At 49.4% G+C, this 71,937-nt stretch overlaps 1 protein-coding gene and 1 pseudogene across 2 annotated transcripts; both read right to left on the minus strand.

Moving 5' to 3' along the window:
- Positions 1 to 5,846: 5,846 nt before the first annotated feature.
- Positions 5,847 to 8,875, minus strand: LOC112903314 (4-coumarate--CoA ligase-like 7). 2 transcript variants are annotated; one of them, XM_025972557.1, is made up of 7 exons: positions 8,267 to 8,875; positions 7,707 to 8,164; positions 7,289 to 7,478; positions 6,602 to 6,747; positions 6,414 to 6,481; positions 6,228 to 6,330; positions 5,847 to 6,151 (listed from the first exon to the last, which is right to left on the minus strand). In XM_025972557.1, exons 1-7 carry the CDS (start codon positions 8,793 to 8,795, stop codon positions 6,026 to 6,028), a joined length of 1,620 nt encoding a protein of 539 aa, XP_025828342.1. In that variant the 5' UTR covers positions 8,796 to 8,875; the 3' UTR covers positions 5,847 to 6,025. The 2 variants fall into 2 exon arrangements, with proteins under 2 accessions (XP_025828342.1, XP_025828340.1); XM_025972555.1 differs by having other exon boundaries at positions 7,707 to 8,873.
- A 15,977-nt stretch (positions 8,876 to 24,852) lies between these two features.
- Positions 24,853 to 28,706, minus strand: LOC112903676 (annotated as a pseudogene).
- Between the last annotated feature and the right edge of the window lie 43,231 nt (positions 28,707 to 71,937).

The raw sequence follows: 71,937 nt of genomic DNA on the forward strand, positions 1-71,937 counted from the left end.
CTTTTCTTATTCGTGAAGAGGCCCCTGGAAATTTTTTTGGAACCTCCCGCCCGATGGATGGGCGGGAGGCTCCTTTCCGCCCGTTCAATGGGCGGGAGGTACCTATTTTCCTAATTTCTCCCATCCTGCTCCCCTTTTCCGAATTTTATTTTTTTATCCCCTTTTTTAAAAAAGTCCCAACTCCCACCATCCAGGCACAGGGGCCGTTGCAATGGACCCGAGCAGCAGCCCACAAACCGTACCGGCCTCAAGGCCCACAGACGGCAGCCTAGTGTCGGACTTTTTTCACCACTGACCTAGACCTTCTGCGAGTACGTGCAGTATCTGTTGGCAAAGGGCACAAAGCATCTGGCTTCATCGTGTGCAGTTATGTTTTTTGATTCGTCCTCGGCTCTTTTCTTCCCGGTCAGTTCATGAAATTTCTGCCACTGCTTGTTAAATTTTTGCTGATTCGTTTCCTTGCATAGCCTCTTGAACATATCCATAAGGTGCTTGTTCTTGAATTGCCTGAAAAAGTTTGCACCGATATATCTCATGCACCACCTACTGCGAACATCACGCCACTTGGGCGGCTCTCCGGTCTCCACACACCCCTGCTGCAAATCTAGTATTGCCCTCAGTATGCCGGTGTGACGATCATGAATCAGGCAGACATCTTCCCTATCCCGAACGACTGCAAGCTTAACCCATTCCAGGAACCAGTACCAACTGTCCGTGTTCTCACTCTCAACAAAAGCAAAAGCAACAGGCAGCAATTGATTGTTTCCATCTACTCCAATAGCTGTCATCATTTGCAATCTATACTTTCCTGTGAGAAAGGTCCCGTCGATGCACAGGAGAGGCTGGCAGTGATGGAATGCGTTAATGCATGGACTCAAGCTGAAAAAGACCCGCTGCAATGTGTAGGGCGGACCTTCTCCTCTGTCTAGAGTTTTCAGGTCATAATAGCTTTCAGGATTTCTCTGACATAGGACGGCCAGCAATCGAGGAACATTATCATATGCAGCCTCGAACGTACCAAACCTCATCTCCAACACCTTTTGTTTTGCACTCCACGCCTTGCTGTACGAGATGGTATACTTGTACTTTTTCTGAATGTACCTGATAATAGACTTTGGTTCATATGACAAGTTGTCTACTATCGTCCCGTACATCTCATTTGCGATGTATTGCGACGTGAGGTTGCGATGGGTCTTCTGCACCCCAGGCAAATGACAAGTGTGCTGAGTGACATTGGAGCATTCCCAACAATCTTTCCATTTACCCTTATAGGCATGCACCCGCCATGGACAGCCCTCCTTCACACATACCACATCGTACTTACGAGATTTGCACTTGACTGTTTTAAACTCTCGCATAAGAGATAGAGACCAGCACTTAACAGCTTCCTTCACCTCTTTAATTGAGTGGTACCTCGCACCCTGGATAATTTAATTCTCCCTGCAATCCGAAGGCCAGCTAGATCCGTCATCTACGACAAGATGACTGAAGTCGCTGCTTACCCAATCTTCAGGCACATCATCGTCATCATCAGACGAATCGGCATTCATTGCTTCGTCCAATTCACGTTCTTCGTCTTGCAGCTGTTCAACAATGAAGGGTATGTTCTCCCCCTCATCAGCCACGCATTGAGGTGCTGCGGTCCCACCTGCCTCAATGTTTGCCCCCTCAACTTCTTCATCAATATTTTCATCTCCCGGAGCAGCTTCAATGTTTATCAAAGGGTTCTGGTGCACACTGACAAGGAGTACCAGTGGCCATTGCCAATGACTTTCATTTTGCAGATAATTTAACCAGTCCTCATTGCTTGCAAGTGGCATCAGCTCCCAGATCAAAGCGTGAGTGGTACGATTAATGACGCATTGAACACTCACAGTGTGTGTCTCCTGATTAATCCTTAATCCCCTCATTAACCAGTTGCATAGGGAATCAAATGTCCTTTCGTGCGGTCTGGTAATTCCTCTGACCGCACAGTTGAATTCACTTAAATCTACCCCATTTGGCCCATAAATCACATTTCCTTCTCCGTAATATATACTGAAAATATTCTTCTCGGAAGACATATCTGAAAATACCGCACAGTTGAATAAACTAGTTACACTACATATTAATACACAACGACGACCCTAAGTTTCAGCGATTCTCAGATTATATTTTACAAATTCTAAACTATTCAGAATATCAATTATACTAAAAACAAATGAAAATACTAAAAACTATTTAAAAAAACTACTCTAAGAAATATTTCCTAGATTATAGTTATTTTCAAGTAATTATACGGCTAGAATAAGAATATACCTCCAAATCGACGTGTGAACAGGGCTTCGCCGCTTCCTCTCCTCTCTTTCTTTTTTTCTGATTTTTGCTGAATAAAATAAAATTTTTGGGGCTGGTTCGGGCTTATATAGCCGGGGGGGAGACATCCCTTCCGACCAAAGGGCGGGATGCCCCTCAGGACAACATCCCGCCCTTTGGATGGGCGGGATGCCCCCGCCTGCCCCGGTTGGGACCTCTTCGCAAATAAAAAATTCGCGAAGAGGCCCTCGGGGAACCTTCCGCCCACTGGATAGGCGGGAGGTCCCCGGCCCCACGCCTCCCGCCCAATCAGCAGGCGGGAGGTACCCATTTTTCAAAATTTTCCCCACCGGCACCCCTTTTTCTAATTTTATTTTTTATCCCTTTTTTAAAAAAACTCCAAATTTAGGTCTATGGAGATAGTATAAAATCTGGAAAACCAATTTTCTGGTGCAAGAACCATTCAGCTTTTATGTAGTGGGTCCCGTGTATAGGTTTAGCATATGATCCTAAACACTGGATCTCATCTAAGGACCATGGTCGATTACGTACATTGGATATGCCTTTAAGGAAGCAAAAACATTATTGGAGATGCTTCAGCAGTTGTTTCACATCAAGAGATGGAACTAGTTTTGATTTATTTAGGGTAAACAGATGTACACTTCATTTGTATATTGCCCATTTTCTTGTTGCCGCGCTTAATAATTTGGTCAACGAACAAATTGCCAGGAGAAAAATTTTTCTTTGTACCATCATAGTCAGCATTTCATTGAATTTTTCTATATAAATGGCCAGTCACTGTGTTGGAAATAAACTTGTACCGCTTTAACTCACGTGTAGTTTACTGGTACCTCGAATTTTTGACTGAGCCTGCTTTGACTGTACAAATGGAGCAGACAAAAGGTCATTAGGATTAGTGCTAGTGGTCAAGTGCAGAAACATGAGCACGTCTAAAAAAACAAATAAAAGAAAGGAGCCCAAGCCCACAAAGTATCAACCTTGCTAGGGCCTATTTGGCTCATGTTCACAACTTGCAACCTTGCGTGCCACAATTTGTTGGGCCTTTGTTTGGTTCATGCCACAACTATGGCGAGCTAAACTTTCTTATCCCTATGTTCCACATGTCAGTCATTTTCTTATCAAACCTTACTAAAAGCATGTCATTCTATTTGTTAGCCACACCTTTTGTGGCTGCCATACATTGACTGAGGTTAGTTGTGACAATATATATATCTAGTAACTAAATAGACCTCTATAGGACCTAGTAACAAAATAGAACCAACTGAAAAGATTATAAGAAAAATAATGATTGGGTCACGGCACACTCTTCCAAACCTTTAGAATGGGGTTCTTCCTTGAAGGGAAACTGCCATCGGAAATTCCACGGGAGGTCTACAAACTACAATGTGCTCAAAATATGGGCCCTCTGATGTGGACTTCTCGAGTCCAACTCATTGAGTTGTCACTATCAGCCTCAAGCAGCAGAGCAATGAGATGGAGACGGGAGGGGGCGATAGATAAGTGTGGTATTTAAAAACTTTGTGGCTGCAGTAACACTACATATAATCCCAGTTCATATTTTACTCAATTGCCTCTTCAGTGATCAACTATCATCTTTATGTCCAATTTCCTCCAACAAACTCTCAAAATGATTACTAATGCGATGTCCTTACTATAAATTGTCACCTTTAAAATGTAGAAATTAAACTAAAACCAAATAAATTAGAGGGGGAAAAATAACCATTGGTGATCTTAGCAAACTTTCCACTTCATGTGACACTAGAGCACTCACGGATGTAGGAATCCAAAATAAATCCTTCAATTTTACAGAAAATGAATCTGCATAAAAGTGGGGCATTCACAGTTAATTCAATGTATAGGCTAGTCAATAACGGTTTAAAAGCTTCGCAGTATGAAGATTCCCCTCAAAACAAAAATATTTATGTGGTATCTAAAAAGAGGAGTCATCCTAACAAAAGATAATTTAGCTAGAAGGAATTGGAATGGAATAAAGCATGCTATTTTTGTTGTAAGCCAGAAACTATCCAACACCACTTTGTTGAATGTCATTATGAAAATTTCTATGGCGTGCAATTCATCTTGTGTTAGGTATACCACCACCAGCAAATATAGAATATTTGTTTAATACCTGGTCTAAACAGGGAGGGCACAAGCACAATATAATATTATTGACGAGCCGCTGCTATATGCTGGTCAATTTGGCTCACAAGGAATGATATGTGTTTAACAATCGTAGACAAAAACTTTTTTGCAGGTTCTTTTCAGGGAACATATTGGCTCCTGTTGTGAGCTCTGTTGCAGCACGACCGAAGGGAGCGGCTAGTCAAAGAATGCCAGCTTCTAGAGTCTTCAACTATGCAGTTCTTCGCCTTCCATATGATCTGGACATCACCACCAACGATACATCCACACCTACATCAGCATCTACTTCGCCAACACCACTTGGTACTATTACTCGCGCTCGTGCTCATCGGCTTACCCATCAAGTAAGTTTAGTTTTAAGCTCAGGTGCATCATATTTAGACAATGGAGACACGTGCACTCTTGTTTTACTCAGGAACAATGGATTGGATCAAAAGGGAAGAGGCATCGCGCAGGCTGGATTCAGACTCAGGACAGACACGACTTGTGACGGCCGTCACGACTTCTTCCGGACTGCGTTTTGGGCGTTAAGTACTTCCTGGAAAGCTTATCAAATCTACTTTCCAACGGATCCGGAATCACCTCCATATCTGTTCGGAGTCAATCGCAATCGTCGACTACAGAGTCCTTTTCAGCCCATGGTGCTACGTCCTCCTATTTTGGCCCAATGAGCCGTGTATCAAGTTGAGTCCAACTCGGACGCGTCCTAGAGTTGGGATACGACCCCAACACCCTTGTGGTCATTCTTCCACTTTGTTATAACCCTTAGCTGCCACCAAGAACACTTGAGTTGTTAGATACAAGTTTAGCTTTTGCTACTTCCTTGTAGGCGCGTGTGTAGATCCAACCGCCCGTCCACTTATTTTCGGAACCCACCCCACCATATTTGAGATTCAGTTTGAAACCTTCAATTACATCTCGTATTTTCAGTACTTGTTTTACTAGTTCTTCGATTGCTTGCAGGACGAGTGCCCTAGTGGCCGGGTGTCGCGCTTCACAAGATCGCGGCAATCATAGAAAGTGGTATATCGGTTGCTAAAGCGCAGCATCCTTGGAAGGCTGTAGTCAGACCGTAAACGTCATCTCCTCCATCAATCGAGTTATCCCACGCCTCTCATCGAAAGATCAGGAACAAACCTTAGCGGGTTCACATCACCATGGATTGCCTTTCATTTTGCGTATTGGTCTTTAATTTTAAACACAGTATGGTTTAAACTCTGAGCGTGTGATTGTAATAATTGTGGACTGATGCCTCTCTCTGGAGGGGTTTGAAGCCGAAAATTTTTCCATTATCTAAAAAAATGCACATTCTTAATTATTAGATTAGAGTGCTGACAGTGATTAGCACTGTGAGGTGAAACTGTGACTTTGCAAGACAAATTCTTCCCTTCAGGATTTCAAACTGCATACATCAACATAAAAAAATAACTGGATGATCTTTTGATCTTTCGCATAGCTTGCAAACAATGGTATCTCTATTATGCCATTGCCCACTAATTGTTTATGTCCTTTCTTTCCATTTATCAAACACCAATGACTTAGGTCATACACAAACAGACATATACTACTATAACTTAGACCGAATATGCTGCAATGTTAACTTTGCCAAGTCCATCCTTAAAATCTTACCCGCTGCATTTTTTGGTATTGAATTCACAAAGAAGACATGGTGTATTTGCTTATAGTGCACAACCTGCGCAATGAGTGATAACGATTAGGTCCACTGCTACACATTGTTGATTATAGAATTGCTGTATTGAGGCATATACCTGTTTAGCGACAAATTCTTTGATTTGTGCTTCATGCAAGTTGCTTCCTGAGCAGCTAACGATGAATGCTACCGGCAACTCCCCAGCCTGATCATCTGGGTATCTGTATGAAGAACAGTCAGCTTGCACTTTTCAGTTTTCACTAGTGTCTTACAGATTGTCTCATGTTCTGGTGTGTATGCTTACGGCACAACTGCAGCTTCATCAATATCTGGGTGTGTCTGAAGCAGGCTTTCAAGTTCTGCGGGAGGAACCTGCATTAAACAAATGCCATCAGGAGAGAAGCCAGGTTGACACTGCAAGTCCGTAACCGATGGACTGCTAGGACATAAGATTGTTGTAGAATAATCTAAAGCGTAGTGGTTAGTGGTTACCTGGTAGCCTTTGTACTTAATTAACTCTTTAAGCTGATCAACAACAAAAACGATTCCATCTTTGTCAATATAACAAAGATCTCCTGTTCTCAACCAACCTTCACTATCCAAGATCTTAGATGTTGAATCCTCATCACCAGCATAACCTAAGCTAGTGCTCAAAATAGACAGAGTGCTATCAAAGTTTTATATCCAATATAAGGGATAGCAAAAGGACCTATCAAGATCAGGCACCTTATTATACACAGGCATAATTATGAAAATTGATGTTGAATCATATAGTTTGAATTGGCAGATAGCACCCATAAAGACACCACATAAAAAATGCAAACACAAAATTTCTTGTGAAAAATTCGCATATTCTTTTGCATGTCTCCTAATTTTGTAAATAACTGCAAGGGTTGGTAACATCTTTGGTGGCTTAAAGAACATTCATGAACAAAAAGTCTGTTTAAAACACAGATTGTTGAAATGCTTGTCAACTTTAGGCAAAACATTGAAAAGTTTCTACTAATCTGGACATATGTGAGTTTCAGAAAAATGGCACATGTGCAAACATATCTGAATTCACCGTGTATCCATTCAAACTAGCTATCAAGGTCCTGTTAAACTTAAAGCAGGTTATTGTTGATATGAGCAAAATGTAATGTAGCATATTGTTTCCCTAAATGACATCTACGGACCTACCTTTCATCACAAAAGGCCCTCGGACCCAAAGCTCCCCTGGCACACCAGGAGGCAGGGCAACCCCTGTTTCAGGATGAACAACCTTTGCTTGAGCACCCCATGAAAGACGACCCACGGACCCAATTTGTGCACTTTCTTCCTCTCCGACAGCACGGCAAAAACCAGATGTAGTCTCTGTAAGACCATACCCCTTTTGCAGTAGGAAGAAATAATTAGTACCCATAATTCATAGATAAATCTACTTGGCCCGTTGAATACCATTGGCATAGTTGTATACGGTTATCAGTAACATTTAAGTCTAAGTGATCGCACTGTATTGTCAAGACAATTGTAAGGAACCTGAATAATTGTATCAAGTGTCAACAATACCTACTTAAGTAAAACTGAAAGACATGAACTTTGCAGCAGCAAAATCAACCTGCAAAAGGCACACGCCAGGGAATTTGTGCAAGAAGCGCCGAAAGAGCTCAGTCGCGAGGGGGGCGCCGCCGCAGTTCACCGCCTGCAGCGTGGCCACGCGAGCAATCAAAGTCTCTTCCTCCTCTGCGGCCCGCACAATTGCCAGTAGCGCCGGTGGCGCCAGCGCGAGCCGTGTTGCCCCATATCTCCCTACTGCAGCCAGCACCTCCCTACCGTCGAATCTCTTCGCCGTGTGCAACACTAGCGTGTTCGCCGAAGGCGCGACCCTGAGGCAGAACGTGAAACCGTATACGTGGAAGAGAGGCACGGCGAGCATCAGCACATCCACAGTCGCCGCCGCCCGCGTGGCATTAGAGGCCATGAGGTTGCGGTGCGTCAGCACGACCGCCTTGGCGCGCCCAGTGGTGCCGGAGGAGTAGAGTATCGCCGCCGGGTCCGATTGGTGGGTCACCACATCTGTCCCAGCGGCCGTGCCATCCTCGTCACGGGCTTCGTGGAAGAAGGAAAGAAATCTTGCGGAGTCGAGGAGCACGGTGTTGAGGCCGGGAGGGAGCTTGCCTGCGGTGGCCTTGACGGCGAAGGCGACGGAGGGGCCGGAGAGCGCCACGAGGCCGGAGATCTCGCCGGCGGTGAGGGTCGGATTGGCTGGGGACACGACGGCGCCGACGGCCATGAGCGCGTAGTAGAGCACGGGGACGTGGACGCCGGGCGGCGCAAGGACAAAGGCGACGTCGCCGCGGGAGATGCCCAGGCGGGCACGGAGCGCGGTGGCGAGCGCGCGGACCCCGGAGAGGAAGGCGGGGAAGGGGACAGCCTCGCCGGTTGCGGCGTCGACGAGGGCTGGGCGGGAGGGGAGCGCGGCGGGGAGCAGGGAGAACATGAAGGACGGAAAGGAGAGCGGGAGGTCCGCCGGCGGCAGCGGAAGCGGCGCGCGGAGGCTGTGGAAGGTCTTAGTGGCGGCGCAGTAGCCGCTGCGGGGGTCAACTTCGGCCGCAGGCGGCGGCATGGATGATTCGCCGATTGGTGCGACGGCGAGTTGGGCACACTTATGGAGGGCGGGGTCGCCGGGGTGCGGCTGCGCCGCCATGGCGAGGTTGGGCTACTGAGGTTGCTGGCTAGTCAGTTCGCTAGCATAGCGTGTCACATCACTGCACCAGACAGCAATACAATCGAGCATTATCCACATGTTTAGTTGCCAAATTACATAGTGACGGTGCGGAGGGGAGGACGACAACGCTCAAGATCTCTCTCAATTCCGCTCAATCTTTTCAAAAAAAATAGTAAATTATACGTCGTATGTATTTTTAAACAATATTCAACATTTATTATATTCATAGAATATAATGATGGATTCTGAAATAGTCTAAATAGAATACATGTGTGACAGGTATTTTCGGAAAACCAAGTAAAAAATATTTTATATTCATAGAAAATTTAATAAATAATATTTTTTTTATTTATGGCAAAAGATGTATTTTTAGAGAAAACTAATAATAATGTAGCGTCCATATGTTACTAACTAAATTACAAAACAATTGAGTAAAATGAATGGTGTTTGGTTGTGTCACTTCGAATGGTAATAGCAAGGCATGGTCATCTCCATATTTTCAATTGGTAATCTTTGCATGTTTAAATTAGTATATGTTCTGACTCTTGCATTGCATCCAAGCAAGTAGTTGCATTGCATCCAAACAAGTAGTTGTTCTAATTTTATATTATTATCTCTTGCTTTAGTTGTGTTGTCATCCATCACCAAAAAGAGGAAGATTGTAAGGAAAATGACCCTTAAGCCATTGTTTGTGATTTTGATGATTGAATAATAACATAACTATTGGGACTAATGTGATTGCCAAGATATACCTTTAAAGGTGTTTATAGATTCCAAGGATGTGATGGAAGCCATTCAAATGATCAAAGATGAAAAGATTCAAGAAATGAAGCAAAACAAGCGCAGAACAGTGACCGGCACAATTGACAGTATCATTCGGTCACCTACAGAAGCAACACCGAATCAAACGGTGACCAAGGGCAGCAAAGCAGAAGGTACTAGACTGACCGATTCATTCGGTCAAGTCCATCAAGGCTTGTCAGACCCGGGGCCACGGGACTGTGTACATAACGTAGTTTAAATAGGTTTAAGAGATTAAGTCCGTCTTATCTCTTATTCATTTCGTTTATCTCTTATTTATCCCGTTTAAGTAGGAGATAAAGCTAACCGATACAGAAGGAATCTACTCAAGATATTTTCTGGTACGATTCCTTGGCTAGTGTTGGTTAGGATCCTTGTAACCCTGACCTTCCGGATATATAAGGGGGGATAGGGACCCTCTCAAAACAAGATCATCAGATCATTCTGCACCCAAGACAATACAAACCACCCTACAGGACGTAGGGTATTACGCACCTCGCGGCCCGAACCTGTCTAAGTTTTGTGTTTCTTGCACCTTCGAGTTCCTGATCTCGGCGTCTCCTCACCTAAAACTTACCACCTTGGGCATATCCCTCGGTGGGCAGCCGGTAAAACACCGACAGCTGGCGCGCCAGGTAGGGGTGCGCATCGAAGATCCACCGGCGAACTCGATGGCATCTTTCCAGTTCACCAGGTCAGTACCTTCTCAGGGTACAACTTTTGTTTTTGGCTCGTGGGTCTGCATTGCAGATGGCGAGGGCGATTTTCATTGTTTCCTCGTCGACATGAAGCCGAAAACCCCCACGGCGTTCTCTCAAAGCGACCTCGACAAGTTTGTCGATGATCTCGACGATTTGTCAATTCATGGGTCCGCGACGAGGATCAAGGAGGAGTCTGCTTCCAGCGCGACTTCATCCGGCGCTGCAACAACTTTCCTTGGGTTGGACTTGTTCCAATCTGAGGACTCGCATAGCCGAGCATGATTCGGCCAACGTGATTTGGCCACTGATCTTCAGGAGGCCAATGCCTCCGAGTATCTCTCCATATTGGAGGAGGACTTGGATTCTCTACTCCAAAAGTCTGAAGCCACTGTATGTCGGGGGGCTTCGAGTTGTTTTGGCGCCAACAGTCTGATGATCACCTCCACTCCGGAGGGGCGCTTCGTGCATTGGAAGGGCATGAGCCTTTTTGATCTACTCGAAGCCGATGATTGACTTGTGGCACACCTCGAGCCTTTGCCTTTCCAGGAGGGCAGGCCGTTGGCCACCATGGCAGAGGAGTCGACTGAACTAGTTGACGCGAGCTCTGATGAGCTCGTCTCTCGCCAGGTGCTAATGGCGGAAGAAGGCGAGGACGATGGCGATTTGCCCATCGCCGAATTTGATGATGTATCTGAAGATGAGGTCACAGCCAACGCCGGCGCCGAAAATGACGCCGATCGTGAGGCACGGAGGGCTAGGAACAGAGCCTGCACAATCCGGTGGAGGAGGGTCAACGAGCGCAGGCGATCTATGCAGCGCGAGCTTGACCCTGAGTTCGCCGCCATAAGTGAACGGGGCTTCAGGACTCCGGTGGCCAACATCGCCAAGGTGACGGCCATACTCAAGCGCAGTAATGATCCGAATGTGCGTCAAGCACTTCTTTACGCGCAGAGGGCCTGGATCCAGCTGGATCAACAAAACCCGATATTTACCGTCAGGGAGGAGCGCGTGGGCGAGAGCCGGAGCCAGGCTCACAGCCGAACGGCCGGCGGTCGTCCTCGACCTCAGCCCAGCCACAACAATGACAACGCTCGCGGGAGCCAGGCCCCTGGCGGGAGGCAGCAGCCACCTCCAGGGGGTAACCCGCGACAGGCCAATCATCGATCTCCTTCAGAAGACCTACGCCATCACATCAATGAAGGCCGCGATGCGCAGTCCGTGATTGACTCCAAGCGCAAGGTTCGCGAAGAAGTCGAGACCGAAGGTACTGACTGCGGCGACCGTTTCCCAGCTTTCTCTGCACGGTTTAGCAACTACAAGTACCCTGTGGGCTTCAAGCCGATCGGCATCACTAAGTACGATGGCAAGCAAGCTCCTCAGCAGTGGCTATGTTGCTACTCCACGGCCATTGAAGTCGCAGGGGGCTCCAACATTACCAAGGTCGTCTACTTCCCAATGGCTTTGGACCCTGTGCCGCTCACCTGGCTGGAGAGCCTCAGCAACAACTTGATCGACTCCTGGGAGCGGCTCAAGAAGGTCTTCATCGACAACTTCCAGGGGGCGATCGCTCACGCAAGTACTCACACGATCTTGCTCAGTGTAAATAGGAATGTAACAAGCTCCTGCGGTCCTACACACGTCGCTTCTTCGACGTTCGCGCTACCATCATGAACATTTCGGAGGACGACATCATCGACTGCTTCTACAATGGCATCACTGACCCAGGCATCTACAGAGATTTCAGGCAGAACAGGCCGAAAACTGTTGCGGGCCTTCGTGATATGATGCACGACTGGTCCGAACAGGAGGAGAAGATGCGGGAGCGGTTCCCGCGGCGCCAAGATAGCAATCTGAGGCGTCCAAATGACAACTGCAATGATAAAAGCTAGCGGGACTATTCGGGTCCATCCCAAAAACGCAGGCCAGATGATCTTATCACGGCCGTCGAGCGTCCTTCACGAGGCAAAAAGTCGACGACGCAGGAGGAGTTCGAGAAGCTCCTACAGAAGAAATGCCCGTGGCATCCAGGTGCTAATCACGCGACCATCGACTGTTACCACCTCCGGAGGACATTCAGCAACCCGGTGGTGGCAAGAAGAACAAGAAGCCAGTGGACAAGGAACCCGATGATGACGACCAAGAGGACCAAGGGCGCAACGCGAAGTTCCAGGATGCTTCGAAGACCGTCAACGTCATCTTCGGGGTCGGCTCCAGGCGGGACCAGAAGCTGCTTCTCCGGGAGATCATGTCCATTGAGCCGGCGGTACCACAACCACTCCGTTGGTCGGAGGTCCCCATCTTGTTCTCCAGCGACGATCAGTGGATGAGCTTCTCGGAGCTCGGAAAGTTCCCCCTGGTCCTAGATCCAGTGGTGGCATAAGTCAGGCTCACCAAGGTGCTCATCGACGGTGGGAGTGGTCTCAACCTCATCTTCGCCAGCACTCTGAGGAAGATGGGTCTAGACTTCATGGACATGCTGGTTCCGAGCAAGTCTCCTTTCTATGGTATCATCCCAGGTAACGCGGCGCACCCACTTGGTACGGTAGTTCTTCCAGTCACCTTCGGCACGAGGGAGAACTACCGCACCGAATTCATTAAATTCGAAGTGGCTAACTTCGAATCATCTTATCATGCCATACTGGGCCGTCCGGCACTCGCCAAATTCATGGCAGTGCTGCATTATGTTTATCTGCTTCTCAAGATGCCAGGTCTAAGTGGAGTACTCACTCTCCGAGGCGACTTGAAGAAGTCGTATGATTGCAATCAGGAGGCGATCCAGTATGCTTCGACTACTCGTGTGCCAAATGCTTCAGGGGAAGTACTCGCGGCCGTGCAGCAGCTCTCCCAGTCCGGGCTGGAGATCCCTTCAAGAAAGGTCAGCAAGTCGAGCATCCAGTCGACTGACGACATGGCCCTCAAGTCAATCCAGCTTCAGGAGGGTGACTCATCTAAGACCGCTGTCATCGGTGCGGGCTTAGGTGAGAAATAGGAACTCACGCTCGTCAGTTTCCTTCAGGCTAACCGAGATATATTCGCGTGGAAACCAGCGGACATGCCAGGGGTGCCCAGGGAACTGGTCGAGCATAGTTTGAATGTACACCCACAGGCCGTGCCCAAAAAGCAACGCCTGCGAAGGTTTGCTCACGACAAGCGTGAGGCAATTAAACGGGAAATAGTTAAACGTGGCTGGTTCATTAAAGAAGTAATCCACCCAGAGTGGGTAGCCAATCCCGTTCTTGTAAAGAAAAAGAATAATGAATGGAGAATGTGCGTTGATTACACCGATCTCAACAAGCATTGCCTGAAGGATCACTTCGGGCTACCGCGCATTGATCAAGTCGTCGACTCGATGGCGGGATGTGTGCTCCTCTGTTTCCTTGATTGTTATTTAGGTTATCACCAGATTGCGCTCAAGGAGGAAGATCAAATGAAGACCGCATTCATCACCCCGTACGGGATATATGCTTACAAAACTATGTCCTTCGGATTGAAAAACGCAGGAGCAACCTATCAGCGCGCAATCCAGATGTGCTTTGCTGATCAGCTACATCAGAACGTTGAAGCCTACATGGATGATGTGGTCATCAAGACCAGGAATTCCGACAACTTGATTGCAGACTTGGAAGAAACGTTCAGCAACCTGCGCAGATTTCGATGGAAGCTCAACCCAACCAAATGCATTTTTGGAGTACCATCAGGGAAATTGCTCGGGTTCATCGTCAGCAACCGAGGAATTGAAGCCAATCCTGTGAAGATCATGGCCATCACTGATATGGAGGCTCCGGCCACAATCAAAGATGTGCAGAAGCTAACAGGATGTATGGCAGCCCTGAATAGGTTCATCTCTCGACTCGGGGAGAGAAGACTACCCTTCTTCAAGCTCCTGAAACGCCAAGATAAGTTCCAATGGACGGAGGAGGCCGAGCAGGCCCTGCAAGATCTGAAACATCACCTTCAGTCTCCGCCGGTCCTTACAACACCATTGCCGGGGGAAGATCTGCTACTTTACATCGCGGCAACAACTCATGTTGTCAGCAGTGCTATTGTAGTCAAGCGAGGCAAAGAAGGCCATGCATTTGGAGTGCAGAGGCCTGTATATTTCGTTAGCGAGGTACTCTCCGAATCTAAGGTACGGTACCCGGCAGTTCAGAAACTTTTATATGCAATTCGGACTGCCTCAAGAAAGTTGCGCCATTATTTCGATGAGTACCAGATCACTGTGATTACAGATTTCATTTTGGTGGATATTCTTCATAATCAAGATGCCACGGGGCGTATATCAAATTGGGCAGTGGAACTGGGGGCTTTGTCTATCGACTTCAAGCCACGCACTGCAATCAAGTCTCAAGCTCTAGTCAATTTTATGGCTGAGTGGAGAGAGAATCAAATTCCAACTCCAGTCGACAAGCCAGAGCATTGGACCATGTACTTTGATGGATCTCTCAAGCTCGACGGTGGCGGCGCCGGAGTCCTATTTATTTCTCCACGGGGCGAACAGTTGAAGTATGTCCTTCAGATCCTTTGGGAGGTATCCAATAATGAAGCCGAGCATGAAGCCTTGCTTCACGGGCTATGTTTGGCGATATCACTAGGGATCAAGCGACTACTTGTATATGGCGATTCTCTTCTTGTCATTCAGCAAGTCAACAAAGAGTGGGACTGCAACAAGAAGATGATGGACGCTTATGTACAAGAAGTGCGCAAGCTGGAAAATAAATTTTGCGGCCTGGAGGTTCATCATGTGGTACAGGAGCATAACGTTGGCATGGACATTCTGTCCAAGCTATGATCGACCCGTGCATAGGTTCCAACGGGAGTTTTTGTCCAGGAGCTGAAACAACCATCCATTAAGTCCTCACCTTAGGTAACCACTGATGATGGCCTTCAACAGCCTGATCGGGAGGTTATGATGCTTGGGGAGGACTGGAGAGAGGCTTACATCGACTTCATCCCGGATCAAAAACTTCCAGCAGGGGTGGACGCAAGAAGCACAGAGGCAGCTCGTGTCATGCGCAGAAGCAAGGGTTTCGTCCTGGTCGACAGTAAGCTCTATCAGCATGGTGCACGATCAGGGGTGCTCATGAAGTGCGTCACGAAAGAAGACGGCCATGACATATTGCGGGATATACATGAGGGCGTTTGCGGCAACCACGCAGCTTCGAGAACGCTGGTGGGAAAAGCATACAGAGCTGGTTTCTGGTGGCCCACTGCAGTGACCGATGCTGAAGACCTCGTGCGGAGATGCCAAAACTGCCAATTCTTTGGAAAAGCAATCTCATGTCCCGGCTCGCAGTCTCATCACCATACCACCATCTTGGCCATTTGCTTGCTGGAGCCTAGATATGATTGGGCCCTTCACAACAATGGCAGGCGGTTTCACCCATGTATTGGTAGCTATCGACAAGTTTACCAAGTGGATCGAGTACAAGCCGATAGCCAAGCTCACGCCAGTCGACGAGACGATAGCCAACCACATCGACCTCGATGGGCTGCCACTGAGAATAAAAAGGATGTTGAGGAATAGTCATCTTGACTCTGCACCGGGGAACACCTTCTTCCCTATACTCCACTCCATCGTACTGTGGAGGCTCGTTGTAGAAGAACAGCCTAAGTGATTCCCATAAAAGACGGGAAAAACCCTCCCAGTGCAAGGCATTGGTATGGAGATGCCCTGCATGATCCCAAAAGATGTTTGAAGGAGCCGCCATCTGAAACAAGAATTCAGATGGTGAGATTTTGAAGGATGCTGAAAACCCAACTAAGACTACCACAAGAATCCTAGTGAAACCACAATAAAATAGACAACACTCTATACGTCCTTAAATGAACAACACATTCAAAGCATTCATTTTGTTTGATAATGGATTATGCATGCACGTACTATTCAACCTCACAACCAAAACAATTGCCGAATATCTTCGGACTTACGTGGTTAATTTTGGTGGTAACATTTACGTCTCTCCCTAGTAACTAGTCGATAAATCCTATTCATCGTAATCCTCTTAATCGTGGTTAGTGTACCTGCAGAAGACCATATTTATATATCATGAACCTTTCATGGCAGCACGACATGAAAGCATCCCCAAACAATACTGTTCACTATAGAAACAGTATCCATACAATTTCCACCGTACGGATGACGTTAGCATACGTTACATCTGCAACGTATTCACGGGGGTACCGTTTTAAAACAGGGGTATGAACAGCGATCGCCATACCCTGCGCTAAACCATATACTCCCAATATAATCAACTAATCGTTGATATATTGGGCAGCATCTCAAGTAAGCCACTACTTGAGAAACAACGTTCGATTTGCATCACCGACGAGAAGGCCAATCTCCCTCAGTTGGCTGAGGATCCTTACCTTCTTACCTTCTTGTCTCAACGTTGAGGAACATAACAATACAACTAGATATCTAGGGTTGGTTGTGCTCGAAAGTAAGTTTTGACAGAAAGTAGTGCTATGAGTTAGAGCTAACTATACACATATATATATTAGTAGCCACCTGATTACTCCCATAGGAACCCCTAGGGCTTTATGATCTAAGCATCCACCTTAACGAATCCAACTTACTTTGCAAATTATTTTGTTAAACAAATTTTATTCCGAAAGCATTTTTAAGAGCTGCTGCAGTTGTAAGAGTAAACCTACAGCTCTGATACCAGCTGTGGCAGAACTGCCTGAATTATTCCGGTTCAAGTGCGCTAGTCATCGCTATAAAGCCGATACTAACTCAACGCACTTCAAACGGAACAACCCATTGGTCTGTCGGGTCTCCGCCCGATGTAACCACGGTTCAACAGGATCGAAGCAGGTTTACCTCGTACGAAGGCGAGTTTACAATCGCACAACAGCTCACCAACTTTTAATTCACAGAATATTAAATATTATTACAAACCATTTCAAACTTAGGTATACTTATACAAACATTGTTTAAAAAAACCACAAGCTATGCAAGCTTATGTAGAGTTACAGCGGAAGAAATAAACATGCGACTACACACGTCGCGAAGGTTGACACCAAGTTCTGCCCGAAACATGGTGTCATTCCGAGGGTCACTGCCAGCTGGGGACGGATCCCATTCCACGGACCAGCCAAACGGAACAGAGGTTGGCCATGCTGGACCATCCGTGGGGTTCTCAAAGGTCATACCTGAAAAATAGACTAGCAAGACTGAGTATACTAATACTCAGCAAGACTTAACCGGAATCGGGTATACTTAGCCCATAACTAGATCATGAAAGGTTGAGTGGCTCTGGTTTTCTTTTGCTGAAAAGCAACAAAGAGTATGATCTACTTTCATATTTTAGCTTTCAGATTCTAGTCTCATTAACCATTCTAGGTAAGCACCTATTCCAGGCAAGCAAAGTAGAGATTTACATCCATCAAGATTGTTCCAACAATAGTTATTGTTCTTACTCTATGTGGCAGAAGGAATAAGCAGTCTCAATCTCCGCGAGAAACGGACGATTCTGAATCGAATTTCCAAACCTTGCAAGGGTAAACCTAACTCACACGCTTGGAACGTACAATGATCGTTCCAAAGCAACCGTTTGCCTTTCATTCCGACTCGTGGATCAAGGCCACCACAAGCGACTGTAGGACCATATGCACATCCAATGTGTAGGACATACATCTGTAGCGTGACTATATGACCGTATTCCTGTCCACTGTGCGGAACGTACTCCCGCATGTCGGTGCATGTGAAAAACAAAATTACAAGTGGTGGGAGGTATGTCCACTCTTCGGGCCGATTGGTTATTAGGCTTACCGCTTTCTATATTTCACGGCATGTGGCTAGTACTTTCAAACGCTTAGCCACCACTACACTGCGACCTTATCAACTTTTATCAACACAGACGGGGTAATCTTCCAAGTCATGATACTGCACATGACCCCGTCCATCATCCTTATTGTGATTGCAGAATAGTAGACATTCAACTCCTATATCGCGCGAGTGATAGGAAATCACCCGACTTCTGCCGGTCCTATTAGCAGAGCATCTATTCGATACGGACTCAGGTACAATACATAGGTTCCTAGTATTCATGCATCTAGGGTTCCATTTCAACTCCTAGACTTAATGCAAGATATAATATATAAGCATAAAATTGTATAAATGGAGTAATTTGAAATACTAGGTTATGCATCGGGGCTTGCCTTCTTGAGCGGGGCTGGGGGTAGAGATGTCAAGGTCTTCCGAACTTTGGTTCGGGCTTCAGTTAAAGTCTCGACAACGTTCGCAGGATCTTCAGAAATCCTTGGCTCTGGTTCCGGGACTAGTTCGTAGTCTCCGTCGCCGAGTGTCGTTGACTCTACATGATATGCAATGATTCAACTTAGATGGTTCTAAAGTTAAGAGTTTTACTTCACGATAAAGTTGCAATCCAATAATTTGATGAACACAATGTCACAAAACAAGAAATTTGCATTCAAACCTATTATTTGTATCTCAATTTAATTATCCTAACTAATGGAATTAATTGAATGAGATTAATAAGATTGATTTTTATTCTGAAAACTACAAAAGTTATGGTCTTGAATTTTTGTGGGTAAACTTGTTTCTAACAGAGGAGTTTACTATAAATTTTTCATAATTTTCTAAAGACAAACACTAAAGCATTTGAATTTAGTTCAAATGTCAAGTTTAAATTCAAATCTTAGGTAAAACAGTGTTGTAAATTCCCAAAATATTTACTATGGACTACTCTATTGTAGAACATCACATGCTAAAAAGATCTAAGCATGAAAACCTTAGTAACATGCTAGAATAAATTTAAACTGTTTCTAGCTTGATTTGCATAAGTTTAAATTAATTCAAACTAGGGTTTAGTACTATAGGTGAATTTTTCACACAAGATCACTATACCCTAATCAAGCTACTCACCAAAATTCACAGGAAATAAAGTTAACATGCAAAAGTTACACACAAGATACCCTTTTGTTAAACTTTAAAATAACTCTAAAAATATTTGGTTTCAAACTGAACTCCACTAACAAAAGTTGTAGAGTTAAACTTCTGGAGTACAAGAAAATTGGTTTGGTAATTTTTGGATTTTTCTACAAATTCCTATTTATTTTACAAGTTGGCTGATTTGAGTTAGAGAGGGGTACTGATTTCCTACAGAAAGGCCCCTGGAAAGATTTAAATCTTTGCAATCGGGTCCTTAGCCGGGCTACATAGGAAAGCCGATCGGTGCCGATCAAATTCTGGCGAGGGGGCTCACCGGCAGCGAGGGACAAGTGGGGGAAAAGGTTCAGGGGCTCACGGCGGTCATGGGGGTGGCCGGTGTTGGGGAAGAGAAGGGCCGAGGCGGTGGGTCGACGGCGAACAGAGACGGACGGCGGAGGTACGAGGGACGGCGATGTCGTTCCGGTGGCCGGAGGGCAGGAGAGCGGTGGAGAAGTAGCTAGAAAGCTTCCCCAGGATGATGTGGTGCTGATGGTGTGCTTGGCCGGGGCTAGGAGGCAGTGGATCGCCGGGACGACGGCGAGGCCGAGCGGCGGCGGGAGCTCGAGCTCACCGGCGCAGTGGTCTGGGTGATCTAGCGTGGGAGAACGAAATTGGGCGGGTTTGTGAGCTCAGTGGGTTACTGTGGTGCTGCTGGAGCACTGGATCGGGGATGGAAGGCGGCAGCGGCAGCTGTCGACGGCGAGCAGGAGCTGCAGCAGAGGTCCGGCGTGGTGGAGAGCTCGGGAAAGAGAGAGGTGAGCAAAATGGGTGTGTGCAAGTGCAAGAGTGAGTGCACTGAGAGCTCAGGGACGCGCTTCAAGTCGAGGAGGAGGCACAGCGAGCGAGGGCAGGTGCTGGCAAGCCGGCGGCGCAACGTGGAGGGGCGAGGATAGGGCCAGCGTGGGATGGGGAATGGCGGCGCGGGCGCTGGGGAGGCACGTTGAAATGAACCGGATTCCCGAATCGAGGAATCCGACTCAAGAGTGGAGGAGAACTGAGTCAAGGTGTCGACGAAAAATAGTTCAAGGTATTATAGTAAGTGGATGGAATCGTATAGATTTCCCTAGGTCTACCGACCATGTCTAAGGCTCGTGCTACGGTCAAGCATGGCTCTGATACCAACTGAAATGAACCGGATTCCCGAATCGAGGAATCCGACTCCCTGTATCGTCGTGATAGTCCCTGGATCATGCGCTATCACATACAGAACTCATTTCAGGCATAATGTCACAGTCATACTCATTAAGAGGTCAATCACGGGTTTAATTATTACATAAATCCAGAGGATCTGTAGTACGGAGTTTATTACAAGCCTCTCGGCTAAATCGAACAAGCAGAAGGCGCATAGCGGTAGCTAGGTCTTCGGCCGTCATCCATCTTCGGGAACCACCTCCACAGGCGACTTGAGCGTAGCTCGGGCCTCAATCGTACCATCCGTCGTCATTGGGGTCGAATTCCAGGTCGGATCCTGCATCGTACCAGGCTATCCCCAAGGTATGGGATAGGTTCACGTCACCATCTGTATGCAAGCTTTATTGTGGTCTACTCTACGGATATACAAGAGTTCAAGGAGTAAAGCTGGGGTTTCCCTATGCATGCATTATATATATATAAGAGTACACATCTCCTTTCATTTCCGTCTCGGGCTCTTCCGGCATTCCGGACTCCCGGTCACACACACCTTCCAAAGCCACCGAGTCGATGCGAGGACTCCCTCTCCTCGCATCTCAACTGCCCCCTGGCAGGACATTATTCTAGAGGGAGGTAGAAATCATGAGTAACACTAACTAATAAGAGCAACAGAGGAGTAGGGATGTCCGTAACAGAGGACGCGGCTATACGTATAGTTTTCACCCTGCAGGGGTTGTACACCAGGACCCACTCGAATCGACACTAGCCGGAGATCAGCCGACTAGTATACGAAACACCGGTCTACGAAACGGAAATAGGAGCCACGGCACCATCCGGCTTTCCCGGGTCTTGGGCGCATCCTCCCGCGAGAGGTCGCCCCGGGACTCTGAAGCCTCCCATGCGTCTCGGGGAACGTGAGGTCAGCACCCCCTTCCCCTGCACCGATACTCGATCCTCCTACCGGCTTGGTACCGCGCTTGCTGAGTCCGGACCGGGCCCACCCTCATAATGGGTAAGTGGTGTGCACGCTTAACAAATTCCCACAAGTCATGGTTACTCTCACCCGGTCCTTATCTGCCGGAGCGGGCATCTCCGTCAAATGCGTATCCACCACGGTGGTCCGCAATCGCACCCTTAACGGGTGCCACAAACACCTCAACACGTAACCAAAACTGTACCCGCCACAGGTACTCCGTAGGGTGTGCCAAGATACACACCCCAAGCCCTCGATCCATGATCGAGTTAGGTTGCCCACTCCCGGCTAAACCCTAATCACCAACTCCTGATGGGAACCACTTCACGCACGCCAAGACTATCCAACCATATCCCACACATACACATTCAAGGATTTACAAGGCATATCATATAATAAACGAATAAGATAGGTTGACAAGGAATATGGTTCATAAAGAGGCCATGCAGGTTTATCTCGATATACATATATACACATACAGCACTAGCATATCTACAAGCAAATGCCTAATAGGGATTCAAATCGTAGATGGGCGTGAACCTGGCGTCTCCTCGAGGTCCTCCTGAGCCTCCGGGTAGTCCTGGTCGTCGGTCAGCTCCTCGCGGACGGGTCCTATTCGTAAATACGAGTAAGAGTAGGGACCAAAGTGCAAAAGTGCACAAAAGGTTGCAAATAAGATCCAAATCACCACGATACGTATTCTAACAGGTGGTTCATAATTTTAGAAGAATTATGGAACTAGTTTCATAATTTTCGGAGGCCCGGATATTTTATTATGAATTTTCTAAGGAAAAACCTATTTCTGGAATTAATAAAAGGATTTCAGAAAAGACAGCCATCAAACAGGGACACGTGGCAGCACCAGGGTGTGCCACGTGGCATGCTGACGTCAGCATGACGTCATCAGGGGGGGTCCGGAAAGATGACGTCAGCAGTGGGCCCTGCTGACGTCAGTGTTGACCGGTCAACGTTGACCGGTCAACAGTCAACGGTCAAGGTGGGCTGTGGTCAACGGGCCCCACCAGTCAGCCTCAACCCGAGGCTGACAGACGGGCCCCACGGGTCAGGTCAGAACAGGAAAAGGGGAAAGGGTTCGGTTTTCTATTGGGCTCAAAGGAGGTTGGGCTAGCTCGAGGCCCAGCTAAGCTCGGCTAGGCTCGCGGTGCAGCTCGGGATTCAGCTCGGCCTGCGGCTCAGCAGGCCGGCTCGGGCAGCGGGCTGGCTACGCGTGAAAAATGGCTCGGCTTGATCCTTCCGCGGGCCGGCTTCCTTTCCTCCGTGGGCTGGCGGCCTTCTCCTCCCCCTTCTCCTCTGGCTGGGCTGGCTCTTCGCCTTCTCCTCTTCACGGCCCGGCGGCTTCTGGCCTCCACCTCCGCTGATAGGGCGGTCCCACTTGTCAGCCTCTGCGGGATCTAGTGCGTCGTGGCTCAGATCCGGTGTGGCGGACGAGTGTGCGTGTGTGCGTGTGTGCGCGTGGGCGTGTGCGGGTGTGAGCGCCCGGGGGGGTGCTCGGGGAAAGGCCCCAACGACATGGCCGCGACGCGAACGCGACGTCGCGGCCGCGTCGCGGGAGTGACTGCGCACGGCGAGGCCGTGGCGAGGCTGGGCGTGGCGTGGGTGGACGCGGCCGTGGCCTTGCGGTGTGGGTGCGCACGCACGCGCGCGGAGCCTGGCTGCCCAGGGCCGCGGCGTGGCCGTGTCGTGCGCGGGGCACCGGCATCCCGGGCCCGTGGCATGACGGCGGCGGCGGTAAGGCGACGGCGGTTGCGGGGTGCAAAGCGGCGCGTTGGACTCCTGCAAAAACAGACGGCACGGCGGCCGGAGGGAAGGGGATCCTAGGGTTTCCTACGGAAGGTTCCTCGGCGGCGCATGGCTCACGCCGGCAGCACGGGGAGAAGAGAGGGACGGCAGCAGCGATCCTCACCGGAGGGGCTGAAGGGGAAAGGGCTGGTGCGGTGGCGGGTCGAAGCCGGCGGGTCGTAGCCATGCAGGAAGAACCGCAGCGCTGGTGAAGACGATCGGGGCGCCGGCTCGGTGAAGCTCCGGCGTGGCGGCGGTGACCTCCTCCTCGGGCACTCCTCCTCCTCCTCCTTCTCTCTCTCACCCTCGGGTGCGGCGGCGGCGGAAAAGAGCAAGGGCTCGGGCGGCTAGGGTTTTGGGGCGGCGACCGGTGGGTTCTTAAGGGAGGCGGCCCTAGGGTTTGTGGCACGGGCCCGGGCGCCGAGGGCGGTGATGCCCGGCGTCCGTGCCACGGCCACGCGGCGGCCATCGAGCGGCTGCAGCGTGGGTGGGGCTTGGCAGCGCGGGTGGCTGAGGCGGGGGAACAGAGGAGCGCGCGCGGGCGGTTACGGCGAGCTGTCGCGGAGCGGGGACAGGGGCGCGCGCTTGGCAGGTGACGCAAGGAGCGGGGCCGCGGTCGGGGAAGAAAAGAGAAAAGGGGAGCGGGCGGTTGGAGGCTCTGTCGTGGAGTGGCGGCGAACGGCGACGCGGGCGACGCGAGCCGGGAGAGGGCGCGGGCGAGAGGAAGGGGAAAGCTGACGGGTGGGTCCCGCCCGTCAGCTGCCCCGGGCGGAAGGAAGGGGAAGCGTCGTGAGGGGTCGCGACGGTGGGCTGGGCCAGGCGTTGGGCCGGTTCACGCGCGGGGGAAAGGGGGGAGAGGAAGAAAAACAGTTGGGCTCGGGTTGCGTGGGTGGTGGGCTGGTGGCCCATTAGGGGTGTTAGGGTTTATAGTTTGGATTTGAATTTGATTGGCTTAATCAAATTCAAATCCCACACATTTGAAGTAGTAATTGGAGAATTCCAACCAAGTAAAATCCAATAATAACTCCAACTCAAATTTAGCCGCAAAAAGTTTTTGAAATTCACCAATTTTGTTAAACAAACCCTATAAACTCTAACATGGAATGTTACAGACTCCCCCCCTCACAAGAATCTCGTCCCCGAGATTAAAGGCTTACCTGGTCCTCGAAAAGGTGCGGGTATTTCTCCTTCAGATCGGACTCTTTCTCCCAAGTGGCTTCTCATTCTGTGTGATTACTCCAAAGAACCTTGCAATAGGGAATGGAGGTCCTTCTAGTCTCCTTATCTGTCCGGGCCAGAATCTTCACGGGATACTCTACATACTCGAGCGTTTCCTGCAAGTCCACTGCCTCTGGGGGTATTGTCTCATCCGGCACCCGCAAGCATTTGCGTAACTGGGATACGTGGAAAACCGGATGTACCCCAGCTAGTCCTTCTGGTAGTTCCAGTTTATACGCTAATCCTCCGATCCTTTGGATGATCGGATACGGTCCAACGAACCTCGGAGCTAGCTTCCCGTTGACATGGAACCTCTTTGTGCCTCGGAGTGGTGACACCTTCAGGTATACGTGGTCTCCGACTTCGAACGAAAGGTCTCTTCTCCTCTTATCGGCGTAGCTCTTCTGTCTGCTCTGCGCTATCTTTAAGTTCTCCCTGATCTTGGCGACATTCTCCTCAGCCTCTAATATGGAGTCTGGACCAAAATACGACCTCTCTCCGGTTTCTGACCACATTAGCGGTGTTCTGCATTTTCTGCCATAAAGCGCCTCGAAAGGTGACATTCGCAAACTGGCCTGATGGCTGTTGTTGTACGTGAACTCAGCATAGGACAAACTCTTCTCCCAATCACTCCCGTAGGCTAGCACACATGCTCTAAGCAAGTCCTCGAGTATCTGGTTCACTCTCTCGGTCTGCCCATCGGTTTGGGGGTGAAAGGCGGTGCTGTAATCTAGCTGAGTCCCTAGGGACTTGTGCAAGCTCTGCCAGAACTTTGCGGTGAATTGAGGGCCTCGATCTGATACTATGCTTCGTGGTGCCCCGTGGAGTTTTAGGATGTTCTCTATGTACAGCTCGGATAGTCGACTCACGGGGTACGTGGTCTTGACGGGGATGAAATGTGCCACTTTAGTTAGGCGATCAACGATTACCCAAATGGAGTCATTGCCCTTCTGAGTCCGGGGTAACCCTGTTATGAAGTCCATGCAAATGTCATCCCACTTCCATACGGGAATATCAAGTGGTTTCAGCAGACCGGCAGGGCGCTGGTGTTCTGCCTTGATCCTTCTACAAATGTCGCACTTAGCCACGAATTCGGCTATGTCCGTTCTCATGTCATTCCACCAGAAACGGTCTTTCAGATCCTGGTACATCTTTGTGCACCCTGGGTGTATGGCGTACTTGGAGTTATGCGCTTCATCCAGAATCTCGGCACGGATCCCTTGATCCTGGGGTACGCATATGCGATCTTTCAGCCATATGGTCCCTTGGTCGTCGACCCTGTAGTCGGTCGCTTTTCCGTCTCGCATTGCTCGCTTGAGCTTCTGTAGTTTCGGGCATCGTCGCTGTGCTTGCCTGATTCGATCTTCCAGATCGTACTTGACTGTCATTGTACTCAGGTGCCCTTGCTCTACTATTTCCAACTTCAACCTCTCGAGTTCATCGCACAGTGCAGGCTGTTTGTCCCGAACCATCAGGTTGCTGCAATAGTGCTTCTGGCTCAAGGCGTCCGCTACGACGTTAGCCTTGCCGGGGTGATATTGAATATTCAGGTCGTAGTCCTTGATCAGCTCTAACTATCTCCTCTGCCTCATATTCAGTTCTGCCTGAGTGAAGAAATATTTTAGACTCTTGTGGTCAGTATAGATATCGCACTTGTTGCCAATGAGGTAGTGCCTCCAAATCTTCAAGGCGTGCACAACAGCTGCGAGTTCAAGGTCGTGGGTAGGGTAGTTTTCTTCGTGTTTCCTCAACTGTCGGGAGGCATACGCAACAACTTTGCCACATTGCATCAGCACACAACCCAAGCCTTGACGAGACGCATCACAATAGACTACGAAGTCTTTCCGGATGTCCGGAAGGGTGAGGACTGGAGTAGTAGTGAGTCGGGACTTGAGCTCTTGAAAGCTGGCTTCGCACTTGGATGACCATACGAACGGCACGTTGTTCTTGAGTAGCTCGGTCATAGGCTTGGCAATCTTGGAAAAGTTCTCAATAAATCGCCGGTAGTAGCCTGCCAAACCCAAAAAGCTTCGAATATCGGTAACGCTCTTCGGCTGCTGCCACTCGGACACTACTTCGATCTTCTCGGGATCTACCGCCACCCCGTCTGCGGTCAACACGTGGCCTAGGAAGGCAACCTTCTCTAGCCAAAACTCGCATTTACTGAACTTGGCATACAGCTGGTTCTGTCTCAACCTCTTGAGTACTATCCTCAGGTGCTCAGCGTGTTCTTCGGCTGTCTCGGAGTAGATCAAGATGTCGTCGATGAAGACTACAACGAATTTGTCTAGTTCTTCCATGAACACCTTGTTCATCATGTTCATGAAGTAGGCGGGTGCATTGGTCAGTCCGAAAGATACCACGGTGAACTCGTACTGGCCATATCTGGTCACGAACGCTGTCTTCGGGATATCGCTTTCCCGGATCTTCATCTGATGGTACCCGGATCTCAGATCAATCTTGCTGAAGAATTTGGCCTTTCTCAACTGGTCAAGCAGATCATCGATTCTGGGCAACGGATACTTGTTCTTGATGGTCACGGCGTTCAGCGATCGGTAGTCGATGCATAGCCTCATGGTTCCGTCCTTCTTCCTCACGAACAACACGGGTGATCCCCATGGTGATGCACTAGGTCTGATGTACTGTTTATCCAGCAGGTCCTTCAGCTGATTCTACAACTCGGTGAGTTCTTCCGCGGACATGCGGTAGGGTCACTTCGCGATCGGTGCCGTCCCTGGCACAAGGTCAATCACGAACTCGACATCCTTGTCCGGTGGTAGGCCTGGCAGCTCCTCGGGAAACACATCAGGATACTCGCTGATCACTGGTACTTCATCGAGTGTCTTCTTCTCCAAGCTGTTCAAATTGTACACCTGAGGTACTTCTCGGGACTTCAACGGTTCCACCTCGATCTTCTTCCCACTAGGGTGTTCCAGGGTCACCAGCCTGGGCGAGCAAGATATGACACCCTTGTGTGCAGTTAACCAATCCATCCCCAAAATGACATCTATCCCCTCTGATGGTAGTACTGTCAAGTCAGCTATGAATGGCAGTCCCTGAATCATGATTCTCACCCCCTTACATGCTAGTGTGCACCTATGATCTCCCAGCGGAGAGCTAGTGATGATAGGATGGCTTCTCGGGGTCATCGGAAGGGATTTCTGTGCAACACACTTTGAAGAGATGTAGAAGCAAGTGGCTCCAGAGTCAAACAACACCAAGGCTTTAGAGCCGTTGATAAGATACTCACCTGTCACGATGTCGGGGGCATCCCGGGCCTCCTCCTCAGTCAGATGGGTGAGGCGGCCATGGTCTGCGGAGCGCGGAGCTTGAGCGGGCCTGCCGGCGGAGCCAGGCGCGCGGGCTGGGGTAGCGGTCTTCTTCTCGGGGCACTCGTAGGACTTGTGGCCCGGTTTGTTGCAGGTGAAGCAAACAAACGGCATCGAGCCACTGTTGGTCCTCTGTGCCGGCTGCTGGCGGTGGTAGTTGCCTCCTCCCTGGTTCTGTCCTTCGTGAGTCCTGTTGCCGGAGTAGTGGTTGCCTCCTCCACCGAAGTTCCTGCTCGGCTGACTGGAGCCAGAACGGAAACCGCTCCACGGTGGCAGAGGTGGCGCGTTTCTTGCCTTCTGGAAGGGCCGGTCTCGTACCTGGTGGTCGGTCTGGCGCTTCTTGTTGCGCTGACGGTCTTCCCATCCTAGTCTCTCCCTCTCCACAGCAATGGCACGGTTGACCAAGCTGCGGAGGGATGGGTACTCGCATCCCGTCACGATCTGATGGATGCCGTGATGTAGTCCTCGGAGAAACCAGAACTGCTTCTTCTCCTCGGTGTTGGTGTCATCTGCAGCGTACCTCATCATCTTGGTGAAGTGATGCTCGTACTCCTCCACCCTCATCGTACCCTGGGTCATGGTACGGAATTCTTGGGCCTTCTGAATCATCACTTGCCGGGGCACGTGCTGCTCACGGAACGCCCTGGCAAACTCCTCCCATGAGATGTGTGCTGGGTCATGGTGGGAGTCACAGTAGCTGTCCCACCACGACTTGGCGGTACCCTCAAGCTGGTGGACTGCGAGTGCGATGCACTCCTCGTCGGTGCAGTTGGTGAGGTCCAACTTGGTCTCGATCACCCTTAGCCAGTCATCGGCCTCCAAGGGGTCCTCGGTGTAGCTGAAAGTCGGGGCCTTCAGGCGGATGAACCTCTCGATCTTGCGCTGGAGGTCTTCTTCAGGCGGGCCATGATGGTTGGCCCCGTGGTTCCTCTGATCAACTGACTCGGCCAGACGTTGGAGTAGCTGGGTCTGCCTGTCCATGATCTCCGTGAGTGTCGGCGGTGGTGGCGGTGGCTGCTGTGCTGGCTCAGCGTCGATTTCCTCATCGACCTCCTCCTCATCGGCTTCGTCTCCACGGCGTGCCTCCCCAAAGGCGCGGGGTGCGGCTCCCGCGGCAGGTCCTCTGCTTCTTCCACGCCCTGCTGCCGGGGCACGTGCTGGGGCAGCACGTCCACGCCCACGGCCTAACGGGCGACCTCGTCCACGTGCCTCGGCTGCGGCTTCATCCTGGGCGGCTTGCTCGAAACGGGCCATCAAGCAGTCGGATCTCCAGATCGACATTTCCTGTATAGGGTGAAAGTGGAAAGTTCTCTCTTGTAAACGTCGGCACTCACCACCCAAAGTAAAAGAATACACACATGGGCAAACATGCCAATTATCCGAGAAAAATGCAAGAATAAAGGCAATAATATTTCAAAATGAAAGCAATTATCGAACAAAATAATGCGAGAATAAAGAGTCATAACATCCATCCATTTAGACATCAATCAGGCAGTACAAGGAATCACCGGTGTTATCTCGAGGTCAACACAAAAGCCTTCAAGATAACACCCCCAACTCACACCCTAAGAATACATCGTGAATGATTACAAAAAGTGGCGACTCCTATCGTGTCTACCTAGACTCGTGACATCCTAGGACGCTAGCCGGAAACATGTCATCGGCTCAGAACAAGACTCCTAAGAACACTCGCCGGAATAGACCATCGGCGGCTACCTATCCTACATCTACCCCTACCTAAGACACTACTCACGCCCTAAAAGAAGGTGACGCGCGGCTTCTTGTAGGAGAACACGCGCTTGTACTCCTCCGGGTAGTCCTCCGGGAAGATGGTGTCGATGGTGGCGACAGCCTCCACCACCTCCTCGGTCTCGATCGCGGGCGGCATCTCCTCGTGAGGGCACAGGTGTAGGCGAAGCTCCGTGGGAATGAGCTTGAAATCCTCCTTTCTCACCAGGGGCTGTCTCTCTTTGGGTAGCTGGTCCCTCAGCTCGTGGATCTCATCGACGCGGATGGAGTCGGAAATCTCCCACATCTGTAAGGCGCGTGCGGCCTTGTCGCGGAGGTACACGGCGGTGCGGGTCAGCAAGGCGATGTTCTTCTTGTTCCTCTCCAGCCGGGTCTCCAGCTCCTTCACCCGGTCCTCGGTCTTGGCCTCGAAGTAACCGTGCAGGGTCATGAAGTCCTGCTGGTCGTCCACCTGAGTCTGCAGCTGGCGGCACTCGGCCTCACTGTCGGTGGCCCGGTCCTTGAGCTTGCTAATGGTGTCGAGGTAGCCCTTCTCCTTGAGCTTCCACTCGGCCTTCTCCTCCCGGAGCTTCTGGAGCTCGGTCTCGGTCTGAAGTAGCTTGGCTTTGGCAACCGTCCTCAGCTAGGTCTCTGTCTGACGCATCAAATGCGCCTCCATGTAGTTCCTTTGGTTGCGGCGTGCCTCTCTCTGGGCCGTGGTGTAGAGCTGGTTCCACCCCTGGATCTCGTGCTGCAGAACGTGGATGTGCCTCACACAGTCGTAGAAACCCAGGTGGAGCTGATCGCTCTCCGAGGAGAGGTTCACAGCTAGGTGGTCTAGGTCGTAGAGGTAAGAGCCGGTGGTGTGGATCATGGGCTGGTCCCCTCCGGTCTCCTGAACCGGGGCAGAGTACATCTCCAGGTAGACGGCCTCGGGATCCTCATTGGGCAGGACGGCCCGAGGTAGCAGGCAGAAAGAGGAGTCCACGAACTTGGTCTGCCAGAACTGGGCAAGCAGCTCCATCGTCATCTTCCGAGCGACTGACTGGACAGCGGTCTCGGTGAGTACGCCAAAGCTGTGGACCATCTTGCCCTCGAAGGCGGGCACTGCAGGGTCAGGCAAGACGACGAGCGTGGCCATCTTGGAGTAGTATGGGGGAGCGGTGGTCGACTTCAGGGAAAGCTTGATGTAGGCTAGGTCGATGCCGATGTGCTCCACCACACGCTCGAACCACCTGAAGACGCCTCTCTGGTGGTACTCCTCGTACAACTCGAGGTCGGGGGTCACACTCTCCATTGTTGTTGCCATCGCGGTTGCTACCCTGCGTAGGAACGCGAGAATTGAGTCAGCGTAGGTAAGAGAGTAACTCAAGAGTGGAGGAGAACTGAGTCAAGGTGTCGACGAAAAATAGTTCAAGGTATTATAGTAAGTGGATGGAATCGTATAGATTTCCCTAGGTCTACCGACCATGTCTAAGGCTCGTGCTACGGTCAAGCATGGCTCTGATACCAACTGAAATGAACCGGATTCCCGAATCGAGGAATCCGACTCCCTGTATCGTCGTGATAGTCCCTGGATCATGCGCTATCACATACAGAACTCATTTCAGGCATAATGTCACAGTCATACTCATTAAGAGGTCAATCACGGGTTTAATTATTACATAAATCCAGAGGATCTGTAGTACGGAGTTTATTACAAGCCTCTCGGCTAAATCGAACAAGCAGAAGGCGCATAGCGGTAGCTAGGTCTTCGGCCGTCATCCATCTTCGGGAACCACCTCCACAGGCGACTTGAGCGTAGCTCGGGCCTCAATCGTACCATCCGTCGTCATTGGGGTCGAATTCCAGGTCGGATCCTGCATCGTACCAGGCTATCCCCAAGGTATGGGATAGGTTCACGTCACCATCTGTATGCAAGCTTTATTGTGGTCTACTCTACGGATATACAAGAGTTCAAGGAGTAAAGCTGGGGTTTCCCTATGCATGCATTATATATATATAAGAGTACACATCTCCTTTCATTTCCGTCTCGGGCTCTTCCGGCATTCCGGACTCCCGGTCACACACACCTTCCAAAGCCACCGAGTCGATGCGAGGACTCCCTCTCCTCGCATCTCAACTGCCCCCTGGCAGGACATTATTCTAGAGGGAGGTAGAAATCATGAGTAACACTAACTAATAAGAGCAACAGAGGAGTAGGGATGTCCGTAACAGAGGACGCGGCTATACGTATAGTTTTCACCCTGCAGGGGTTGTACACCAGGACCCACTCGAATCGACACTAGCCGGAGATCAGCCGACTAGTATACGAAACACCGGTCTACGAAACGGAAATAGGAGCCACGGCACCATCCGGCTTTCCCGGGTCTTGGGCGCATCCTCCCGCGAGAGGTCGCCCCGGGACTCTGAAGCCTCCCATGCGTCTCGGGGAACGTGAGGTCAGCACCCCCTTCCCCTGCACCGATACTCGATCCTCCTACCGGCTTGGTACCGCGCTTGCTGAGTCCGGACCGGGCCCACCCTCATAATGGGTAAGTGGTGTGCACGCTTAACAAATTCCCACAAGTCATGGTTACTCTCACCCGGTCCTTATCTGCCGGAGCGGGCATCTCCGTCAAATGCGTATCCACCACGGTGGTCCGCAATCGCACCCTTAACGGGTGCCACAAACACCTCAACACGTAACCAAAACTGTACCCGCCACAGGTACTCCGTAGGGTGTGCCAAGATACACACCCCAAGCCCTCGATCCATGATCGAGTTAGGTTGCCCACTCCCGGCTAAACCCTAATCACCAACTCCTGATGGGAACCACTTCACGCACGCCAAGACTATCCAACCATATCCCACACATACACATTCAAGGATTTACAAGGCATATCATATAATAAACGAATAAGATAGGTTGACAAGGAATATGGTTCATAAAGAGGCCATGCAGGTTTATCTCGATATACATATATACACATACAGCACTAGCATATCTACAAGCAAATGCCTAATAGGGATTCAAATCGTAGATGGGCGTGAACCTGGCGTCTCCTCGAGGTCCTCCTGAGCCTCCGGGTAGTCCTGGTCGTCGGTCAGCTCCTCGCGGACGGGTCCTATTCGTAAATACGAGTAAGAGTAGGGACCAAAGTGCAAAAGTGCACAAAAGGTTGCAAATAAGATCCAAATCACCACGATACGTATTCTAACAGGTGGTTCATAATTTTAGAAGAATTATGGAACTAGTTTCATAATTTTCGGAGACCCGGATAATTTATTATGAATTTTCTAAGGAAAAACCTATTTTTGGAATTAATAAAAGGATTTCAGAAAAGACAGCCATCAAACAGGGACACGTGGCAGCACCAGGGTGTGCCACGTGGCATGCTGACGTCAGCATGACGTCAGCAGGGGGTCCGGAAAGATGACGTCAGCAGTGGGCCCTGCTGACGTCAGCGTTGACCGGTCAACATTGACCGGTCAACGGTCAACGGTCAAGGTGGGCTGTGGTCAACGGGCCCCACCAGTCAGCCTCAACCCGAGGCTGACACACGGGCCCCACGGGTCAGGTCAGAACAGGAAAAGGGGAAAGGGTTCGGTTTTCTATTGGGCTCAAAGGAGGTTGGGCCGGCTCGAGGCCCAGCTAAGCACGGCTAGGCTCGCGGTGCAACTCGGGATTCAGCTCGGCCTGCGGCTCAGCAGGCCGGCTCGGGCAGCGGGCTGGCTACGCGTGAAAAACGGCTCGGCTTGATCCTTCCGCGGGCCGGCTTCCTTTCCTCCGTGGGCTGGCGGCCTTCTCCTCCCCCTTCTCCTCTGGCTGGGCTGGCTCTTCGCCTTCTCCTCTTCACGGCCCGGCGGCTTCTGGCCTCCACCTCCGCTGACAGGGCGGTCCCACTTGTCAGCCTCCGCGGGATCTAGTGCGTCGCGGCTCAGATCCGGTGTGGCAGACGAGTGTGCGTGTGTGCGTGTGTGCGCGTGGGCGTGTGCGGGTGTGAGCGCCCGGGGGGGTGCTCGGGGAAAGGCCCCAACGACATGGCCGCGACGCAAACGCGACGTCGCGGCCGCGTCGCGGGAGTGACTGCGCACGGCGAGGCCGTGGCGAGGCTGGGCGTGGCGTGGGTGGACGCGGCCGTGGCCTTGCGGTGTGGGTGCGCACGCACGTGCGCGGAGCCTGGCTGCCCAGGGCCGCGGCGTGGCCGTGTCGTGCGCGGGGCGCCGGCATCCCGGGCCCGCGGCACGACGGCGGCGGCGGTAAGGCGACGGCGGTTGCGGGGTGCAAAGCGGCGCGTCGGGCTCCTGCAAAAATAGACGGCACGGCGGCCGGAGGGAAGGGGATCCTAGGGTTTCCTACGGAAGGTTCCTCGGCGGCGCATGGCTCACGCCGGCAGCACGGGGAGAAGAGAGGGACGGCAGCAGCGATCCTCACCGGAGGGGCTGAAGGGGAAAGGGCTGGTGCGGTGGCGGGTCGAAGCCGGCGGGTCGTAGCCGTGCAGGAAGAACCGCAGCGCTGGTGAAGACGATCGGGGCGCCGGCTCGGTGAAGCTCCGGCGTGGCGGCGGTGACCTCCTCCTCCTCCTCCTTCTCTCTCTCACCCTCGGGTGCGGCGGCGGCGGAAAAGAGCAAGGGCTCGGGCGGCTAGGGTTTTGGGGCGGCGACCGGTGGGTTCTTAAGGGAGGCGGCCCTAGGGTTTGTGGCACGGGCCCGGGCGCCGAGGGCGGTGATGCCCGGCGTCCGTGCCACGGCCACGCGGCGGCCATCGAGCGGCTGCAGCGTGGGTGGGGCTTGGCAGCGCGGGTGGCCGAGGCGGGGGAACAGAGGAGCGCGCGCGGGCGGTTACGGCGAGCTATCGCGGAGCGGGGACAGGGGCGCGCGCTTGGCAGGTGACGCAAGGAGCGGGGCCGCGGTCGGGGAAGAAAAGAGAAAAGGGGAGCGGGCGGTTGGAGGCTCTGTCGTGGAGTGGCGGCGAACGGCGACGCGGGCGACGCGAGCCGGGAGAGGGCGCGGGCGAGAGGAAGGGGAAAGCTGACGGGTGGGTCCCGCCCGTCAGCTGCCCCGGGCGGAAGGAATGGGAAGCGTCGCGAGGGGTCGCGACGGTGGGCTGGGCCAGGCGTTGGGCCGGTTCACGCGCGGGGGAAAGGGGGGAGAGGAAGAAAAACAGTTGGGCTCGGGTTGCGTGGGTGGTGGGCTGGTGGCCCATTAGGGGTGTTAGGGTTTATAGTTTGGATTTGAATTTGATTGGCTTAATCAAATTCAAATCCCACACATTTGAAGTAGCAATTGGAGAATTCCAACCAAGTAAAATCCAATAATAACTCCAACTCAAATTTATCCGCAAAAAGTTTTTGAAATTCACCAATTTTGTTAAACAAACCCTATAAACTCTAACATGGAATGTTACACACGTGGCACAGAGGAGAGCACCACGGGGTAGCAGGTGCACGGCACGTGGCCGGCGAAGGCGTCGGGGTTCACGGGCGCGAGCAGAGTAGAGGAGGGGGAGCTGGAGGTTGAAGACAGGGGCTATTCTGTGATTCTCCAAAAATACAAGGGCTCCACTGTAAAGCTGAGTTAACTTTCAAACCATAGCTCAAATGAAAATGTGCCCAAAAGCAAAAGTGTAGAGTTCAACAAGATCTACAACTTTGCTTTAAGGTTCAGTTGCAAAAGAGCTAAGGATTTGAATATACTTTAAAACTCGGCTAAGTTTTAAACTTTAATTAAATCCTATTTAAAATCTACACTACACTTGCATCCTTTGGGTAGTTTCACCTCTATTTGCGGTTTAAAAGTAAGTTCTTGACTTTTGCAAAACAACCTTCCTATATTTTGATTTTACCTCCCATTCTCACCCATTTAACACTAAAAGACCTAAATTTTTCAGAATTATATAAAAATATCTTTTTCCCTTAGCATTTAAATTTTAGCACACATACACAAGATCAAATATGCACACTTTATAATAGAATCTAGTGTAGTTTAATCCTAAGTACCTGAATGTCACAAGGCAGTTAGAGCTCGATTCTGTCGAAGAGGCTCGCTGCACCGCTCTTGTTCAGTCCGCTCGATACCTGCAGGGTATTCGGCGATATCACGATCGCAACGTGAGGGAACGGCCATTTAGCATAGATGACTTGGTCCTACGTCGCATCCAAGACGAGTCCGGCCTACATAAGCTCAACTTAAGGTGGGAAGGTCCGTTCGTCGTCAAGCAGGTTACAAGACCAGGGTCGTATCGACTACAATATCCCGAGGGCCAAGATGTTCCGAACTCTTGGAACATTTAGAACCTGCGCAAGTTCTACCCATGAGCAAATGTTTGGAGATAGCTGATCTCCGGGTGCTCAGGTGGTCTTTTTCTTCCGAATCAATTTGGAGGCTACGTGTCACAAGATTCGGATTGTAAATTTCTCTGTGAACATACGGAGGCTACAGCCACGTGCATGTTTTATATAAATTGACTTCTTGTCATGAGTTTCATGGAGGCTACGAACACATTCATGATACGTTGACTTCTTGTCATGAGTTTGATGGAGGCTACGGCCATGTCCATGCTTTGTCGACTTCTTGTCGCGAGTTTGACGGAGGCTACAGCCACGTCCATGCTCTATCAACTTCTCGCCATGACCTTTGATGGTCGTTTGCGATGATGATCGCATCTTTCCCAACAAGATCGATCCGTTCGATTGGTTTATACCTAACTTGTTGGATGGGCTCGCATAAGGAGCTATGTCGACTACGCCCAGAGTCGTTGCACTCGGGGCAATTTTGACTCCTTGCCAGAAGCACGGCAGCTGCGTGACGATGCTCGCATTCTTTCCCAACAAGATCGATCCGTTCGATTGGTTTATACCTAACTTGTTGGATGGGCTCGCATAAGGAGCTATGTCGACTAATCCCAGAGTCGTTGCACTCGAGGCAATTTCGACTCCTTGCCAGAGGCACGGCAGCTGCGCGACGATGCTCACGTTCTTTCCCAACAAATTCGATCCGCTCGATTGGTTTCTACCTAACTTCTTGGACGCTCGCTCATGAGGAGCGATTTCGACTACACCCAGAGTCGTTGCACTCGGGGTAGCTTCATTTCTCCCTGCCATATGTACGGCAATCCCGCGACGATGCTCGCGTTTTTTCCTAACTAGTTAGGCCCGCGTGATCGGGTTGTATCTAACTTGTGGGATGGTCCCCTACTCGGAGCTATGGCTACTTCCAGGGTCGCTGCACCTGGGGTAGTGTCTACTACTTAGCCTTTAAGCTTGGATGACAATTCAGCTAAAGCACATACAAGTAGAGACATCAAATAAAATATATACACAAGGAAATGAGTACTTGTTTTTTACACCTTAATCTTGCAGCACACTTTGTACTATTTGTTTTACTACAGGTTGGGCTTCTTGGAGGTACTTTTTGAATTGTTCTTCAGTACATTCCGCAGCCACTCCCTGTGCGAACAATCCCAGCGGAGCTTCTGCCCAAAAGGATTTTACAAATGCAAGGGCATGGCTGACACAAGCGACTGGGCCTCCATGAGGAACTTGACGACTCTTTCCGGCGCTCCGAGAAGTCGCTCCAGCAAGGGCTGCTCGCCTACTTCGCCTTCTCCTGGTGGATCCACCATATCCATGAGCGTCTGGGCGGCCCCCCTGAGAATCTCCAGTTCCTTTTCCCGCCGCCCCTTCTCCTCGTCCAGCGTCTTGATCTGCTGAAGGCAGTCGGCGAACTGTTGTTCAGTATCGGCGACCACCTTTGGCAGCCTCTCGACATCATCTGTATGGTGATACAACATATTCTTCATGTCAGTAAGTAGTTCTTCTTTATACGTTAAGATTTTCCTAAGTTCTGCAGTGAAGGTTTTTTCAGAATCCAAGATAAATTGTTAGGTGAAAGTACTCGAGGGCGGAAAGGGCTTACCTTGGTGCGCTTTTCTCTGCTCTTTGAGCTGCTCCTGGTGCACCTTCTTTTGTTCCTCGAGTTGTTCTTGGAGCTCGGAGTTGGCTTTCTCGAGGTTACGCAGGTCATTCTTGAGGAGCCATGTCTATCGAGTCCGCTCTTGCTTCAGCTTGTCAATTTCTCTCCGGAGATAGATGTTCTTTGTCAGCTCCTCGAAGATGCGCTTGTCCTTGGCAGCAAGGTCTTGGTGACCACTCACAACGGTTTTTAGCTTTTTGGATTTTCTCTATGAGTGCGTGATCACGTTCTGCATAGAGGAGGAGATTAAGACAAGCCATTCGACAGCGTATACAAGTAGAAGAGTTGTCATGTCTTACCATGGCATAATCGTACAACTCCTTGTAAGCCTGCTTGAAGGTTTTGATGTTATTAGCCGTCAACATTGGGTCATCCACTAGGTCTGTGGCAATGAGGTTCTGGTACCCGGGCCCAGCCATCAGCAAATCTTCGGGACTCCTTGAGGTCCCTGCGGCTTCTTCAGAAGCTGGCTGCTAGTCACCTGCAAGTCACGATGCATTCAGTACATAATGCCTGGGGTCTAAGCAGTTAGCTATGGGCGGTCAGACATTTACCCATGCCATCTGCAGGAGCGGCATCAGGGGCCTCGACTTGTTCCTCGCCACCAGCTCTGGCTTCACCTTGTTGGGGCTCGAGAGACGGCAGGTCGGGCAGTGTCGGGTCTGCCTCGGGGGCTGGCTCCTTGGGCACGGACTCCCCTGGGGCCGATGGCTCGGGGGGTTGGGGTAGCCGTGGCTGGCTTCGACTTGAGTGGAGCGGCGCTTGTAGACCTAATAAAGCAGATTCAGTATCATACAAGTCGAAAAGAGCAGAATATTTACTATGCAACAAGATGCAAACTTACAGCGTAGACTTCTTCATGACCGCCTTCTTCACCCGCATAGCCCGTCGCGGGGTACTCGTCGCCGGCGGCGGGGTCACACCAGCTGATGGCGCGGTGCCCGCCACGGCAATGGTAACAGTCGCAGCAGCTGCTGGATCTGTTCCCATCTCTTGGAGCTTGGGCCTGGGTGGAGAAGCGGGAGGACTGCAAATGGAAAATGTCAGCATGCAACAATATTGATGTATGACAACAAGTAAGCATATTCATACCTGGTGGACTCGACTTCTTGCGCTTTGCGTTTGTGCACAACCCAGCGACCCTGCGGGACCGCAGGCAGAGTGTCGGCCAACTCCACGGATGGTCCGGGGGAGTTGCCTCTACTCGCCTTCCCCTCGGCTCCTTTCTCCGCCAGGGGGCTTCCGCCTTCGGTGGACTCACTGCCGGGCAGTGCCTCAGCTACTCGAGCCCTCTTGGCTTCAGCTGCGGCGCTGGGGAGGAGGTGGTCCGGCTGAGGGATGTCGGGTTGCGGCGGGTAGCTCCGGTACAATTTTGTGTGTCCCTACAGAAGATTTCCAGTTAGCAGCGGCAAAACAGAGTTCATTTTCAACAAAAGTAGTCGAATACTTACCGATTTTGGAGGATTCTGTGATGCGAATAGCTGCTGGATGTAGGGGATTGCATCCACGTCTAACAGCACCCGCTTGACTCGGAGGAGCGCAGCTTCGTCTGACAGCTCCTCTGCGCACATGCGAGATGGATCTTCAGTGCCCTTGTACTCGAATCCAAGTATGTGGCGCTGCTGAATTGGCTGGACTTGGCGTTTGAAGAAGGAGAACATAACAGATGCGCCGGTCACTCCCATCAGCTTATGCGCAGCTATGGTGTCTAGCAGTTCTTCAACTTGATCCATATCCCCCCTGGAAAGCTCGATATTCCACTCCGGCCTCACAACAGGTGGACTATTTAATTTTTCTGGGAGTTGGGGGGCATGATTTTTGATATAAAACCAGTGATTTTTTGTAACGCCCGCGTTTTTACCCTGTCTAAATTACAGTACAAATCACTCGCTAAAAATAATTTTTAAAACGTTCTCGTCGTCAAGCTCGGATCGATCCTAAAACCCTCTACAGTCCGAGCTCTTAATCGCCCAAAATATTTCCCCCACGTCTCGCCGTCCGACCCCCAAAAGATAATCGCCATCCTTTCTCTGTTCCTCGACCCACGCGCCGTGCCGCGTGCTCAACCCCGCGCTCACGACCGTCGCCGCGAATCCCGCCGACGCAACACCCCCTCGCGCGTCGCGCCGCACGCTCGCGACCGTCGCCGTGAATCTCGCCGACGCAGCCCCCCCCTCTCCCTTCCTTTCTCCCCTGTTCTCTTTTCCCCTTCTTCTTTTCCCCTTTCTCTTTTCCTCTTTCCTGCTCGTTCCCCTGCACGCACAGCACGACGCCGAGCAGAGCTCGACGCCGAGCGCCCGGCCACCCACCCTCTCCATTGACGACGCCACAGGAACGGCCTAACCCGGCCCCTCCTCTGCGCGCGCCGTGCTCCCTTGCCGTCTTGGCGCTCGCGCTGCCCCTGCCTGCCACGGCGCCGAGCAGTGCCGGCCGCCGCGCGTCGCCTCGCCACGGGCCGCCCTTCCCCTGCGCCGCGCGCCCCCAGGTCGCCCCTCCCCGCTACACGCCACCGACCACCCCTGCGCAGCGACGACCAAGCGCCACCGCCGCCCCCACCGCCATTACTGGCCGCCCCCGAGCTCACCGGCCTCCACCGCGCCATCCTCTTCCCCCCCCCCTCGCCGGCCTATAAGTACCCCCACGCCGCGCCCAGCCACCGCCACAACCTTCCCCCGCAGCCCTAGCCCCCTCCCCGGTCCTGCACTGCCGCCGCCGCCAAGCCCTCCGCCCGCCGCCCCTGGCCTCCGTGGGCAGGCCGCCTCGCGCCACCCCGGCCCGTGGTGAGTAGAGGAATAGGACCCCCTCACTCCCCTCTCCGTTTTGCCCCTGCCCGGCCGCCGCCGTGCCCCAGGGCCGCCGGATTTGGTGGCGCCGCCGGCCTCTACCCCCCTCCTCTGTTCTGGTGACGGGAGGAAGAAGAAGGGCACATTTGCCCTGAGCCCCCTGCCCTTTTGCCTATTCCCTTAAGAACCCTACCTCCCCTTAAAACCCTTTTTCCAAATAACCCCCTGCTCATTCTATGAACCCCTCCACTACACAAAATAATTACGGATAGGTCCCTGACCCTTTTTAGAGTACCCTAGGTATTTCCAGAAATTCTAATCAAGCCCTTCCCTCCCAACAGTAATTACAAATAGGTCCTTGGACCCTTATCCCTTCCCTAAAACCCCGTTCGGCCTATCATTTCATGCGCCAAAAAACTTCCGTTTGCCTCGAAACTTTACCACGCCATTTCTATCATAATGTCGGTCGTGCCATCAAGAAATCCCCCAAAAATATTCCTTCTACCATTGTTTCTTAAGTTATTTCCGATTCGGGCTTGTAGATAAAACCTTTATTTCTTTTTCGTTATTGAATGTTTGTTTGTGTGTGCCGTAGATCACGAGGTGACCGAGGGAGAACCCGTCGACGAGCAGTACTGCGAGCAAGAGTCCGAGAACCAGTGCCGTGAGCTAGAACCTGAAGGACAGTACCTCGATCAGGACTTCCCGGAAGGCTTTGTGAATGGCAAGTCCAATCCCATCCTTTGATGCATATTTATCCTAGATTTATAAATACAACTTGTTGGCCTGTTTTATAAAATGCATCGTTTTATTGCAAGACATGGTTGGATAGCCACCCTTTGATTGCTACGACTACTCCTTGATGACCTAGGGTTGCTCTGCTAGACGCTAACTACTGCTAGAGATGCCTAATACCTGTTATTCCCTTTATTATATTTTGAACCACGACCACAAGTGCTTTACCAAAAGTGAGGGTACGAGTGTTTAAAAAGCTAAAACGGGATTTTGGGAAAATAAAAGAGAGATATAATCCGACGAGATGGATGGCATTTTCTGTGTGAAATGCCACTAATATGCTTGTACCTTTGTGGTTAAGCATGGACGGGAGATGTCCGTCTGATCGACATAAGGATGAACTGAGGTGTCATCTTGCCTAACCCATTTATCGTACAACCACTCGACCGTTGTTTGGGCAACGGCTTAGCATAAACCCCACTAGTTGTTCTACTAGCCAAAAGGAGAGCGGGTGAGCAACGGGAGGCCATGGAAAAGGAATACGATCTGTGTGAGTTATGTCCCGGTTATGACCTTGTTGATAGGTCATTAACCCCATGGTGGCTTCCGTATTGGCTAGTTAGATTCAGCTAAGATGGGTAATGGCTTTGTTAGGATCCGCCGCGACATTAAGGTGTTCGTAGCGCGGTACCCTACTTGTGGGTAAAGTGTACAACCTCTGCAGAGTTGAAAATCTATTCGAATAGCCATGTCCACGGTGTTGGACGAGTTACGGCATGGTCACTTCAATAGTCATGTTGAGATGATTGGTTTTGTGGCGTGAGTTGTTTTAAAAGTACTCGGCAGTTGTGCAGTAAGCTACTGTGGACGCGGAGTCCGGTGGCACTAAAACTTGGATCCTTTGTGTAGGATCCACTTCACCTATGATTCGATTGTTATAAAAATGTTTTGGGAAAATGTTTTTGTTAAAAGAACCCTTGCATGTGTGAAACATTGCTTTATCGCAAATAAACCCTAAACCCCACTCTTGATATAACCACGCATGATCTCTGTTATCTCCCCTCCGCGGATGTGGTTGGGCTTGTTGAGTACCTTTGTACTCACCCTATATATATTTGTGGTTTTCTCAGAGGAAGACCCGGACTACGTGATCGAAGACGTCGAATAGGGGTTGCGTCCGTGCCCAACTTTGCCTGTGGTGCTGGCCCTCCGCAAGATGCTCCTGTTGGCGTGTTACTCTGAGCCCGAGCTGGATCCCATGTGGATCACGCTTTGGTGTATTACCATAGCTGTTTTATTACTAGTTATCGTCTGTATCGAATGCCCGCCTCCTCAGAGGTTTGTGCGGTAATGTACCAGCTGATGTAATAAATGTGTATCAGCCTCCTGGGACTGATTTTTATATCACATTTAAGTCTCCTCGGATGAGGGGACGCTTCAGGTGGTATCAGAGCCGTAGGCTGGCCGTAGGACGTGACCCTAAGAGCGAAACCCCTTTTAAACCCTAGGACTTGTTTTGATTTAGATATTTTTCTGCACAAACACTCACCACTGGTTTTTCTGCCCTGTTCCAGATGGCTGAAAATGGATGGGTCAACGGAATCTGCCACGCAGAGCCCGGCCTTCCTAAATTATTATTGCTCAGCCTGGAACGCGTTGGGGTTATGGAACCACCAGAGTATGCCTACCGTGAATACATCTCCGGAGGCACCCTTCGGTGCGACATTATGATTTTTGTGGAGAGAAGCACCCGCTACCCTGATGTGGACCCTTGGTTCATCTCCACCGTTGGTTTCCTCTTCCCCGATACCTACCGAAAGGCCGCCCGTAAAGCCCTGCGACGGCTGCGTGTGCTTTACAGGCACCACCTTCAGCGGACCCCTATGGGATTTTTCCCACCCGCTGAGAGAAGGGGATGCACTTGGATTGCCCGGATAAGGGGACTTGGACGAGAAGAAGAAGACCTAGAAGATACGGTGTCCCACCTATCCATCTACCTTACCGGCTTGGATGCACTCTACCGCGAACAGACGGCACAACTGAGGAAGCTAATCCATGGGATTGAAAAGTTAACCCAGGAGCTGGAGGAACAACGGACAAGGGCCGCCAGCGCCGAGTATTCCTTAGCCGCCCTCCAAGCCCAGATGCAAGAATACGAGAACCGCAATGGAATAGGTGGATGGATAGAGGAAGAAGAAGAAGAAGAAGAAGAACCCATGGAAACCCACTGGGATAGAGGCACCCAAACCGAAGAGATGGATCAAAGCCTCCCAATAAAGAAGCGCCCTATCAGGATCAAGGGAGAGTCTCCATGATAGGATTAGCATGCCGAGCTAGAACCTTACCCTAATGACCACGTACCCATGAAAACTGTACCACCCCTGTTGTAATAATAAATGTTATCTACTCCCTTTGCACCTGTGCCAGATTGTTTATCATGTCCTTGTTTTCAGATGGCTGAGAATGTGTGGACCCAGGGCGTTTGCCAAGAGGAACCTGGCTTTCCCCGCCTTTTGATCAACTCTCTGGAGCGCCTCGGCATTACCGAGCGCCCAAGGTACTACAGCAGGGAGTACGAATACCTCGGTACTCGTCGCTGTAGGGTGGTTCTCTCCATTGCCAGAAGCACCCGCCACCCCGACATTGAACCATGGCGAGTGACTGCCACAGGATTTCAACATCAGGATGCCTATCCCTTGGCCATCAGAAAAGCTCTCCGATACCTGTGCCGGATCTTCGAAGAGCACCTCATTCCCACACCAATGAGGCTTTTTCCTCCGGCCATCAGGACGCAAGTCTGGCAGGCTCGCATGAGGAACTTGGAACGGCGCCGCCAACATGAAGACCTGTTATACCATGTGGTAGCATACCTTGTCTCCCTGGACAAGCTCTTTGATGAGCAAGCCCAAATCTTAAGGGAGCAAACCCACCGGGCTGAGCAAGCTGAGCTTGCAGTGAGGATGCATCAAATCCGGGTGGCGCAAGCCGAAGCAAGGACCGCGGCTGCTATAAGTAGTGAAGCCGTCGCTCAGGAAAGCCTCAGGCAGATCCAGGATCGGCGCATGCAAGAATGGACCAACGGCGGAACGCCCGTCCCGGCAATTGGGGAAACCCAAGTCCTAATCGGAACACCCATTACAGGATGGGGAGGACTTTTTAGGACCCCACAAGCTCCACCCGAAGGTGCCGAGAGGACAACTGCAGCCATAGAAGGAGGAGCTGTCGAACAGCCCCGGGAAAATGGGATCCTCGTGGACGACGAGGAAGAGCTACTCATTCCACTGGAAGTTCACTCCGCCCCGGAAGACGACTCGCCCCGAGAGTAATATGCCTTAGAGGTGCCCCGGGATGGAGCCGTCTCGGCCCCGAGCCTAGAATTGTGCCACCCACCTGTGTGACCTTTGTACCCGACCATGTAGTGTGTAGCCGTGCCTTCCCCAAGTGTTGTATCCCAGCGTAATAAATAAAACTATTTGCACTTAATGCTTGTTAGTCTATGCGATTGCTGGCGGTAGATCGAGTCCGCCTTTTCGAAAATAAAATATCACTTAATGTCCAATCTAAGTCTTATAAGGGTTTTTGCCCAATCCACAGACGGCCCCCAGGTGTAACAATAGGGCCTTCCAAAGGCAGGCACATGCCACTTCAAGTGCAGAGAGACAACAGGGTATGCAAGGACAAACCCCCAACCAGGGAGATCAGGAAGATCAGGAAGTGAGCCAGCAAGGAGGGGAAAGCCAAGTAGGAGCACGACATGCCCCACCCCTACCGGCCATTGACCTGGTGCAAGTATTGAACAACCAGAACCTCTTACTGGAAGCTTTGACCAATGTCGTCACCAACCCAAGGCCCCGTGAGCAGAATACAAATGACAAATTGACAGCCTTTCTGAGGACCAAGCCACCCACCTTTGCAGGCTCCTACAACCCCTTGGACGCAAACGACTGGCTGCGCGTTATCAAGAGGAAACTCGAACCATTTGAGCATGGAGACCGTGACAAGGTCCGTTTAGCTGCTCACCAGCTCACTGGAACTGCTTTAGCTTGGTGGGAAAACTACTGTGCAGCTGCACAGGATGCCTCCACTATCACCTGGAAGGAATTTGTGGATGAATTCTGTCGCTATCACATCCCAGCAGCCACCATGAAGCGCAAAGCAGATGAGTTCCGTGAACTGCAACAAGGCAACAAGTCAGTTGAAGAGTACACATACCAGTTCATAGAGCTAGCTCGCTATGCACCGGAGGAAGTAGACAAGGATGAAAAGAAGCAGGATATGTTCAGAAAGGGTTTAAATACAGAGCTCAAGAAGCTGCTTTCCCCATGCATCTACCCAGACTTCAACACACTAATGAACATGGCTATCATCACCGAGAGAGCCATGGTAGAGGAAAAGAGGGACAATAAGCGTAAGTTCCTAGAAGCCAAGGCTCGCCAGCAGGACCGTTTCCAGAAGCCAAGGCACTTTGGCCCTCCAGTGACCAAGTCCCAAGCCCCTATGCAGTATAGGACCCAGCCACAAGCTACTGGCTCTCAGGCCCCCGGCACCCAGTTCAAGAGTCAGAACACCATGAAGGCCCCACAGAGTAATGCAAGCCAAGTTACTACCAGCAGCAATACCCGAGCATGCTTCAACTGTCGTGAGATAGGGCACTACATTGCCAACTGCCCATATGCCAATAACAGGCCGGCAGCTTCAGCCCTCTCCAACTCAGTGAATGGACCAAGGCCAGCTTTATCAGGAGCCAATCGTGTACCCATCCGCAATAACAATACCGGCAACAACAACCAGCAGATGGGCCGCCTCAGCAGTCCTTCGGACGAGCCCGCATCAACCACATCAACGCGCAAGAGGCTCAGGACACTCAGGGCGTGGTGCTCGGTGAGTTTCTAGTAAGCTCAGTTTTGGCAACAATATTATTTGATTCTGGAGCATCGCATTCGTTCGTATCCTCAAGTTTTGTGGAAAAGCACAATATACCTACAGTACTACTAAAAACACCCCTATTAACCCGAACGCCTGGAGGTGACATTAAGTGCCGACTGGGTTGTTCACGGGTAAGGATCATCTTAAGTGGGGTAGAGTTCCTAGCAGACCTGGTAGTACTTAAGTCTAAGGGTATAGATGTGATCCTTGGAATGGATTGGCTAAGCCTGCACAATGGCCTTATAAGCTGTGCTGACAAGGTGGTACACCTAACCAACCCAGAAGGAGTACAAGTAACCTGCCACACTCGGGGAAGTGGACCAGACCCAATGGTTTTTAGCATGGAAGCTAAACTTTTGGAAGAAGTTCCAGTAGTAAAAGAATACTTAGATGTTTTTCCAGAAGAACTCCCGGGGATGCCGCCAGATAGGGATATAGAATTTGTCATTGATCTTGTCCCTGGAACCTCTCCTATAGCTAAGAGGCCCTATAGGATGGCAGCTTCAGAATTGGTAGAACTAAAGAGACAACTGGAAGAGTTACAACAAAGTGGTTTTATTAGACCAAGCTCATCACCATGGGGAGCCCCGGTCTTGTTTGTCAAGAAGAAGGACGGAAGCATGAGGATGTGCATGGATTACCGCGCACTAAATGATGTCACCATCAAGAACAAATACCCCCTTCCCAGAATTGATGACCTCTTTGATCAGTTGAAGGGAGCCAAGTATTTCTCCAAGATAGACCTAAGGTCGGGATATCACCAGCTCAAGATTAAGGAAAGTGATATTCCAAAGACGGCCTTCGTCACCCGCTATGGGCAATATGAGTTTACCGTGATGTCCTTTGGGCTCACCAATGCACCCGCTTACTTCATGAACCTCATGAATAAGGTGTTTATGGAAGAGTTAGATAAGTTTGTCGTAGTTTTCATTGACGACATACTTATTTACTCCAAGAGTGTCGACGAACATGAGCAGCACCTACGAGTGGTTCTAGAAAGGTTGAGAGCGCACAAGCTCTATGCCAAGCTCAGCAAGTGTGAATTTTGGCTTGAGAAAGTAGCGTTTCTTGGTCACATCTTGACCGCGGAAGGAGTATCAGTGGACCCCGAAAAAGTTGAAGCGGTCTCCAATTGGCAGCAGCCAACCAATGTTAGTGAAATCAGGAGTTTTCTCGGTTTAGCCGGATATTACCGGAGATTTATTGAGGGATTCTCCAAGATAGCCCGACCCATGACAGAGCTACTCAAGAAAGAGAAGAAGTTCACCTGGACCGAGCCATGTGAGAGAAGCTTCCAGGAATTAAAGAGAAGACTAACAACCGCCCCGGTACTAACCTTGCCAGACATCCAACGGGACTTTATCATTTATTGTGATGCATCCCGTCAAGGATTAGCATGTGTCCTCATGCAAGGAGGGAAAGTAGTGTCATACGCTTCCCGACAACTCAAGCCTCATGAGCAAAATTACCCGACCCATGATTTGGAATTGGCAGCCGTAGTACATGCCCTCAAGATTTGGAGACACTATCTGATTGGGAATAGGTGTGAGGTCTACACAGACCATAAGAGCTTAAAATACATCTTCACCCAGCCAGAATTAAACTTAAGGCAAAGAAGGTGGTTAGAACTAGTTAAGGATTATGATGTGGTAATTCATTACCATCCTGGCAAAGCAAACGTGGTAGCGGATGCCTTAAGCCGAAAGCCTTATGGACCTAAGAATACCCACCTTCAAGAAGAGATGGCACAATTAAATGTGCACATCATCCCCCAGGGTTCCAGACACAAGTTGAGTGTTCAACCTACTTTGGAGGATCAGATCAGAAAGGCCCAAGATTCGGATAAGGACTTGATGAGAATCCGCATGCATACGGGAGAAAACAAGGCACCGGATTTCAGAGTGGATGACAAAGGAACCTTATGGTACAAGGATAGAATTTGCGTACCTAAGGAAGGAGAGTTCCGACAGACTATTATGGATGAGGCCCACAACTCAGCATATTCCATCCACCCAGGATCCACCAAGATGTATGTAGATATAAGGCAAAAGTATTGGTGGAGTGGAATGAAAGCGGATATTGCAAGATTCGTCGCCCATTGTGATAATTGTCAAAGGATCAAGGCTGAACATCAGAGACCAGCAGGATTGCTGCAACCTTTGCCCATCCCGGTTTGGAAATGGGATGAGATAGGAATGGATTTTGTAGTGGGTTTACCCAAGACGCAGAAAGGACATGACTCCATATGGGTGATAGTGGACCGGCTCACCAAAGTCGCTCACTTCCTACCTGTACGGACCAATTATGGTGGAGAAAAGCTAGCACGGCTCTATGTAGATAACATAGTGAAGCTGCATGGCGTGCCTAGCAAAATTGTTTCTGATAGAGGAACCCAATTCACCTCTAGGTTTTGGAAAAGTTTGCACAAGGCCATGGGCACCAAGTTGGACTTCAGTTCAGCTTATCACCCGCAGACCGACGGTCAAACAGAAAGGGTGAACCAGATTATGGAGGATATGCTGAGAGCATGTGTCCTTACTTATGGCAAGGATTGGGAACAAAGTTTACCGTACGCTGAGTTTTCGTACAACAATGGTTATCAAGCGAGCTTAGGCATGTCACCATTTGAAGCTCTCTATCTGAGAAAGTGTAGGACCCCCCTGATGTGGTCAGAAGTTGGAGAGCGTGCCCTGGTTGGACCCGCACTCGTAAAAGAAGCGGAAGAAAGAGTGGCCGAAATTAGAGAGAATTTGAAGGCCGCCCAATCCCGACAGAAGAGTTACTCAGACAAGAAGAGATGAGAAGTAAGCTTCAATCCAGGAGACTTCGTCTATCTCAAGGTTTCACCTATTCGAGGGACTCGAAGATTTCAGGTACATGGGAAACTAGCCCCTCGGTATATTGGACCATACCAAGTACTGAAGAGAATTGGATCCGTAGCCTACCGTCTAGAACTACCAGAAGGAATGTCTGATATACACCCAGTATTCCATGTATCCCAACTGAGAAGATGCCTGAGGATGCCCGAGAGGGAACGGGTGCCGGAAGAAGAAATAGCCTTACAGGCAGATCTTCGGTACCAGGAGATACCTGTCAAGATTTTGGACACCGTCATAAAAAGGACAAGAAACTCTGAGGTACGGATTTGCAGAGTTCAGTGGAGCAGACATGGGGTAGAAGAAGCTACGTGGGAACGTGAAGATGCCCTTAAGAAAGAGTTTCCCCATCTATTTAGGAACCAGCCGAATCTCGAGGACGAGATTCATTTTAAGTGGGGTAGGTTTGTAACGCCTGCGTTTTTACCCTGTCTAAATTACAGTACAAATCACTCGCTAAAAATAATTTTTAAAATGTTCTCGTCGTCAAGCTCGGATCGATCCTAAAACCCTCTACAGTCCGAGCTCTTAATCGCCCAAAATATTTCCCCCACGTCTCGCCGTCCGACCCCCAAAAGATAATCGCCATCCTTTCTCTGTTCCTCGACCCGCGCGCCGTGCCGCGTGCTCAACCCCGCGCTCACGACCGTCGCTGCGAATCCCGCCGACGCAACACCCCCTCGCGCGTCGCGCCGCACGCTCGCGACCGTCGCCGTGAATCTCGCCGACGCAGCCCCCCCTCTCCCTTCCTTTCTCCCCTGTTCTCTTTTCCCCTTCTTCTTTTCCCCTTTCTCTTTTCCTCTTTCCTGCTCGTTCCCCTGCACGCACAGCACGACGCCGAGTAGAGCTCGACGCCGAGCGCCCGGCCACCCACCCCTCTCTCCATTGACGACACCACAGGAACGGCCTAACCCGGCCCCTCCTCTGCGCGCGCCGTGCTCCCTTGCCGTCTTGGCGCTCGCGCTGCCCCTGCCTGCCACGGCGCCGAGCAGTGCCGGCCGCCGCGCGTCGCCTCGCCACGGGCCGCCCTTCCCCTGCGCCGCGTGCCCCCAGGTCGCCCCTCCCCGCTACACGCCACCGACCACCCCTGCGCAGCGACGACCAAGCACCACCGCCGCCCCCACCGCCATTACTGGCCGCCCCCGAGCTCACCGGCCTCCACCGCGCCATCCTCTTCCCCCCCCCTCGCCGGCCTATAAGTACCCCCACGCCGCGCCCAGCCACCGCCACAACCTTCCCCCGCAGCCCTAGCCCCCTCCCCGGCCCTGCACTGCCGCCGCCGCCAAGCCCTCCGCCCGCCGCCCCTGGCCTCCATGGGCAGGCCGCCTCGCGCCACCCCGGCCCGTGGTGAGTAGAGGAATAGGACCCCCTCACTCCCCTCTCCGTTTTGCCCCTGCCCCGGCCGCCGCCGTGCCCCAGGGCCGCCGGATTTGGTGGCGCCGCCGGCCTCTACCCCCCCTCCTCTGTTCTGGTGATGGGAGGAAGAAGAAGGGCACATTTGCCCTGAGCCCCCTGCCCTTTTGCCTATTCCCTTAAGAACCCCACCTCCCCTTAAAACCCTTTTTCCAAATAACCCCCTGCTCATTCTATGAACCCCTCCACTACACAAAATAATTACGGATAGGTCCCTGACCCTTTTTAGACTACCCTAGGTATTTCCAGAAATTCTAATCAAGCCCTTCCCTCCCAACAGTAATTACAAATAGGTCCTTGGACCCTTATCCCTTCCCTAAAACCCCGTTCGGCCTATCATTTCATGCACTAAAAACCTTCCGTTTGCCTCGAAACTTTACCACGCCATTTCTATCATAATGCCGGCCGTGCCATCAAGAAATCCCCCGAAAATATTCCTTCTACCATTGTTTCTTATGTTATTTCCGATTCGGGCTTGTAGATAAAACCTTTATTTCTTTTTCGTTATTGAATGTTTGTTTGTGTGCGCCGTAGATCACGAGGTGACCGAGGGAGAACCCGTCGACGAGCAGTACTGCGAGCAAGAGTCCGAGAACCAGTGCTGTGAGCCAGAACCTGAAGGACAGTACCTCGATCAGGACTTCCCGGAAGGCTTTGTGAATGGCAAGTCCAATCCCATCCTTTGATGCATATTTATCCTAGATTTATAAATACAACCTGTTGGCCTATTTTATAAAATGCATCGTTTTATTGCAAGACATGGTTGGATAGCCACCCTTTGATTGCTACGACTACTCCTTGATGACCTAGGGTTGCTCTGCTAGACGCTAACTACTGCTAGAGATGCCTAATACCTGTTATTCCCTTTATTATATTTTGAACCACGACCACAAGTGCTTTACCAAAAGTGAGGGTACGAGTGTTTAAAAAGCTAAAACGGGATTTTGGGAAAATAAAAGAGAGATATAATCCGACGAGATGGATGGCGTTTTCTATGTGAAATGCCACTAGTATGCTTGTACCTTTGTGGTTAAGCATGGACGGGAGATGTCCGTCTGGTCGACATAAGGATGAACTGAGGTGTCATCTTGCCTAACCCATTTATCGTACAACCACTCGACCGTTGTTTGGGCAACGGCTTAGCATAAACCCCACTAGTTGTTCTACTAGCCAAAAGGAGAGCGGGTGAGCAACGGGAGGCCATGGAAAAGGAATACGATCTGTGTGAGTTATGTCCCGGTTATGACCTTGTTGATAGGTCATTAACCCCATGGTGGCTTCCGTATTGGCTAGTTAGATTCAGCTAAGATGGGTAATGGCTTTGTTAGGATCCGCCGCGACATTAAGGTGTTCGTAGCGCGGTACCCTACTTGTGGGTAAAGTGTACAACCTCTGCAGAGTTGAAAATCTATTCGAATAGCCGTGTCCACGGTGTTGGACGAGTTACGGCATGGTCACTTCAATAGTCATGTTGAGATGATTGGTTTTGTGGCGTGAGTTGTTTTAAAAGTACTCGGCAGTTGTGCAGTAAGCTACTGTGGACGCGGAGTCCGGTGGCACTAAAACTTGGATCCTTTGTGTAGGATCCACTTCACCTATGATTCGATTGTTATAAAAATGTTTTGGGAAAATGTTTTTGTTAAAAGAACCCTTGCATGTGTGAAATAGTGCTTTATCGCAAATAAACCCTAAACCCCACTCTTGATATAACCACGCATGATCTCTGTTATCTCCCCTCCGCGGATGTGGTTGGGCTTGTTGAGTACCTTTGTACTCACCCTATATATATTTGTGGTTTTCTCAGAGGAAGACCCGGACTACGTGATCGAAGACGTCGAATAGGGGTTGCGTCCGCGCCCAACTTTGCCTGTGGTGCTGGCCCTCCGCAAGATGCTCCTGCTGGCGTGTTACTCTGAGCCCGAGCTGGATCCCATGTGGATCACGCTTTGGTGTATTACCATAGCTGTTTTATTACTAGTTATCGTCTGTATCGAATGCCCGCCTCCTCAGAGGTTTGTGCGGTAATGTACCAGCTGATGTAATAAATGTGTATCAGCCTCCTGGGACTGATTTTTATATCACATTTAAGTCTCCTCGGATGAGGGGACGCTTCATTTTTCCACCCAAAAATGTTGGAGGGGAATTTGTACGCAAGGTACTTGTCGCCGGCCTGTTGTCTAAGTTGGATACCGGTGCCCCCCACAACAGAAGGATTTTTCGAGGTGGGTTGTGGTTTAACTCAGAAGAGGAAGCGGAAAAGATCCCAGTGGGGTTCAATTCCGAGAAATGTTTCACAAAAGTGAATAAAGATGGAAATGTGGCAAATGGAGTTCGGGTTGAGGTGATGGAGTTCAAGCCCGTAATAGTAAAGAAGGCCACGAAAAAAGGAGCAAGAGGTGAGGGCCAGACCCCGTTTGGCAAAATGGTAAAATGTGACGATTTCGTCAACATTTTCCATGGGGAAAGGTTCGCGGAATGAGGGGCGCCAATTGACAAGATTCTTGTCTTGGAGCAACCCCTCCGAAACAAGCCTATTAAGATCGTTGAGGAAGCACTTACTGTGTGTCCACTCCCCGGATGGCTGCTGCTCTTCTTTCTTCTTCCCATCTTTCTCCGATTTATTGGGCGCCATCTCTGGATCCGCTCGCCATGAGTTGCTTGGGGGTTGCGGGGAGAGGGGCGGGGAGATCTGGGAGGATTAGGGTTCTTCAAGAGGATGAAGGCGGAGCGCGGTTCTATTTGGGGATTTTGGTGGCTCTTGGCAAATTGCAGATTGGAAGTACAGTTTTTACTCAAGGTTACCGCGGGGTTAAATAACTAGCGGTTGGGTGCAGTTTTACTATTTTGAAGCTGAAGAGTCATTTCAAGGAATGATTGGAAGTTGAGGGGTCATTTGATAGATTGTTTAGATAAAATATTCGATTAATAATTTTTTTAGGGTTAATTGTCTCGATAAAAGGGGTTTTTCGAATTCCAGATCTAACTTCCATCATTTGTGCCATCACACTAGTTCTTTACCATATGGACATTTTTACACTGCATGCCACGACTTTCGGATCCTTATTTCCAAATTTGAGAGATTTGGATTCAAGGCTCGGGGGCTGCGGGATATGTGGCATCGACTACTTATTTTTTCGAATTTATTTGAAAAAGTAAGTAAGGAAGATTCAAGTGTGGCAGAACCAACCTGAATTACACTGGCTCAAGTACACAAGTCCTCTCTCAAGGGCTCCAATCGTACTTCAAACGGTGTAACCCCTTGGCCTGTCGGGTAACGTCCCGATAAACCACCGAAAGCAGGATCAAACAAGATACCTCGCACGAAGGCGAGTCCAGAGATACAAATGCCAACCATTTTTACATCACCGATATAATATTACATGGTATACATCCATAGTATAAAAACCTAGCTAGTACAAATTTATACAAACTGTATAAAGTTAAGAGTATCTACAGCGGAAAGATAAAATGCGACACTACCAGACGTTGCGGAACAGATGTTGAACTAAGCCCAAGTTCAACATCACTCGGAGGGACCAGTGTTGGCTGGGGACGAATCCCACTCCACGGACCAACCATCAGGAAGAGCATAAGGCCAGGGTACAGGTAGAGCAGAGTCCTCAGGGGGATTACCTGAACAAAAGTCACAATGCAAGGCTGAGTATCCTAATACTAAGCAAGGCTTATCCGTTTCATGGTATACTTAGCCATGTAACTGGACTATGAAGGCTTTAAATGGTTCTGGGTTTAGTTTTCAGCTGAAAAGCAACAAAGAGTAGATTCTTACTTTCAAATTTTAGCTTTCAGATTCTAGTTGATTATCCATTCTAGGTAAGCAACTATAACTATTCAAGCATGGTAGAATCTTAAATAAACATCATCTTTGATAACCATAAGGTTGCTCTTGTTACTCTATGTGGCAAAGGGATCAAGCAATCTCAATCTCCGCGAGAAACGGACGATTCTGAATTGAATTTCACAACCTTGCAAGGTAAACCTAACTCACACGCTTGGAACATCCAACGATTGTTCCGAAGCAACCGTTTGCCTTTCATTCCGACTCGTGGATCAGATCCACCACAAGCGACTGCAGGACCATACGCACATCTAATGTGCAGGACGTACATCTGTAGCCCGACTACATGACCGTACTCTTGGTTGCCCTGCAACACGTATTCCCACACGTCGAAGCGAGTAACCGAAAAAACCAAATACGAGTGGTGGGAGGTATGTCCACTTGCCGGGCCGATTGGTTACTAGGCTTACCGCTTACCATATTTCACGGCATGTGGCTAGTACTTTCAAACGCTTAACCACCGCTACCACACACCGTGACCTTAGCCAAATTCATCAACACAGACGGGGTATCATCTCAACCATGATACTTCACATAAATCCCGGCCGTCATCCTTATAGTGATTACAGGAATGTAAACACTACAATTCGTATAAAGCTCGCGAGTGACAGGCAATCACTCAACTTCTACCGGTCCTATTAGCATAGCAGCTATTTGGACTCAAGTTGTGGTATTCAGTACATCGGTTCCTAGGGATATGCAACTAGGGTGTGGTAGAACCAACCTGAATTACACATGCTTCAAACGGTATAATCTCTTGGCCTGTCGGGTAACGTCCCGATAAACCACTGAATGCAGGATCAAACAAGGTACCTCGCACGAAGGCGAGTCCAGAGATACAATTGCCATCACATTTTACAACACGGGCAGATATACTACATGCGTGTTTTAAAGAATATCAGTTCCCAACTGATGAAAATTATTACAAAACAGTTTTAAGTTTCAAGTCATGCAGCGGAATTTAAGGCACGGGCACTGTACACGTCGCCAGTTCAGATATCATGCTAGCCATGGCATGATATCACTCGGAGAGATCTGTGTTGGCCGGGGATGGGTCCCACTCCACGGACCAACCATCAGGCAGAGGCTAAGACCACGGCATAGGCAGAGCAGGGTCGTCAGGGGGATTACCTGAACAAAAAATCACAATGCAAGGCTGAGTATTCTATTACTTAGCAAGGCTTACCTGTTCATGGTATACTTAGCCATGTAACTAGACTTATGAAGGCTTTAATGGTTGTGAGTAGAGTTTTTAGCTGAAAAGCAACAAGGAGTGGATCCTTAATTTCAAATTTTAGCTTTCAGTTCTATGTGAATAATCATTCTAGATAAGCACCTACAACTATTCAAGCATGGTAGAATCTTTAGTCAAACATCATCTTTGATAATCACAAAGTTGCTCTTATTACTCTATGTGGTAAAGGGATCAAGCAGTCTCAATCTCCGCGAGAAACGGACGATTCCTGAATCGAATTTCAGCCTTGCAAGGGTAAACCTAACTCACACGCTTGGAACATCCAATGATGGTTCCGAAGCAACCGTTTCCTTTTCTTCTGACTCATGGATCCGAGCCACCACAAGCGACTGCAGGACCATACGCACATCCAATGTGCAGGATGTATGCCTGTAGAGCGACTACATGGCCATACTCCTGGTTGCCCTGCAACACGTATTCCCACAAGTCGAGTGAAGTAACAGGAAAAACCAAATACGAGTGGTGGGAGGTATGTCCACTCCTCGGGCCGATTGGTTACTAGGCTTACCGCTTACCATATTTCGTGGCATGTGGCTAGTACTTTCAAACGCTTAACCACCGCTACCACACACTGCGACCTTATCAAATTCATCAACACAGACGGGGTATCATCTCAACCATGATACTTCACATAAATCCCGTCCGTCATCCTTATAGTGATTACAGGAATGTAAACATTGCAACTCCTATATCGCGCGAGTGACAGGAAATCACCCAACTTCTACCGGTCCTATTAGCAGAGCGGCTATTCGAACTCAAGTGCTAGTATTCAATACGTTGGTTCCTAGGAAAATGTAACTAAGGTTTCTCATACAATTCCTAAGAACGTAATGCATAGATAGGTATAAATAATATAGATTGCAGTGTAATAAGTTAGGGGTTATGTCCGGGGCTTGCCTTCTTGCGTGGGGTTGGGGGCAGTAGTGTTAAAGTTTTCCGAACTTTGGTTTGGAGCTTCAGTTAGATCTCCGACGGCGTTCCCGGGGTCTTCAGCTGATTCCACTCCTTGTTTCGGGATTAGTTCGTAGTCACCGTCGGTGAGAGTAGTCGAGTCTACATGATATGCAAAGTTATAAGTTAAGAGATGCATATTCTTTTACTTTATTTCACGATAAAGTTGCAATCCAACGAAAATATAATTTACTTTTTACACATATCATTTACTTCTCTACTGGGCAGTCATTTATCGGGTGTACATTAACTTAGTTAGCGTCATTAGGCAACATATCCAAAGAAATTACTATAGCATTGGGTTGAAATTTCTATCAATTATAGATTAAGTTATATTCAAGTTATTGTTAATTTATTAAGATTTTATTTCTATAGGGATTGTGCTATAAGGATAATTAATAATAAAGCTACTCATTAGATATTATTTAGATTCATATACACATGCAAGACTTTATCCTAGCTTTTTGTGTATGGGTTACACCACTTAAGCCTAACATTTCAAAATAATTTCATGATTTTTAAGCATTTAGAACTACACATATTAAATGCATTAAATCATTTAAGCTTTAATCAAGTTTAAACTTAAACATTACAAAAGTATTATTTAAACAGTAGGTTAAATATTTTTCCTAAGTACTACATGTCAAAACAAGATTAACACAATTGGTTTTATATTTTTACCATTTTTCTGCCAATTACTATGCATTTCCTTAGCCTACAACTAATTAAACTTAGTATTTAAATTAGAGCACAAACCACTAAGAAACTGAAAGTCAACCCATACGGAAAGTTGTAGAGCTTAAAATAAGGAATCCAACAAATTTTAGTTTGCATTTTTATGATTTTTCCATGAATTGTTATGGAATTTCAAATTCTACAATAGAAATAACCCAAAGGGGTGCTTCTGGCACTATTCATATGTGTCTTGGCTTTGCAGACAGCCCCCTGAGTTTTTGAGTCTTTCAACCCGTGGTCCTTAGCCGTGGTCAGAGGGGGAGACAGGGGTTTGACCGGCCTGTTCCGGCGACGGCGATCTGTGACACTCAGGTATTTAGCATTGTCACACCCTAGATTTTAGTACGAGGTTGTGTGCAAAATGTGGTAAAAGTGTGTTTAAAAATTTAAATGTTAAGGGAAAATGGTTGTTTATATAATTATATTTTAATAGAGGTCCTTTAGTGTTAAATGGGTAAGCATGGAGGGTAGAATTTAAATGTATGAGGGTTGTTTTGCAAAAGTCAAAAACTTATGTTTAAATCGTAAATATAGGTGAAACTACACATAGGATATATATGTAGTGTAGTTTTAAAATAGGATTTATGTAAAGTTTGGAAATCTTGTTAAGTTTTAAATTAATTACGAATTCTTAACTCTTCTGCGAATGGACCTTAAAGCAAAGTTTTAGATTTTGGAAAATCCTACATTTTTGCTTTTGGGCCCATCTCCATTTGAGCACTGGTTTGAAAGTTACCAGAGCATTACTGTGGGATCCTTGCACTTTTGAGTTTTTGCAAACCGGTCCTCGTCTTCTTCCTCGGGTCCCCGATCTCCCCTGTCTCTGCCGCGCGCGCGTGATCCGCCGCCACCGCCGGCCGCTTCCCGAGCCTGCTACAGACCTGCGCCGCCCTCCTCTCGCCCCACGTGTCACCTTGCTGCCTCTCCCACCGCCCGCGCCGCCTCCGCTGTCCTCCCTTCGTCCAGCCACGTCGGGCCGCCGGTGCCGAGCGACCGCCACGCACCCGAAGGGCACGCCGGTGCCGCCTGCCGACCTGAGCCCAGCCCCGTGACTGCTCTCCCTCTCCCTCTCTTCTACTAAGCAGTGCACTCCTATAAAGCTTGACCCGAACCACTCTTCCTCGCTTGTTTCCTCTTCTTCCCCCTCGCGACCATCGAGCCAACCGCTGCGCTCCTCGCCGGATTCCTCCACGGCTGATCCACCCCGCCCAAATTCCAACCCTCCAGTGCTCCCTCACCTCCTCCGCTAGCTCCCCGACCTGCTCTGGTCGAGCTTCCAGCCTTCCCTAGCCGGAATTGTACCGACCCCATGCTGCCCCTCGCCGGAGACACCCGAGGACCGCCTCACCGTCAACAACGTTCTTCCGCCACATCCTCGGCTAAATTGGGTACGGGAATCGCCCCCTTACCTCTCCCCAGTGCTTTTGCGTGCCTTATTTGCCCGAATTCGCCGGCCCCTCACCGGGAATGCCAGCACGCCGTCGTGGCCGCCGCCCCTCCTCACCGCCGGCCGTGTTCTGCCCCTGCCCATCGAGCACATCCCCCCCCAAACGACACCCCAGGTCCCGTGGGTTGTGCCGGGCTAGTCCATCCCCGCCAGTGACCTCGCCGTCGGTGGGAACGTGCCGGAGCAGATCGGCCGGCCGCCGTCGGGAGCTGGCAGGGGCACATGTGCAAATAGTTTTCCTGTCCTAGGGACCCATATGCAAGAAACTAAGGACCCCCCCTAAATGGTTTTATTATTTCATGTGAGCAAGACTGCTGGCTTGTAAAATTCGTAGAAAATTATAGAAAAATCCGAAAATTGCCAAACCAATTTTGTTGGAAACTAGATTTCAAACTCTACAACTTTTATTAACAAAGTTTAGTTTGAAACTAAATACTTTTGAATCTATTTTAAACTTAAGGTAAAAGGGTATAGTATGCATAACTTCTACATACTAGCTTAGTTTCTTGTGATTTTTAGTATGTAGCTTCTTTAGGTCATGTATGAACTAGTGTAAAAATTTCATGCTCAGTACTATTTTGTAGTTTAAGTTCTTTTGAACTTGTGCAAATCAAATTTAAAAGGGTTTGAATTTAGTTAAGCATATTCCTAAGGCTTATTTATTTAGATCTTTGTATCATAATCTAATATATTGATAATTAATTTATAATTAGATTTTCAAGACTTTATAATTCTATTTACCTAAGATTTGAATGTAAACTTGAAGTTTGAATTCAAATTCAAATGTTTTAGTTTTTGTTTCAGTAATTCCAGTACTATAACCATAACTTAAGTGTAAACGGTATCTTAAGACTAAGCCCCCCCTTGTTTCATGAGTTCATGTGTGTTAATTATTGGATTGCAACTTTATCGTGAAATAAAATCTTTAACTCAAGCACCGTTTCACTTAAATCATTGCATACCATGTAGAATCGACGACGCTCGACGACGGAGACTACGAGCTAGTCCTGAAACAAGACCAAGGGTTTTCTGAAGACTCGACAAACGTCACCGAGAATCTAACTGAAGCCCCGAACCAAAGTTCAGAATTTTCTGACACTCCTACCCCCAACCCCACTCAAGAAGGCAAGCCCCGGTGCACAACCCAGTATTTTAAATTACTACATTTATACAATTTTATACTTATATATGATATCTTGCATTAAGTCTAGGAGTTGCAATGGAACCCTAGATGCATGAATCCTAGGAACCTATGTATTGTGCCTGAGTCCATATCGAGTAGATGCTCTGCTAATAGGACTGGTAGAAGTCGGGTGATTTCCAGTCACTCGCGCAATATAGGAGTTTCATGTTTACTATTCTACAATCACTATAAGGATAATGGACAGGGTCATGTGCAGTATCATGACCTGGAGGTTTACCCTGTCTATTTTGATAAAAGTTGTTATTGTCGCAGTGTGTGGTAGTGGTGGCTAAGCGTTTGAAAGTACTAGCCACATGCCGCGAAATATGGTTAAGCAGTAAGCCTAGTAACCGATCGGCCCGGCAAGTGTACCTCCCACCACTCGTAATTTGGTTTTTCTCACGCACCAAAGTGCGGAAGTACGTTCCGCACAGCGGACAGGAGTACGGTCATGTAGTCGCGCTACAGACGTATGTCCTGCACAATTGGTGTGCGTACGGTCCTACAGTCACTTGTGGTGGCCCTGTTCCACAACCCAGAATGAAAGGCAAACAGTTGCCTTGGAACGACCTTTTGGTGTTCTAAGCGTGTGAGTTAGGTTTGCCTTGCAAGGTTTGGAAATTCGATTCAGAATCGTCCGTTTCTCGCGGAGATTGAGACTGCTTATTCCTTCTGCAACATAGAGTAAGAACTGTAACTATTGATGGAATAATCCTGATGGATGCCAATCTTTACCTTCTTGCCTAGTGTAGGTGCTTACCTAGAATGGATAATCAAATTAGAATTTGAAAGCTAAAACTTGAAAGTAGATCATACTCTTTGTTGCTTTTCAGCTGAAATGAAACCCAGAACCATTTCAGGCCTTCATGAGTCTAATTACGGGCTAAGTATACCCAATCCCGGGTAAGCCTTGCTGAGTATTAGTATACTCAGTCTTGCTAGTGAATCTTTCAGGTATAACCTTCGAGAACCCCATGGGTAATCCTGCATGGCCAACTTCTGTTCCTTTTGGCTGGTCCATGGAGTGGGATCCGTCCCCGGCTGGCAGTGACCCTCTGGAGTGACACCGAGCTTTGGGCTGAGTATGGTGTCACCCTGGGCGACGTGTATAGTCTCGTGTTTATTCCCCTTCCGCTGTAAACCTGGACAAGCTGTTTAGCTTGTTGTTTTAAACACTGTTTGTATAAGTTATCTTAAGTTTGAAAAGGGTTTGTAATAATGTTTACGTTACTGTAAGTTAAAAGTTGATGAGCTGTACTGTGATTGTAAACTCGCCTTCGTGCGAGGTAAACCTGCTTCGATCCTGTTGAACCGTGGTTGTATCGGGTGGAGACCTGACAGACCAATGGGTTGTTCCATTTGAAGTGCGTTAAGTTATTATCAGCTGTATAGCGATTACTAGCGTACTTGAGCCAAAATAATTCAGGCGGTTCTGCCACACGATCGCCGGCGGCAAGGGTGGAGGGGTGGGGAAGCATCACTGAGTTCTCGCGCATCTGGGGGCGGTCGGGATCGAGTCGGGGTAGCTGGTAACGGCGGCGCGGCGAGGACAGTGCGGCCGACGGCGGAGGTGAACAGCGGGAACGGCGCTCCGATGGTCAGGGGTGGTGAGGAAGAGGTCGGGGAGCTTCTAGACAGTGTAGGGAAGCTCGGTGTGGGACCAATTGGGGTCATGGGGGGCTGGAGAAGGGTGCTCCACGGCGAACAGAAAGTGGCGGCGGGTGGAGATCACCGGCACTCGTCGGGGAGCCGGTGAGGTGCACTAGGGATTCAATGGGGAGGTTGTAAAGCTTCACGGGGTCGAGAGGAGTCTACTTGAGGTGTTGTCGTGGTGCGGGGATGACTGAGGTGGTCTGCCCACGGTGAGCAGGAGGCGGCCGCGGACGGTGATCGTCAGCCACTGCGCTCCGGCCAAAATTGAAGGGCGACTGGGTGCTAGGGAGCACAAGCAAGGGTCAAGGAAGCTTGTTAGGGGGTCGGTGAGAGCAATGGGTGCTCAGTGGTGGCTGTCCAGGCGACCTGTGGCTCACCGGAGAGAAGGAGCGGGTGGTGGATGCGATTGGAGCTTGGGGTGTGCACGGTAAGGGGAAAAGAGGTGCAAACGGTGTCACTGTGATCTCCTGGTTTTGTTGGGTAGAAGAGAAGAGGAGAGGAAGTAGGCACGAGCACAGAACGAGGCGGTGACAACGTGGTGGCTGGCGGATGGCTTGGGACATCGTGGCGCGCGCGGAGGAGGGCAGCAAGGAGGGGAACAGAGCAGGGATTGGGGAGGGGCGACGCGTGGAAGTCGATCTAGCAGGAGGTGGAGCGGCGGCGGCGGCAGAGCGGCGGCCAGGGGTGAGGCTCTACACCGGCGGTAGGAGGTAGAGCAGAGCAGCACGTGCTCGAGGAAGAAGAAGAGAGGGGAGGGGTCCGGGGGGCCTATTTGGAAATCTCAGAAATCTCAGGGACCTCTCGGTAAACTAAAATTTCCCACTGATGTAGAGGTCTAAAGAGGAAATGCCCAAAATGAAAGTTGGAGAGTTTTTCAAACCCTACAATATTGCTTTAAGGTTCAAGTTCAAAAACCCAAAGTTTATAGCTTTACATGTTAAATTTTGAGCAAAGGTGGAATTTGAATTACTTTTGTCCTTACCAAGATGGATTTGATACAATTTTGGATATGTTTACAAGTTTTCATGTGATGTCATGATGACTTGCATTCTTACATTTTGGCCCTAAGTAAATTTGAAAGTTACTTTTATACTTCAATAATTTGCATAAAAGGACCCATATTTTTACTTTATTCACATCTAAGTCCCTGTTTTCACATAAAGACCCATCTTTCATAGAATTCAACATATCTTTTGCGCTTTCTTTCCTATGGTGATATATATTTGACACCTAGTGTCATATTTTCCCTAGATTTTGATGCTACCTCCCATTTTACTCAATTAACACTAAAGGACCTATATTTTACAGAATTACAATTATACCCCTATTCCTTTGTGCTATACACATACACCATAGCAAGCATACACTTTTCACACTAAAACCTAGTGTCTATATTTCTAATTACCTGAATGTCACAATCTTCCCCCCTAAAAAGAATCTCATCCCGAGATTCTGAAGCAGAATAGAATCGGACGATTAGATTTGGGAATTGGTTTGAAGGAAGTTTGGGAAGTTCCGTTGAAGATAGGATTCTGTTTCCCAAGTTGCTTCTTCTTCGGTGTGATGATCCCATAAGATCTTATACATCTTAATCTTTTTCCTTCTAGTGACTCTTTCTTTGGTATCCAGGATTTGGATAGGTCATTCGGTGTAAGTTAGATCAGGTTCAATCTCAATGGCACGGGTTTCAACGATCTCTGTCGGTACTTTGATACATTTCTTGAGTTGAGAGATATGGAAAACATCGTGAATGGCAGCCAATTGAGATGGAAGGCAAATTTTGTAAGCCACTGGGCCACAGACTTTAAGGATCTCGAAGGGTCCGACATATCGGGGGTGCTAACTTCCCTTTTATGCCGAAACGCTGAACACCTTTGGTAGGAGATACTCGGAGATAGACAAAATCTCCTACTTGGAACTGCACAGGTTTCCTTCTTTGGTTTGCATAACTCTTTTGTCTGGACTGGGCTGTTTTAAGATTGGCTTGAATAACCTTGACCTTATCTTTGGCTTCGACAACTAGATCTGGTCCAAAGATTTTGCGTTCGCCGGTCTCAGACCAACTCAAAGGAGTTTGACATCTTCGACCGTATAACGCTTCAAATGGAGCCATCTGAAGACTATATTGATAGCTATTGTTGTAAGAGAATTCGGCCAAGGCTAGACACTTGTCCCAGCTTGCACCATAGTGAATGATACAAGCTCGGAGCATGTCTTCAAAAATTTGGTTAACTCGCTCAGTCTGTCCATCAGTCTGGGGATGATATGCAGAGCTTCGAATTAGTTTGGTTCCAAGAGCAGACTGCAATTGTTCCCAGAAGCGTGCAATGAATTGGGCCCCTCGATCTAAAATGATGGTCTTAGGGACACCATGCAACCGAACAATTTGATCAAGATAGACTTCGGCATACTTCTTAGCAGAATAAGTGGTATGTACCGGAAGGAAGTGAGCGGTCTTGGTAAGTCTATCAATGATTACCCATATGGAGTTATGTTTTTGGGATGTGTTAGAAGACCGACAATGAAATCCATACTAATGTCTTCCCATTTCCATGACGGAATGGGTAGTGGTTGGAGTGTACCAGATGCTTTTAGATGACTGGCTTTCACTCTCTAGCACGTATACTCGGATACATATTTGGCAATTTCTCTTTTCATTCTGGTCCACCAAAAATTTTGTCGAAGATCTTGATACATTTTGGTACTACCAGGATGAATAGAGAATTTAGATAGATGTGCTTCATCAAGGATTTGTTTATGAAGTTGATGATCTTTAGGTACAACAATACGATTGTTGAACCATAGAACTCCTTGATGATCGGTGTGAAAACACTTGTATTTGGCTTCTTCCTGAGATAGTTTTAGCTTGATAATTTTGATACCTTCATCATGTAATTGCGACATGATGATTCTATCTTGAAGAATAGATTCGATAGATAATAGATTTAGACTACCTTGAGGAATGATCTCTAGGTTAAGTTTTCTCATCTGATTGCAAAGAGTGTCATTGAAAGTTTCTATGGATAAGCAATGACAATGTGCTTTGTGGCTAAGTGCATCCGCAACCACATTGGCCTTGCCAGGATGGTAGTGTACCTCAAGATCATAGTCTTTGATCAGTTCTAACCATCGCCTTTGCCTCATATTCAGGTCAGCTTGAGTAAAGATATATTTGAGGCTCTTATGGTCAGTGTAGATATTACACTTAGCACCCATAAGATGATGTCTCCAGATCTTGAGAGCATGAATAACTGCTGCTAATTCAAGATCATGGGTTGGGTAGTTTTGCTCGTGATTTCGGAGTGCTCGAGATGCATAAGCAATGACCCAGTTATTTTGCATAAGAACACAACCAAGGGCAGTTCCAGAGGCATCGCAGTAGACATCAAAAGGCTGAGTATTATCTGGCTGAGCTAGCACTGGAGCGGTTGTTAGAAGTTTTCTCAAGGTGTGGAACGCTTTATCACATTTGTCGTCCCAATAGAATTTAACTTCTTTCTTAAGTAGCTCAATCATGGGTTTAGCTATCTTGGAGAAGTCTGGAATGAATCGGCGATAGTATACCACCAATCCAAGGAAACTTCGGATTTGATGGACTGAAGTCGGAGGCTTCCAATCCATAACCTCCTGGACTTTGGTTGGATCAACCCATATGCCTTCACTAGAGATAGTATGTCCCAAAAATTTCACACTATCCAGCCAGAATTTACATTTCGAGAATTTGGCGTAAAGGCGATGATCACGTAGTCGTTGAAGAACGACACGTATATGATTAACATGGTCTTCTTTAGTTTTGGAATATATCAGAATGTCGTCGATGAAGACCACGAGAATTTGTCGAGTTCCAGCATAAAGACTGAATTCATGAGATACATGAAATATGCCGGTGCGTTAGTAAGCCCAAAAGACATAACCAGATATTCATATAATCCATATCTTGTTGAGAAAGCCGTTTTTGGAATATCACAAGGCTTGATTTTGATCTGATGATAACCAGAGCGTAAGTCAATCTTGGAAAAGACCTTAGCTCCAGGTAGTTGATCAAATAAAATATCAATGCGGGGAAGAGGGTACTTATTTTTGATAGTGACCGCATTGAGTGGACGATAATCGACACATAACCTTAGTCTATTGTCCTTCTTTTTTACAAAGAGAGTAGGACAACCCCAAGGTGAAGCACTTGGGCGTATGAAACCTTTGTCAAGAAGATCTTGGAGTTGGATTTTTAGCTCGGCCAATTCATTTGGAGGCATGCGATACGGCCTCTTTGAAATAGGAGCGGTGCCAGGTTGAAGTTCGATAATAAACTCGATGTCTCTATCTCGTGGCATTCCAGGCAAGTCATCCGAAAAGATATCGGGGTACTCACAGACTATAGGAATATCTTTTACTTTGATGTCTGTGATGGCATAGGTGCAAGAGTGCAGATACTCCTGCTGAGGCAGATAGAGGGTAGTGGCTCCTTGATGTGGTGAGTTAATCTCAATAACTCGGGAAGAGATGTCTAGTAGTACTCTATGTTCTGTCATCCAATTTGTCCCAAGTATAACATCAATACCCTCTAAGTTTAGCAAAACCAAATCAGTTTTGATTACTTGGCTACCTAACTGAATTGGTACACTTCTAACCATTTGGTTGGAAGTGGTCTTTCCTCCGGAGGTAGAAATCATATATGACCCCTGGGTAGGACAAAGATCAAGTCCTATTTGGGTACCACAGTTGTTACAAATAAAACTATGAGTTGCTCCAGAATCAAATAATGTAACAACTGGTTTGTGGTGAATAGAGAGTGTACCCGACATGACGGGAGCTCCATCTGGAAGTTCTGCAAGGGTGGTGAAGTTAACTCGCCCTTGCCGGACTTGTATCACCGGCCTCTTGCCCTTATTCTGATTACCCTGATTGGAACCCTGCCCTTGATTAGATTTCCTAGGCCGCGGACAATCTCTGATGAAGTGATCCGCACTCCCGCAATTGAAATAGCGATAAGTGTTGCTTCTCTATTGGACTTGTTGAACATTTGGCCGTGGGCCAGATTGTTGTGGTTGTTGCGGAGGTATGGGAGGTCTATACCCTCCTTGTTGTTGAGGCGTCCTGAAAACCAGTCTGCCAAACGGAGCATTCCGCTGTGGCGTACTAGGCGGTGTATTCTGAACGAATCGATACCGCGAGGGTTGAACACCTGCGGGTCCAGTGGTAATCCTTCGCTTCTTTTTGGCACGGTGTGCCGTGATGCAATCCTCCTGAGTTAGGGCCATGTTAACCAGCTCGCTGAAGGTATTTGCCTTTATAAGGTTCAGATGTTCTTTGAGCTTAGTGCTCAACCCCCGATGGAAACGGTCCTGCTTCTTGGTGTCACTATCCGCGTGATAGCCCGCGTACTGACACAGGTGATTAAAAGCCTGTGCATATTGTAGTACGGTGCAGGTACCCTGGGTAAGTGCCAAGAACTCATTCAGTTTTCGCTCCATCAGTCCTTCAGGTATATGGTGTGCTCGGAAAGCATTCCGGAATTCTTCCCAGGAGATAACATGGCCATCAGCTTGCATGGCACAATAGTTATCCCACCAGATACGGGCAGCTCCGCGTAATTGTTGGGCAGCAAAGTGAGCCTTGCTAGAATCCGCACATGGAATTGTAAGAAGAGAAAACTTAGATTCAATGGTGCGAAGCCAAGCATCGGCATCAAGGGGCTCCTCCACTTTACTGAATAGCGGGGGCTGGGTACTGAAGAAATCTTGATAATTTGCCACCTGAGGTTCATCACGACCTCCTCGTGATTGCTGGCGCTGTTGGTTTTGCTGTGCTTGCACCAGCAAATTGAGAAGTTCGGTCTGCAGAGCCATAACCTCAGCTAGATTTGGAGGTGGCGGTGGCGGTTGTTGAGAACCGCTGGCCTGATCTGCCCGGAAGCCTTCCGGGGTTCCGCGCGTGGCTCCAACCATCTGAAACAAAGGAGATATCCATTATTAACCACATAGCCTTACTCCTAATGTTAGAAGGTACACCACTCAGATAAGCAATGCATATACTCCATTCAATCAACTCATTTCAGAAAATGAAGATATTGGACAAGATGATAAAATACAAGGCTTATATTACATCCCAGATTCAGATTGTCCTTAACATCACCCATCCGAAGGATCCATACACAAGCCATCTATAATACAACAAATGGCACAAGGTCTAAGTAAGCCACTTACTACCTAAGGCATTACACTTTACACGAGTTATATCTAGATAGTCGATGCTTTGACAACTAGAAATCATCGAAATTGCCTATAGAAGACTGACTGCCAGATGAAGAGTAATCTGGCTGAGGATTGGGCTCTGGATGTCCATGCTTGGAGTCAAGATCTGAGACTCCCTCAATTTCTTCCGGATCTTCTTCTCCATCTTCAGGTACTGGGGGTGCAGTGGGAGGTACCGGTGGCTGCTGTAGTTCTTCAATGTGAGCCTGGGCATCGTCGGCCACAAGGATCAGATCGTGGATTTGTTCCTGAAGGAACTCAATGATTGTATTGCGCTGAGTGATGATAGCATCACTCTCGTTGATCTGATCTTCTCGATGAAGGATGGTCTCATCTCGTGCTGCGATGATCTCATCCTTCTGAGTCACCAAGGCTTGAAGTTCCACTATCTGAGTGACTTGACGGTCAGCATTCCGATAGTGACTTTGAGCCACACTAGTCAACTGACCCATGCTACAAAGCAGCAAAATCTGATAATGGTGCTGAACATTCATGAACCTGGTGATATTACGGACCATTTCTTCAGCCAGATCTCCCAACAGGTGACCAAGATGGTCTATCCGAAAGTTCCATTCCGGATCACTGGAGTCTATAGCAGGGAACAGACCAATGGGATACGCAGCAACCTCCATTGGATGCTGGTTCCAGAAGATATTGATAGCCTCCAGAGCAGCAGTCTTGATGGTATCAACAAGACGATACCCCACCACATCAACTGCTATAGGATGCCACTGGGAGCGGAAAGGATGTTGAGGAATCGTCATCCTAACTCGGCATCGAGGAACACCTTCCTCTCGATACTCCACTCCATCATATTGTGGAGGCTCAGTGTGATGGAACAAACTTAATGATTCCCATAGAAGACGTGGAAAACCTTCCCAATGCAAGGCATTAGTGTGAAGATGCCCCGCATGATCCCAAGAGACGTTCGAAGGAGCGGCCATCCGCGACAAGAATGCAAATGGTAAGATATATTTACCCTGCTAAGAACTCACAAGGTAAATGGAACGAGACAATCGATTCTGATAACAGCAAAGGCTAGAAATCAGATGGATACTTAAGGTACTCAACTAAAGATTTTATTGGACCCATACTAAGAATAAACAACATGTTACCTATCCTTAGAAAAACAACAAATTTAAGCACTTATTCTGTTTTGTTTAATGTATAATGCATGCACGTACTATTCGACCTCACAACAAAAACAATTGCCGAATATCTCCGGACTTACTGTGACAGTTCATGTATTTGTAAACTAGGCATATAATTTGTTAGTGTGAAATATGTGTTTGTTTGTATAAAGCTTGTGTGCGTTTATGTGAAGCTTTTGAAAATTTAAAGTGCAAGTAAAAAGGGTATTTTTGTAATTAAAGAAAAACCTAGGGTTGTTTTTGTAAAATGTATTCGGAGAAGGATAATTTCGAAATAAGTGAAAGGTGGTTTTGTAAACATGTTTTTCTTATGTTATCCCTTGTAAAAATATATGTTTATTTGAAAGTTGTATTTGAAATGTGTGTGTTGAAGTGTGTAAAAATTTTGGGTCAAATGGTAAAAATAAGGGTATTTATTTAATTTTATAAACGTACATGTCCTTTTATGCAAATATTTGATTTACAAAAGTAACTTTTAAAGTTACCAAGGACTAAAGTGTAAAAAGTGCAAGTCATCATGACATGTCTATCCAATCATTATGACGTGTCTATCCCGTCATCATGACATGTCATAAATGCTTGCATTTAGGTTCTGAATTTTATAAAGTTTCACTCTTTAGGACAAAAGCAATTCAAATCCAACTTTTGCTCAAAATTTCACGTGTAAAAATATAAGTTTTGAGTTTTTGAACTTGGGCCCTAAAGCAATGTTGTACAGTTTGAAAAACTCTCCAACTTTTGTTTTGGGCATTTCTTCATTAGGGTTTTGGATTGATGGAAAATTTTACTTTACAAGCAAGTCCCTGCAGTTTTCTGAAATTGCGTATAAGCCCTTGGGAAAGTCCATCTGTCTTTCTTCTCTGTTCTCTCTTATCCTGGCGCCTTTCTTTTCTTCTGTTCACCCGGCCGTCTCTCTATCTCTCCCTGCTTTTTCCCCTCTCTCTTCCCCATGCCGCAGCAAGGGCTGGGCGGCGCCCAGTGGCTTCAGGCGACGGCGCCCTGGGGGCACTCCTGCCCCGGGCAGGCGGCGTGCGGCAGGCACGCACAGGCGCGGGCGAGCGGCTCTGCGAGGGAGTGGGCAAGCGCGCGGGCGTAGCGCGCGAGCTGGCGGCGGGCGGAGCTCACGCGGCTCAGCCAGCGCAGGAGCGGAGGCCGAGCAGGCGCGGCTCGGCGCGGCCGCAGGTGTGGAGCGCGGCTACGACTTGGCAGCGCGGATGGACAGCGCGGCCCAGGCGCGCGCGAGCGGGAGCTGGAGCGCGGCGCCAGGTCGGGGCAGGCGCGCGGCGCAGTGCAGGAGCGGGGCTCAGGCGGGGGCGGGCGGCCCGGAGCAAGCACAGGCGCACGGGCGGCGGCGCAGACGCGTGGAAGCGCGCGTGAACCGGGCGAGAGCAAGAGGGCGCAGCGCGCGGGGGTGGCTCGGCTGGTGTGGGCGGGAGCAGGTGATAGCGCGCGGGCGCCAGCAGAGGCAAGCAACGGCGCGTGGTGGCGCTGGAGCACGGAGACAGCACCAGGGGACGGCGCTGGGCTTGGACGGAGGAGAGCGGCAAGGGACTGGCGGCGCAGGGGCTCGCTGCGGTTGGTGTAAGCGCTACGCGGGCGTGCAGGAGGCGTGGAGCAAACGCGTGAGCGGCACGTGAGCCAAGCGGCGCTGGAGCGAAGCTCGCGGTGTGGCAGCGTGCGAGCAGAAGACGGGTGGTGTAACCAAGACGTGACGCGAGCCGAGAACGCACGCGGTTCGGGCGTGCGCGGAAGCGACGTGGCAAGACCGGAGTAAGCGCGGATCTGGCAACAGAAGAAGAAGGAGGAGCTATGCAGGGAAACGACATGCAGAGCGGCGGCGTGCAGCGCATGACGGTGTTCCCGCTGGGCGAGCTCACGCCGCGACCGAGTTGGTGTGCAGAAAGGTCGCGCGCGGTGCGGGAGGAGCTGCAGTGCGGCGGCTGCGGGCGGATCCGCATGGGAGCAGCGGGGTCGCGCGTGATGGACGTCGGAAGCCGTCAATGAGAAGGCAGTGGAAGGCGCAGTCCTGATGCAGGCAGGCCTCGGTCCTCGCAAAGGCGGAGGAGCAGTTAGGGCGCGGCAAGCCGGAAGGAGAAACTGCGAAGCGAAGGCGGAGGTCGGGGCAGGAGTAACGCGGCGCGGGTTCGACGCGCAGCGCAAGACCAGCAACGGTGGTAGGCCAGCCCTGATGGCGTCACAGCAGGTAGCTGGTGGAAAGGCGACGGAGTTACAGGACCCGGAGGTCCGAGCGGAATTGAACCGGCGCGTTCGCGAGTGCGAGCGAAAGTGTTTTGCCAGTGGCTGGCTCAGCTCGATTCCGTAGGCATGTGTGCGTGCAAGGCAACGGGCCACGCGTGAGCAGATTAAGAGCCAGTGGTGTAAAAACAGTACAAAAACAGTGTGCAGGAGATGCAACCAAGCGCGGCGATCCTGCAGGAGGCTACGCGGGTGTGCCGACCGTGTTTCTGCAGCACACGCGCGTAAGCAGTGGAGGTTTAATCCGTGAGCAAGAAAACCCTGAGGTTCGCGAAGGAGTTGGCGTAGCGAACCAATCCAGCCCTACTGGCTTCTTCCTTGAGTCTACGACATCCAGCAACTCCTACTCCTCGTCGATCGTCCGAGCAAGACCACAACACCTCAAGAAAGCTCGTGAACCCTCTCATCGAGTTCTTCTCATCGCCAACCCTGTTCACCGCGAGAATTCACTTTCCGCGTGTTCTCCTTCATAACCAAGGCTATCCCAAGGTTTGCCCTGATTCATTGAATCTTTCTAATGCCGGCGATCCCTTTGCCGGAATATCATCGTTATCTTCCTGTTCTCTATTTTCCCGGACCAGGGACTTAATTGCTTTGATTTAGGATGTTCTAGGGTATTCTCTGTAAAACTTCCAGAGCTTTCTTTATTTCAAATCAGTGAACTTCTACATTTCATAGGAATTCGTAAGAAGTTCATAAAAATACAAAATCAGTTTTGTTTGAAACCCTAGGTCAAAATCTACAAGTTTTATGTTATGATCTGAATTGAAATCTTTGATTTGTGATCTAGGTTGAATACTAGGAAATGAATGCTTTATTTGTACCTTGAATTGTATGCATGTGTTGTAGCTAAAGGGTTAATCATAGGATAAATGTCTTAGGCAGAAAGGTGTGAGGTCTAATTAATCCTTTCACATGAGTGTTCCTATCTCTGCCATCAAGACATTATCCTTGTCTTGATTTCAGTCTTCTTAAGGTCCTTTTCATATAAGAATCTTTGTTAGTTCATGTGCATCTGTTGCTTAGCTAATACATCTCGGCAGCTATACTTCAGTGG

The sequence above is a fragment of the Panicum hallii genome, chromosome 8, assembly GCF_002211085.1.
Source record: "Panicum hallii strain FIL2 chromosome 8, PHallii_v3.1, whole genome shotgun sequence".
Taxonomy (NCBI): Eukaryota; Viridiplantae; Streptophyta; class Magnoliopsida; order Poales; family Poaceae; genus Panicum; species Panicum hallii.

Excerpts from the sequence above, each read along its gene's own strand:
- LOC112903314 (XM_025972555.1), bottom strand. The coding sequence starts at position 8,795 with ATGGCGGCGCAGCCGCACCCCGGCGACCCCGCCCTCCATAAGTGTGCC. Across the intron at positions 6,748-7,288 it reads AGGGCCTTTTGTGATGAAAG|GTTATGCTGGTGATGAGGAT; the intron begins GTAGGTCCGTAG and ends GCACTAGCTTAG. Across the intron at positions 6,482-6,601 it reads TTAAGTACAAAGGCTACCAG|GTTCCTCCCGCAGAACTTGA; the intron begins GTAACCACTAAC and ends TGTTTAATGCAG.